We start from the raw sequence: 71150 nt of genomic DNA, 5'->3' as shown, positions 1-71150 counted from the left end.
ACGATGCTTGCAGGAAATTCTCTGTTATATCACTCCACTGTCACAAAAGAATTCGGAAAAGTAGGCACATTTTCTCCTGTATATTTATTTATTTATTTATTTATTTATTTATTTATTTATTTATTTATTTATTTATTAGAAATACCTACAGCGCCCGAGTTGGGCATTATCGTAGGGGGTTAATTACAAACATAAAGGTCTTAAAGGTGCTGCATTTACCTCACGAGGACTCCTCTGTCCTTTAGTGTACACTTGTACATGCAACTTCTTTAATGAGAAATCGCTTGCCAAATGTGTTTGGCACCTTCTCGGTGTTGAGGAACCAGGAATGAGAAATTTCGTGTGATGAAAATGAGACTTCATCGGCGCAGAGAAAGAAGGTGCAGAAGTCAACGCAATATTTAATGGGGCTTCAAGAGAATTCGATGACATTATGCGCAGGACATCAGTACATTCTTTCCTGATAATGGAAAAAATGCGCACTTTTTTCATCGCTACTTGGGTCTCGTACTGGGCTATGGTAGTAGCATACTGCTAGCGACGCCCTTCGGGCACTACCACCGCCAAAGGCATTTTTCTTGTTCATTTCTGTGCAGCGGCCTCACACAGAAGCAGCCGCTACGGCAACCTAGCCTGCAAGCAGGGGATTTGTGCTGTCCTATCTGGTACCATTTCTCGCCATAGCTGATGCTATGACATAGCTTATAAATTTTACTCTATGGGCATTCTGCATGTTTGCAAGTTTCCTTTTATAACAAACCAAAGTTCCAAGCAGTAAAGAGTTGCTATAGCTTATAGCTTGCCGAATATATTGATTAAACTTTTAAAAGACGCTGTGTAATGAGAACTGGTTTTCAGACATATTAGGCAAGTTTTTCAGGCCTCATTCTTGTGAGGCGCTGGTATCTCTACAAACGCAATATTTAATGCAGTTGAAGACTGCGCAGTCCGTTTCATATTATTAATTTACTGCTGTCGCGCGCCTAACTTTCGTGAAGGCAGCGATACGACTATCATTAATTACAAGTCGCAAATAACATCAAAGCATGCAGTTATTTCTCAAGATGAGCCACTCTCCAAAAGCCTAATGAACTCACGAAAGCGTCGACCGACACGCCTCTGATCCACGTCGCAGAGCGTATCTATTTATGTACCGACGGCTGGGGTGCGGGAAGCATCGTGTGATTGGCTATATCATTCAGCTACCCATAGCCCCTGCTGCTTTTCCGCTTCCAACGCAAACAGGAACATGCACATATGCTTCTCAGCGCATAACGGCTGCAATAAGCGGTTGCAAACTATAACCGTGCTAATAAGCAGTAGTGGCTAAGCAGCGTTTACTGTACCCTGCAGGAGTGTCGGCGTCAGCAGGGGTTTGATGTGTGGCGACACCACGCACCCGAGCCCAAGAGGGTTGGACCCTCCTGCGTCTAACCGTGCGCGCCTCAGCCGTGTCCGGAGAAAACAGAGTCCTGGGGGTTGTGCCAAAGCCGGTTTGGACCTTTAAGGTCCCTCGGCAGTGGCGACACACCCCTTTGACCTCCGCTTTACGTAGACGGCGCCCTCGGAGTGACACACCCGGGGGATACCACCGGTAGCCTTTTCCTGTCCCTCTATTCAATCTATTACGTTCCTATCTAGTTACATTTTCTCTCCTGCGCTCTCATTTCTTCCATTTTTTGTGTTTCTGACAGGTCGCTTTAACTAACCTGGTATGGTTTATCCAACCTTGAGCATGGCGCATTCGGTTATAGCAGCAATGCATGGCTGGCGTGTGCAAGTCGTTACTCTGTCAAACTTGTAGCGTCGCCTTGTTGGGCTCCTTGGTAGGTCGCTGCCATTGCTGCCGAAGTAACAACATCTCAAATGCATAAGGCATCGTTCCCTTTGCTACCTGATCATACCGCTGCAAAGCGTGTACGCACTGAAGTCTCCCTGAACTTCTTCGTACAACACAAATAATCTTTTCCACGCTACTACATTATCTCCAGTGATAAACCTGAAAAACCAGTAAGAGGCATTTCACCTTTGCATCCATGGAAATCCCTAACAGGCACGATTAGACCAGACTACAAATCTCGCAAGATGGCAAGCGGCGACTTCCTCCTTGAGGTTCGTCAAAAGTTGCAACATGACAAACTTGCAAGACTCACATCCGTTGCTGACATCCCAATAACAGTGACTCCACATCACTCCGGGAACACAGTCCAACACATGATCTCTGATGCGGACTTGTTAGAACTAATCGAAGCACAACTATTGCAAGGCGGATAAGAGCGAAATTTCATTAAGGCAAAAGGAATAAAAATCTGGCGAGACAACAACGAAATTCCAACAAAGCATCTGGTCATTACATTTTCGTCTGAAGTTGTACCTGAGACCATCGAGACAAGCTATACTAAAACCCGTGTCACGCCCTATATTTGTAGCCCTTGACGGTGTTTCAAATCCCGGAAGTACGACCACCGCTCGCAAAGCTGCGCAGGTCAACTCACCTGTGCAAAATGTGGCCACAAAAGTCACTCCTCACTAGTCACTAGGCGATCACCCGGAATTTTCCCGATCGTGCGTAATGTGGAAAAAAAGGTAAAGAAATAATTACATTGAAAACGAAAGAAAATATCTCATTCAACGAAGCCAGAAAAAGGTGCTCAGTTTTTCACAGTACAGGTGACGCGGAGGTGGCGCGTCAGGTGACAGCCCTGCATCGGCCTTCGCCACTTCCGCGGCCCGTGCGCAGTGAGCCTTTGGGTGTGAGCCAGCCCCCACGGTGGCAATAAGCAAAGTACTCCGCTCACCCAGTAAGAGCTCGGCGACTCCTGGGCCATCGGGCCACAAGGCCTCTATGCACCAGTGGAAGCCTGAAACACGAACAAGCCGCCTACAAGGGCGGGCATCCAGCGCCTCCCGGGAGGAAATGGATACAACACCTGCGCTGCAGGTGCCGGAAGAGCAGCGTGGATCAATCGACCACGCCAAGAAAGAAAAACAGAAGATCATGGGTCCCGGCAAGAACACATCCATATAAATTTGAATTTCTCCTGAACACACAGGACACACTTTTTAAAACATTACAATGACCATGAAGATAATGCATAGGAATACCAGAGGACAAATCCATTATCTGCACGGCATGACTCAATTATTATCTCCATATCAGCAGGAGTGGTTCTGCGTCCAGGAGGCACATTTAAATTCAAAAGTGAATTTTCTCCTGCAATACGGTATTTTGCAGACTGCGACGACGCTGTTGCCTCGTCTGGTGGGATATCAAGTATTTGGTAACTTTGACAACTATTTGGTAACTCTATCTTCTTTATACCTATCGCCCAGACATCAGCTCAGCAAAACAGACTTCTGCAACCTCATTGACTAGCTCCTGGAACCACAGATTCTCACTGGAGATTTTATTGCTCATGTAAGGAGGGTTATTGGACGAGTCCAACAAACGGGCGGTAGCTCGGAACAGTACGCAAGGAGAACAAGTTGGTGGTGTTCGGGCCCCGATCTCGTACCCTCCGCTCATGATGATAATCGGGATGTCATTCTCTTCCTTTCTTCGTTACACTCATAACTATTCTTGGGGAGACTCCCGTTGCGACAAGAGAGGCCAGCTAATAGTGAACTTTCTTTTATCCTCTCTTGCGTGCCTCTTCAATAAAATAAGTCCCACGTATTACAATGTACAACATAGTTGGTGCTCTTCAATATATTGAGCAATTAGTTCTACGGCTATGTTTCAGTATTTAGAATGTAGTGCAATGAAAAACGCCTTCGCAAGTGACCACTTCCCTGTGACCTTAAACCTGATACAGCAACACGAATGCCATCCAGATGTTCCTCGGTCGATGCTATCATCTGCCGACAGGGATCATTTCAGAGAATCAAGTTAGATGTCACAAGATTTGTATCAGTGAATTTAGCATAGACGACGCAGTACCGTGTTTTGCCAGTTTTATAATAGACGCAGCAGAATATGCATCCCAAAGACAAAAGGGAACTCATGCGAAAAACGTGTCCCCTGGTGGAACGATGACTAGGCAGGCGCAAAAGAAACACAACAAAGCCTGGGGCATTCTTCGTCGATATGCTCATGCGGAAAACCTTAGTGCATTCGAACCGATGAAATCGCAAGGAAGGAGCACGCGAAGGCAAGCAAGTAGGGTATGCAGGGAGAGGCTTCTTTCCGGTATTAATTCGTACACACAGAAGGTGAAAGTATAGGACGGGCTGAGAAGACTGGAGAAGCATCAAATCCGTCCCTTGCCCTTACTAAACGAACAAGGAGAGTCTGAAGGACCAAGCCCGCTCTCTTGGTGAGAACTTTGAGGGCGTTTCTAGCTCTATGCACTATGCTTTGTCTTTCCTGAAAAACAAAGAAATGGAGGAACGGAAGACACCCAACGGCAAATGTAGCCCAAACGAACCTTTTAACCAGCGTTCTGTGTTGCTGAGCTGAAAGCTTCCTTAAACACGTGTCAGCATTCTGCTCTTGGTCCCGACAGAGTTATGTACGCGATCATTACACACCTTCACAAAGACACACAAATCACACTACTCGCACTCTTTAGTACTCTCTGGGCAGCTGGGCATTTTCCATCCTCATGGAAAGAAACTACTGTAATGCTGTGCTAAAGCTATGCAAGGATCCCGCCTCAGTAACGAGCTATCGTCCGACAGCGTCAACAAGTTACCCCTGCAAGTTCTTTGAAAAAATGATGCATTGTCGCTTTCTGCATTATCTTGAGCGGGACAAAGTGCTTGATCCCTACCAATGTGGATTTAGGGAAGGCCGGTCAACAACTGATCACCTCGTGCGTGTAGAGGCCAATATTCGTGATCCTTTGTCCATAAGCAATTCTTGTCCATTTTTCTTGACATTGAAATGGCCTACGAGAAACCACGTAGCGCTATGGAATCCTCCGAGACTGTCACTAATGGGTACCGCGGGGAACATGCTGAACGTTATTGAGAGTTACCTGTCGAAACGTATTTACCGCGGAAAAATAGGCAACATACCCTTTGGTTAATTCACACAGGAAACTGGGGTACACCAAGAAGGCGTCCCTAGCTGTATGCTTTTTATTGTGACGATCAACACGCTCCGTTATTCACTACCTACAGCCATTTTCTTTTCTGTTTACGCCGACTACGTACAGCGAGTGGGCAGGAAAGAGCAGCTACAATGCGGACGTCCGAAATCTTTCTTTGCTTCTCGATGCAGATGGTACCGATGTGTGTCAACGGCGAGCCACCCCCGCAGCCTCATGTGTCATCAGACACTTGGTGCCGCTCGCGTCTGCGCTGTCCAGTGCTACAACCAGAACAATGTTTCCCGTCCACATCGAACGAAACCCCTTGGAACGTCACCTGACTTCCCATGGATTCAGCATCGCTGTCGTCCCTGACATCATCGGATCAGCTGCCTTTAAAGACCACGCTCTCATCGTTCTTCTTCAGTGGGCAGGAAAGAGCGGCTACAACGCGGACGTCCCAAATCTTTCTTTGCTTCTCGATGCAGGTCAGTCCGAGCCCGGCTTTGCACTTAAGCGCTCCAGCAATACTAGCTGACTGCTATTTCCATGCCCAAACGGCATGTTTAGCATCGTTCGTGACTGTGCGTATGTCATGAAACTTTGGGGGTGTCATGAAGCTTTTGAGGGGTGATGTCGAACTGAATCCCGGGCCTCCGAACGGGCACCCCAGCAAAACTTCTGACGAGCTTCTTTCTTTGAATAAGACACTTAATGCTAAAATGGACGAAAATCATGCAGACTTGCTCTCAGAACTTCATACGTACAGTAAAGAAAATTCAGATGAATCTAGAAAAGCAAATGACAGATATAAATGACAGTTTGACAGCTGCTGAAGAAAAGTTAGCAGCATCTGAAAACTTGGCGAGGTAGAACTTCCCCGGGCAGTAACTGAGGTTGTGGCTAGGGAAACGGCCTGCATTCACAGTCTTTTTGATGAAGTTGAAGATCTGTCAAGGCGCGATAACGTGATATTTTATGGCATTGCTGATGACCAGACAGAAACGTGGGCGTATTCTGAAAAAAAAAGCGGGGGACATAATTTTTTCATCGCTCAACATGGAACTGTCGAATGAGGCCATACCTCGTGCTCACAGATTGGGAAGGTTTTTTTCCAAATAAATGCCTTCCGATATAACAAAGTTCACCAGTTTTAAAACAAAAAGCAAGATATTTTCCTTAAGATCCCAAATGAAAACGACAGGTATCACAGTAAGTGAAGATTTCCAAATTTCTACCTCCAAAGCACGCCGAAAACTAATCGAGTTTGGAAAAGCTACCGATGAACAATTTTCAGTGCGATACCAGAAATTGATAATTAAAAAGAAGGCTTATATGTACCACCCATCTACTAACAGCATGAGATAGAGTCCGCAATCGATGCTGATGTATCATCCTGGCATCCTTCCCAAGCCACGGTTCCATCTGCGCATGGCTCACCTCCCGAATAGCTAAACTGTGACACACACCGCCTTGCGCCTGATAATAATCTGCTCTTTTCTAACATTCGTAGTGTTGTAAATAAACATGATGACATATCTTCCTTAATCGATGCATGCAATGCTTATATTCTTACTTTAGCTGAGACCTGGCTATCGCCAAAATATCCCGCAAAGAAGTATTTCAATGCCAACAACGTTATTGTATTTATCGGTGTCACCGTGGTACGGAGATTAGGTGGCAGCGTGCTCATTGCAGTAGTTGACAGGCTCAATTTGTTTTACATTCCTCTTTCTTTCGGTTTAGAAGCAGTCTGCGCAGGAATTAGAATCAACCAAGCCAATGTTATTTTTTGAGAATGTTAAGGGCAACCGAGAGCTTCCTCTCCGTTTTGCACTGAACTTCATGACATGCTTAACGCCATCGCAACAAGGTTTGCACACTGTCCAATTTTCTTAATGGGGGAATTCAATTACCCCAACATAACTTGGTCCTGTCCTGCGCCTACTGTATGCGACTCATCCAGTGATAGCAAGGCATCTCTCGATTTGTGTTTTGATTTCCATCTTACTGAGCTGATTACTTAACCAACTCGAACTACAGCAACCAGTGCTAACATCTTCGACATAGCTTTCACCACCGCTCCCGATCTTGTTAGTTCTTTAGGTATTTCGCCAGGGCTTAGCGATCATTGTTTTATTCATTTTCAGCTTAAAGAAAACGTCCACAGTACCAATAGCAAACAAAGATACATTCGAGACTACAGTATAGCGGACTATACGCATAAATGATCACACAACTTGGAACTTTTGTAGAAGAATATATGCCGGACTTTTGCACTTCTTGGGTTGAACAGAATTGGTCACTTTTTAAAACTAAACTTAATGAATTGGTACAGAAATAGATACCCCTCCGAGTTGTATGGTGTAACCATCGATCAGCGGGGTTTAATGCATCTCTGAAACGTATCTTCAACAGGAAGGATTGGCTGTTTCACCAAGATAAAAACCGAATACAAGCGATAGCTGGCCTGTGTATCAGCAGGATGCGTCACTGTTTAAAAACGCAATAAAAGAATTTAACGCATTTTTATTGCAATACACTTCCAGCTCTGCTGACTGAATATACTCAAAAATTTTGGAAAATTGTCAAGGGTTCTGAATGTAGCACAATATCGTAACTGATGTAGATGGTGCTGTTGTTCCGCACGGAGAATGTTGTTCTGTATTCAAAGAAGTGTTTTCTAAATCAATTTTGAATAATGTGTTGCCCTGTACTTCTCCACCTCAAGTTGTTAAGCCTAATGTTCCTCAGATAAAGCCCTTGTTAATTTATTACGATGGTGTCGTGAACTTCATTCGTAAATTAGGAATTTCGTCGTAGTCAGGAATAGATAACATTGATTCCAAGTTTTTGAAAAGTACCGAAGTGTACTGTTCTATAATTTTGTGCAGCACCTTTTCGCAGTCTATTCTATCGTGCACATAAGCAAAGGATTTGAAAGTTGGCAAGGTGGTTCCATTATATTTCTCATTTATTTCATATAAGTCTGGCAACGTGAATTCACCTTTAAATTACAGGCCGATTACCCTAACAAGCGTGCCATACTAAATTGTAGAGCATATAATATACTCTAATATCATTAACTTCCTACAAACAAATTCATTTTTTCCGTCTTGTCAGCATGGGTTCCGTAAATCGTTTTCCTGTGATACTCAACTTATCTCATTTAACATAACATCTGTGCCGCGTTGGACTATGGATTTCACATTGACGCCATTTTCTTAGACTTTTCTAAAGCATTTTATCGCGTCTCTCGCCAATTACTTTGTCTAAAATAAGTACACTCAACATTGACCGTAATATTATCCCATCAAGTGAAAACTTCTTATTCAATGGAACACAATTTGTCTCTATCAACACTTTTGACTCTACGCTTTGTTCTGTCAGTACCGGGGTTACGCAAGGTTCTGTTCTCAGAGCCTCGCTTTCTCTCATTTATATTATTGGTTCGCCTAACGCGGTAGCATCCTTCATAAGGCGATTTGCAGACAATTGTGCCGTATACTCAGTAATATTATCAAATTCTCACACTGTATAATTACAATCTGATCTAAACAAGGTATCTAACTGGTGAGACACTTGGAAAATGCAACCGCCAAAAGTGCAAACTAATGAGAATTTCCCGCAATACTGCTTCGTCAACCCATCCAATTATCACTTGATGAACTCTGTGCTCAAAGAAGTCACGTCCTATAACTACTTAGGCGTCCATATAACATCTCATTTTCCTGGCGAACACACATAAACCACATCACTAACAATGCTAACCGCACGCTTGGTTACCTCCGTCGCAATTTCTACATGGCTTCAGCTAACTTAAAGCTACTTCTGTACAAAACCCTAATATGTCTCTGCTGTCTGGGACCCTGGCCTAGATTACTTTAAAATGCAATAGAATCCATACAAAATAGTAGCGCACGTCTTATATTTACTAACTATTGTCGGGCATCAAGCGTAACATCTGTGAACGCTACTTTAAACGTCCCTCTTCTCTCATCCCGTAGGTAGTTAGCACGCTTATCACTGCTGCACAAAATTTAGTACTACAAGCCGAAATTAAAAAGCGAACTTTTCTCCGAACCTGCATACATATCCATCTCGTACTGACTATCACCCTAACTTGAGCGTTCCACATTGTCGCACGAAGCTATTTTTAATTCATTTATTCCTAAAACAAACAATGAATGGAATCATCTGCCGACCTCAATTGTTAATATAACCGATGCATCTGCTTTTGGAACTACCTTTGAAGACTACGTTTATCAATGTACAATTTTTAATTATCCTGTTATTATAACCTGTCGTCCGTGCATCTTCTGTGTTTCATTCCACTCCCTTCTGTAACGTTCTCGGGCCTTGAAGGCACAATACATAATTAAATGAAATACAGACAGGTTTTTAATTCGGTAGCCTTGCAGCCTACGAGAGGCAAGTCCAGCTTGGGCTAAAGAAAGTATCAAATAGGGCTGACGAAAATGAGTTTAAGATCAACCCACACTAAATCTCCAGCGTAGTTTTTTTCAAAAAAGAAAGGGCACCACCCTGGCCCCACTTTCGAACTGCAAGGACAGCACATTTCTGTGAACAAAGAACATAAATTCCTAGATGAAATACTCGATTTAAAACTAATTTTCCTCCCCAAATCAGATACTTCAAAGCCAAATGCCTGAAAGCAATGAACATATTGTTGAAACGCTGTCTTTTTCGCTTATTGCTGCTGAAAAATAGCCTTGCTAAGTCAACTGGATCTGATGAGATTAGCCGAAATGGAGGTGTAAGAGACATCCTTGTCATAAGTTAGACACAGAAGGTGGCCTAGTACGCTGGCTTGTGGCACAGCAGATAGACGTGGTTTTTAAGTTGATGAAGAAAATTTTCGTTAAGGTACAGGGAGTTTGCTGACACGTGATGTCCGAGTACTGGGCATGATTCGTGCACCGGGCCCAGCGGCTGCACTGTAGATGCCTCCAGAGTTTTGTTTCGTATTCTTCTATTGCCTAAAGATTGGTCGCATGAAAGAAACGGGTTCGGATGAGCGTTTCGAGGCGCAATAATCACTCATTATTCAAATGCGTCACATATTTAGATGGTTATCTACACTTTAACTTCTACGCACTTACCGAAGATCGTACGAGACGCCTTTTATTTTCTATGACACGACAGTAGAATGCAATAATCAATATTGCATTCGCGCGCTGGGGCCCACAGTATGCAGCATAGAAGCTTGTCTTTCGTAGTTCGAACCACCTGCCAACTTTTACAAAATTCATGCGATGCATTCTTCTTGTGCTCAAACTCCACTGCGCGGAAGTGTTGCCTCATCGTAGGTACCACCTCAGTGCATCGCCGTGCGCACTTGAGCACAAGATTTTGTTTTATATTGAAGTATTTCTCATAGAGTGGGAAAAAGCAATGTGCTTTTTTTATATAAAGAAACCAAACTTATAAAGAAATAAGAGTAGAAGCCATCCACCAAATAGAACGTCAGCACATGCGATTCTTTTTTACTGCATGCTTCTTACTGCTTTCTACTGGTGCTCCTCTCCTGATTCAATGGGCTTTGTTGCGCAATGACGTGGTTACACAGGTGCTGTTTCTATAACTTGTTTTGCAATATTTGAAAGTATTTTCGGCCGGACCTTTCAAGGTTCATTCCGACACTTGAAAAGTGTTCTGAAAACGATGAATATTGTTCGGGGTTAAAATTCACAAGTCGACGTTTTCTTTCTAAGTGCAGTTTACCACTCTACCTGTGGTTGGTTTTGATGATTACATGTAGGAAGGAGAGGGACTCAGAAGGTGCTGCATGCGATCAAAATTCAGTCACACAAAGTGGACCCACCAAGTAATCGCGCCTCCATTCGTTCTGACGTCTCCAATCAGCAGGCTCAGCAAGCGCTCTTCTTAAGTGACAACGGATATGACCCCCACGTGCGGGCTGCAGCACTGCCACGTAGGAACTAAAATGTAAGCGTTCAAAGGCAAAGAACTGCCGACGTTGTTTAAATATATTCAGAAAATATGGGCGCGGAGCTCCTGGAAGAGCGTCCGAACAAGTACGTGTCTACTGAAACCTACTGTGAACCAAACCTACCGGGATGAATACACCGAGAAAAACAGAGGCTCAGAGAGAACTTTCCAGCCGACCTTTAAAGGAACTGGACGAAGCGAATGCGAACGAAACGACTTCACAGAAAGCTTGCTTGCGAATATTGCACGTGACGTCACACAGCCTTCCTGCTTCTTTGCTTCCACGTAGCACCGCATACAGAAAGGCTGCCACTTACCCTCGCGAACAATTCTAGCTTCAAGGAATTTTATTACGATAACTATTGTATGGTCACCAAGGAGTGCTCGCATCGCTGACGTTATCGCGGTGCCGTCATGCTGTAATGAACTTGAAGGCTCAGGTGAGCACGCACGCGGCAGCTTGTTACACAGATATGATAAATGGCCGGTTCGTTTGGCCTTAGATATTTCTGCAAAATTATAACAGGAAAGTTTGGCGCTAGGGCATGTGGAAGCAGCTGGCATGTTGGTTTCGCCATCAGACTAATGATGGTTAGTGCATAAGTTTGCCTCAACGTGTTCCTCCTGGCTTCAAACAGATTTGTGGCTTTGCAAACTGAGTCTTCATAGAAAAGTGTTGGGCTAATATTGAAACAACTGACATTATGTATGTATCTGCACAAATCTTTAATGCCTTCTATGTATATAAAAACTGAATTCCTCCAAAGTTTAGGCCAACACAGTTAAATACAGTATGGCAGATAAAGCCCCTAGAATGTCTAAAATCACAAAAGAGAAAATCAGAAAAAAATATGCTTTAACCATTGTTGCATGGTGGCTGAACAGCTGCAGCAGTCAAGTTTGTTTTAGAAATTTTCATGAGTCCACGAGTCGGTCGGTCATTGTGCGCTCCGTGTCTATGTGTCTGTCGAAAGCCTTTCGCTGAGCAACTTCTTCGTCGTTTACGCTGTTACACAGCTGCTCCATTTCTGCAAGATGAACGTGTCGACTGCTGAAGCGAGCTTTGACAGCCAGAATCCCCCGCACGCGGTTTTCGTAAATTTCGACGAACTTCTTGCCTAGGATTTCCACCTCGCGCCTAAACGGGTGGAAGAGCAGCTCGTGCTCGCGCTTAACGTTGAGCACGTCGGACACTGGATAGGCGTGGTAGCGAAGAACTACAGGCGGCGCCTTCGGTCGGCCGTTGTCGTTCAATGACGTCAAGTTTTCGGCGTACGTGAGCACAGATTCATCTTTCGGACGGTCTTCATACTTCTGTATGATCGTCTTGCACCACGCGACCGTGCTGCTCTCTTGCAACACGTCATGATCCACCAACTTGCGACCCTTTCGGATGCGAACTCGTTACTCCGGCCACGAGGTGTTGACTCTGACCACAACGCGACTCGTGTGGGACATGCCTAGGCGGAGTACATACCGCGCCGCCTCCTGCGCCGACATCTCGACTGCTTTCAGCATCTTGACGCTCAGTTGTCGGAGAGCTTGCGTGTAGGTTATGCTAGAGTCGGCGGATTTGTCCACGACCACTCACAGGTCTTTGTGCAGCTTTGACATGCCTCGCTTTTCTTTGTTAACACACTTGAATATGTATGCCGCACACCCGAACACATCTAGGACGATCTGTAGGTCCAAGTTCAAGTTGGGCACCGAGGCTATCCACGGGTTGAAGTTTTTGAAGTTCGCCTGATCCCAACTCCGTTTAGATATCACAGTGGGGCGAGAAATGCCAGCACTTGCGACTTCACTGTACTCTTAGGCATCCGTGATGTTGTTGTAGCGGCGCATATCCTTGATCGAATAGTACAGGGTTGTTTCAAGAGCGTCGTGAATCTTCTCATACATCTCCTTTAACTTCTTCTGAGTCTTCTTTTCTTCTTCAGTGTGGGCAGGCGGGAGTGGGATGATGACCCAAGTTGCTTCCATAGACCATCGGCATTTACTTCTGCCGTTCTTATAGCACGTTTGTGTATGCGTGTGCGCCTGGCAGCGAGGTTTTCGAAGGCTTTCGGCTTCCAAAGCGATCAAATGTTCGCACATGGGGACTGTTTCAGGCATTTCCGGACCAATGTCCTAATTGGGCGCATTCTCGAACCACAGCAGCAGATCAGGATGAGCTACTCCTTGACCACATAGGGAGCGAACAAGGAAACGGTCTTGTGTTCCAGAATCTGCATTATCACCCTCACTCTGTGATCGAAGTACACTGATCACACCACCGGGTCATAACTGACGAGCATCGACTTCTCATAAAGGCGCAGCTGTTCGAATGGCACTTGCGGATGGTTCAGATCTATGTGGACACGTTGCGAGAGCCTCACCAATACGTCCTAGTGTATTTCAAAGGCAGACAGAGTGAGGAATGCAGTTGGCTTACGGAGCTGGCCGGTCATGGCGAACACATCCTGATTGCGTTGATGCCAGTACTCCACTGTGTTTAGGACGCCATTCATGAACGCCATGTCATGATCCACCGTGTTCTCAACAAACTATTGGTCCTCCAACTACGCTGTGTTACAATGCCCATGTGAGATGTGTTCCTGAAGAGGACGTTCACCGACAACGCAACAACGCAACTCTTGTACGCATCACTTTGGCAGCCATATACAGCACGTGGTATGCTTCCGCACGCCTTCTCTCAGTTCTCCGACATTCGTTCTAAGCCATAGTGTAGACAATTGGTTTGCTGGCTGGGTTGATGTCTCGAGGCTCACCAAGGTAGATTCGGTTGAACGACAGCTCCTTCGCTTGTTCATCGAACACAGTGCTCACGGGTGTGATTCCTTCACCTGGCGTGGTAACAAAAACGTGCTGTCGCCTATTACGAGTGTCTGTTAACCGAGTGAAATAGCGAACACGGCCTCCATTCGATTGTGCTTGTCTTCAGGATAGTGTACACGTTCGTCATTATAGTCGCTCGGCTCTGGCAAGTTGTAGCAAACTTTGTCCGCCTTCCCTCGACTGATTCGGATGCCGTGGTAACAATACAACGTAGGATTTTCCAGAAAGGTAAGCCAGGGTAGTAACTCCGTCTTCTTGACCATACCACGAATGTACACTTTTCTATACCAACCTGATCTTGATGTTAACACACAAAGCTCGAACTTCGACAAATCGAGGGAGCGTTTGGGCGCTTGTGTCGACGTTGATGGGCACGTTCACAATCGGTCCTCTGATGGCGAACTGGCGGCTGTCACTGTACAGCAGCCTCCGAATCTGCATAAATAGGATCCACGGTGACACAAGCCGCTCGCTCACGAGATCAAAGTTCGGCAAATGTGCCAGTTCTGGTGGGTGCACATGCCCATTCGTGGTGGAGAAGTTAGGGATGCACTCTCGCCGTATGGTCTGCATGCAAGTGCGACACACCTTGAACCCAAAAACATCGGTCTGAAATCCTTCGGAAACCACTTGGGCATGCGCCTCTGGAAGAGGCTTCAAGCTGATCGCATAAAGAACAATAGTATCCAAATGCGTTGTGCGTGAAGCGTTTGTTAAACATATTTTTCGCACTCATATGGTGACTCAACCTCTCCCGCGCTCGTCGTTCTGCCTCAACTCGTTGCCTCAGTCGCTTAGTTTCGGCTTCCCTGGCTCGAATTTTTTGGACCGTCTTGCCACTGTTCTCGCTTGGCCTCGGCTTCATGCACTCTGGGCTGAGGGTCCTCTTGGCGATGCAGGCGCTTGACCTCAGCTTCACGTGTTCCGAAATAAGGATGTTCTTGACACTGTTTTCGCTTGGCCTCGGCTTCACGTTCTCTGTGCTGGGGGCCTTCTGGCCGTTGCTGACGCTTGACCTCGGCTTCACGCGCCCTCAAATCAGAATCTTTTTGGCACTGTTGTCACTTGGCCTCGGCTTCCCGCGCTCTGAGCTCGGGATCTTGCAGCCGATGCTGACACTTGACCTCGGCTTCACGCGCCCTAAAATCAGGATCTTCTTGGTGCTATTGTTCCACCTTGAATTTCGGGTCCACAATGCCCCGTTTTCGTTTAAACTCAGTTTGTTGTCCCGGCAGTTAAGCGTTCTCGCGGCACTTTGGTCGCATTACCTCAGCGTACCGAGTTTTTGGTCTCCGCCTTCTCTGCCTCCGTCTTGCGTCGCGTCCCTCGTGGTCGGGCACCAGTTGACGTAGATTGCCGATCAGTACCTGCCGATGAGAACGCTCTGTAGTGAGCCCGGCACTGGTAGACGGCACCGAATCCATCACACGTGCCTCAATAGCGAGAGAGCGCGCCGGCACTTCGAGCCGAATCACACACCGTGTGATTAGGCTTCGGCCACCCTTTGAAATAGTTCGATGTTCTTGAACGCAGTTGTGCGAAACTGCTCTTCATACAGGCTCAGTATTGAATGAAGAAAGTGTTAAACCTTAGCAAAAAGAGCTGTTCTATGCGGCTATCTAATGCGTTGCTTTAGATCAATTTGTTTTTTATTTCGTTTCTTTTCGGGTTGTTTATTGGCAGCCAGTCACACCAGCCGCACGCGCACGCTCGCGCGAGCGAGCGTCGCGTTGGCGCGCAGCGAAGCATGGATGGCACGCGTGTTGTGGTATGTTTTCATCACCGAAGTTCTTGGGTAGCATTCACAGCGTTGCACCTGATGTCTGAAACGGAGTATAGCGATAGCACCGCTTTAGCTTGCTTTTTCTAGCTTCACCTCTTGTGAACCATTTATTTGTCGTTCGCATATTTATTTGCGTGTTTTAATACACTATAGCTCAGTTGGAAGTCAGTCCTTGTTGGCGTCTGTCACGTTGGGTACTGGTCCTGTGCTCAGCGCTATAGCTCTCGCTGATTAAGACATAAACTAGCCCATATGGTCACACTTCGCAGGAAAAACGTATATGCAATGTGACATTCTTGAAGATTGGCGAATAAGCGTCTTGTGGCGAAACGAAAGAAACACAGTGTGCATGTAAGCTACTAATGCACATATTTTTTTCAATATCAGGTGAGCTCGCAGGTACACTGTTTACTTAGGGATCGTTCATCACAAAGTGATGTCCAGCTTGTGGCTTTGGACAACTTCATGACCAACGTTTAAATCAGATTTGTAGTTTATAAATAGCAATGCTTATTTCGCCAATTAGATTGAAATGTGAGCTCATCACCTGGACCATAATAAAACGATATGATTTCATTAGTCGTTAGTCTCTCATATCGCGCCAACATTACCAAACAGGAAACACGCAAGAAACAAATATGCTTCCATTGCATTTCAGCACTGAAGTGTTGTCTTGTTTTGGTAGTGCATAATTCTAATTCTAGAAAGTTTCTAGTAAAAAACATTAGGGACAGCCCACACACTCACAGCACAACAAAAACACATTGATGATCACGCATTGGGCGCGCTTAGTTTTCAGCTAAGAGTGGTTTGCCTATTAGTCTTCTTAGGACACCGTGTAGCCGCTTCTTGAACGAACACTTTGATAGAGAAGCTGTGGGTTTCACTTTAGTATCGTGCTGCTTCGAAGCCATACACCGCCACATGCCTCCACGGTCACCGACGGCGCTGAGGATTCGCAAGCCGCTCCTGTTCCCAGGTCTCTCGTTTGCTCCAGTGTGCTGTGTCAGCGTGACTCTGCTCCATGCAGTGGAATGGTGTGGATCGCGTTGTGGAGGACAGGCTCACAGCGTGTGACCGCGTCAGCGGGTAGAACAAACAGGTATACTGCGTGAAGGTTGTGAATGTAATTTTCATCAGACAGATGTAGCCCATCTGTAGCTCTAAAACCATGAAGCCTTCTTTAGTATCTCATCGGCCTTCACCAAGACCCTTATGGTACTCTTCGGTCATCTGGCCTTGCGCAGGCTTCATGCAGAACATTGTCTGCATGGCCGAGTTCAAAAAGAAACGGCCGAGACCATCACCAGCTACATCGAAGATGTCGTCGACGATTGTAAGTGGCCGAACACCTCTGTGAAGAAAGCTGAGAAAATCAAACATATCATGAAATTCATGGAATACAACGTTCGACGCCTATAACTACGTGACGTATATCCAGTTGATGCAACTCGAGTCGAAATTACGATGAGCTTCAGAGACAACAATTGTGCGGCGTCGTAGCAGGTTCCAAACTTCACAGCTTCTGAACGCAGCAGCGTTAGCAGGGACAATTCAACCGCAATGCCGCAGAGGCAGCACTTCATTCGGGAGGAAGTGACTCACCGGTTCTGTCTCTCTCACGCTGCATCCTGTGACACCCTTGTCACAATTTTTATTATTCCCGTATCTTAAGACACACTCTTCGCACCTCGGGTGTTCGTAAAACAATATTACCCTTACTCTCCACGGCTTGTAGTGCCTGTAACGTAGAGTTTACGGTTGAACAGACATCGAAGTGCACCAACGCAGACACCTTTGGCGTCCCTGAAGAAACCACGGCGGCAAAAGCATGCGCTCTTGCACCCAAGTTGGCACTGTGCAGGCCACCGCGTAAACAGGTACTCGCATCTCGCCTCGCCGCAATTGGGACTCTGACACCACTTCCACCTTTCATTCCACTTGCAAACTGCAAAGAAGAAATGCACTATAGTGAAAAACTAGAAAGCTGGCCACTGCGTAGGTGCTAGTTGCCTTTAAATTCCGACTCAGCCATCAAGTTCCTGGGCCATAAGCTTTTATATTCAGGCCCGGCAGATGCGAACATGCCACACTTAATTCATGACCTTTACACGTACCTACTTGCTGCGTGCCACACTGTTTGTTAATCAAACTTTTAAATGTGCACATGAGATATTGTTCTATTCAATAAGTTGTCAACCTAATTGTTTATGGAGCTCGAAACAAACTTAATGAACTACGGTCACCTGAAACCTATTACAAAACGGCCTGTCCACCAAGATTCTGATTGTTATGGACGCAGTAGCCATTGTCCAACCTTCTAAATTATTTACCTTTTCTATTTAGCTGCGGGAATTTATGAAGTTGTGGTGCAATTACAATGCATACAGTGCTATCCGATACCGCGAAAAGAAGCTTTGCGTGATCACTGCACAATTTTCAAGTAATTTAGAGTGCCTTGGCACTGACTAGACATAAAAATGCGGTTGCTCTGGTAAGATGCAATATTATCGAGCGAATATTTAGCTCCTATCATTTACTATTCCAATTATTCCTGGAGATTTCAACGCAGCGCCAGGAAGGCATGATGTAGCAACATATCAGAATACGAATATGCAATAAATTTGTGAAATCTAAATCGCATATTTACTTTGCCACCGTCAAATTACGGCAGGAATCTGTTTGGAACGCTTTTCTTCCATTTGTATTGCCTAGGACATTCTGTTCTTATCGTCACGAGGTTGAGCGATGGTGACACAACTGGTAGTGTTCTGTATAATAATTCAGCTGGTAGTGCGACAGGACGCTTGGGCGTGTCTGTTACGACCACTAGCTTGGCTGGGATTCATTTTGGAAGTATAAATTGTTCTTGATATGTCAAGTTCAAATGAAGGATATGGTCACATTCCCAGCATGACGGAAACAAGGACGCACAGAGAAACACATATCGTACAACAAGCGCTGACTGCCAACTGAATTTTGGTTAGAACAACACCAGCCTTTATATATCCAGCCCAGAATTGGCACGCGAACGCATATACATGACACAACCATAGTCTATGATGTGTCTCATGATTCAGTTTTGCTTTCGCCGTTGAAGCATACCAAAGAGCTGTAGGGAAGAATAGGCAGTGGTGTTAGTGCTAAGGCCTTCGAACCCCTTGTGCTGACCAGTCGTGATGTGTGGGCGTCACCAGGACCGTGTGGACGGCGCAATGGTCCCCCACTTCTGTAAGCACCCTGCGAGCGGTTCCCGTCGCAAGCACCTACAACGTGCGTACTTGCATGTCTTAGAATACAAAATCAACATGCTGCAAATCAAGTCAAATACCTGTGCTCTTCGCGAGGGCATGAGTGAATGGTCAACGACTTCGCAAGGTTTGCGCATTGCGTCCGGACGCCGTGTGCCTCACAAAACGCTTAGGATAACGGGTCCCTTTAGGGTTATGCTGAGGTTAACATAATCGCTTTTGTTGGTGAATGTGATACCAAAGTCATTTGGCTTTGTAATTTATAGGCATTCCTATATGCGCCTGCACCTGTCCCCTGTCATAGAGTTGTTTTCTGTTCATTGCCTACGCCGCTGCATGTCTGGGATTCGGGATTTACACTTCTACGACAAGGGCTAATTCTTTTTCTGATGAGGCAACGGGAGACGCTTAATAAGTGCGCATGCACGCCTTGCCATGTTGGATATGACGAAGTTTCCAGAGAAAGGAAATACTAGGAAGCAGTGAGAACCCACGGAAGCAATATACGTTAGAAACCTTGGAGATAGCTGTGTAAGCGGGCTCTCTATGCCGTTAGCAGAAAAATAAATCGCACTTTTTGTCCTATAGGCTATGCCTGATTGCGTCATGTATGTGTATATGAGTACGCATGCTAATTGTGCGGCGTATATATAAAGGCTGGAGCTCTGGCAATAAAAAGTCAGTCGGTAGTCAGCGCCTTTTCTGCGGTATTTTTCAGTGTGTCCCGGTTTCAGTTGTGGTCTTCAAACATAGTTCTAAACTGTTTGCTTACGCGATTTCCTTTGGGCAAGAGATGGCAGATATAGAGTAGATCTGCGCAGGCACAATGCGGTGATTTCTTTCGATCGATTCTAATCCTCTCTTACTATGTACGTTTCATGGCTGCCTGATCTCAGCATAACGTGAGCAGAGATCAGCTGGGGCCACTCACAAGGCTCGAAAATGAATAGCATTGAAACAGGATCCCTACATCATCCAAGTTCATTGTGCGTTGGAAAAGTCCAGTGTAAGTAACTGTTTCTAAATAAATATTTACTTTTTACACTACCCGAACATCAACCGGAGTTTTCGGCATCTGTACCTCGAGTAGCTCAGAAAATGTGTCTCTATGTGGTCTTAATGGCCGAGAAATTGCGCTTCAGTACAGCATTCAAGGGTCCAACAGGAGATTGCTCAAATCGTTTGGTTATATTATTATTATTATTATTATTATTATTATTATTATTATTATTATTATTATTATTATTATTATTATTATTATTATTATTATTATTATTATTATTATTATTATTATTATTATTGAGTGCGTTGCTTATACAGCTTTCTTTTTTACGTTTCAGCTAGAACAAACATAGACTATATTGCATTAATATCAGTGCTGGCAATACCAATAGGAACGCCATAAAAAAAGATATGCTATCTGTGCATTAACTCGTGCCGTATCACCTCATCTTGTGTAAAGAAAGTTTTATGTAATGTCCCGCCATGACAACGTCAATGTGTCTTTAACTTTCTTTAATAATAATTTTAACTCCAACCAATTACTGGTATTTTAATCCACTATCCAGCGGCAACAATTGTGCCTCGGTGTGGCAGGCTCCCCCATCATTTGCAAAAGTGCATTTTGTTCTATTTCCTTCCTAAAACCCCGGTAAACGAATGGTAGCCTTATACAAAAAAAAACATAAAAACATATACGATGAGCCACTTTCGCATCGCCGCCTCTCGCAAACACCAACGATTAGACAATTTGTGTGCAATAATTTTAGAACACAATGGCGAAACTATCGCGAATCCTATACTTTACAGCGCTCTTCTTTTCACGCTTACGCTATCCGGCCGGTCACCCGTACAATGAATGTCTAACAGGCAGTAGTTTAATGAGGAGGTATCCAAATTGCATTGCCTTTACGTACACCTTTTTTGCAGGGCGGGTCCAATAAAAAACCGTCGTTCGGGATCAGTTGATGCCAGCGCCTCTGGTGGAGCCTCTTGGCCAATTACGGGCAGTAGGAGTTCACAGATGACTGGGACCAGCAGAAGTATCAAGCTTGCCATTTCTCGCTGGTTCGCGCAAGAGGCTGGCCTCGACTGTGTACGTTTGCCTCACGCGGTTGTATATATCATACGTACGGAGCTAACACAATAAGTAAAACCAAGCTGCCCTCCCACGAGCTGTTCTTTTTCCCCTCAGAATATTTTTTTCTATTCATTATTTGTGTCGTGAGCCTTACCGGTTTCTTGTTTCTGCCTTCCTAGGAATATGTTCATGGCCACGCCTCCTTGCCAGTACCTTTCTTCTTTTTTTTTCAATTCTGCCTGGAAGTTTTGTAACAGCTGCGGCAATGTTCCTCCGGAAACAAATCACTCGATTCTTCGCACAAGTAAGTTATTTGAAAGTCCTGCTATCTGCTATCAGCCAATAGGTTTCATGTTTTTCTGCACATGTCTCTGCTCAGCATGCAGCGCATAAGATTGTTCGCGCGATTATATATAAAAGCAGCAAGAAGTATTGGATGCGCTTCACAGTGACGTTACAAAGCACCTTGCATTTGTGGCAACACCGTTGTCAATTTGCTTTCATACTATAATTTGTTTATTGTGAAAGTCTCAGATATCTATCTATGCAGTCTGTGCTATGATCAAATGGGGTTGCGTTTAACTGAACTCTCGCAGGTAGAGCAACCAAATTCTTCAATGGCATAGGCGCTTCCTGTGTCTCCATCTTGCAAGAAGCTAGGTGCATCCTTCTAATTTATTCTGACGGAAAGAGTCAATATCGGCATGACAGCGTAGCATTAACACAAAAATGCATCATGAACTGCTAATTTTGTGTGCATTTCTAGCGTCAGCTTACCAGCTGCATTGCCTATATAAAAAGCAACTGGTTATTAGGTTTTTTTTTCTTGTATACGGAACATTTTGTGTGGAGCAGAAGTGACATTTTACGACATCCAGGAGAGCCGCATGAGGCTTCGTAAAGTAGGCAGCTTTCTACCTCGATGAAGCAAATAAAGATGTGTAACTTAAACAAAGGGCCACATATTTAATGTAGGTGTTAGGTTTAATATCATAATTTTATTGGTTGGATTTAAAGTGTTTTCCTTAAATGTTAACTGCATTCATGAACAATTTACCTCGACTCATTATCATCACCGCGAAATCACTAACTCTGTTTTGGCGCTCTTTGGCCATATCTGGCCCTTGCGCCACTAAACCACACACATTCATTCAATTTACCTGGACGGCTTCTTAGTGGCAATTAAAAGACTACGTCGGCACTTCGATCCGCGCTACCCTCCTACAGCGGTCACTTTTGAGCCCTTACAGCGTTATGTTAGGCCCATTCTACAAGCTTCAAATGTACCTCCAATTATGGTCCTTCGGCCAACTACCATGCTTGTCAATCACGTGACAGTATTCACTCATATTGTTTTTATTTTTGGGAAAGGAAGATGTGATAGACGGGGCCAGCGCAACATTGGAGAAATGCCTACACGTCCGAAGTGACGGAAAATGGCCTGCTGATTTATTGCGACAGCAATAATACGTACGCTGTAGTCGCACCCCGCCGCTGCAGACGCCATGCTGTTGGTGGTGCAATGGCGCAGGCGCAGTCCGCGCGCTAATCAGCTTTCACGTGACCCGCTCTGGGTGCAGAGCAGTTAGATTCCCTCAAGCATGCTTTGTTCCCTCGCGCCAGAGTAGACGGTCACGCAGTCTGAAGAGTTTCGTCGACGCGGTGGCGCATCTAAGCAGATCAGGTGACTTGCACCGCAGTCCCAAACTATTTAGGATTCTATTAGGCTTGCCAGTAGCTTTTTTAGGGTTTCCTTGTCTATGACCTTTTCTTTTCTACCGAAAAAATGCCGCAGTTCCGGCCGAAAGGCGAAGCATCGATTAGGGTAGAAAATTATTGGACAGCTATACAAAGTAATGGCAGTACTTCTATCGACGATGTAAACTATTAAACACTCGCATACTAACTAAATTAACAAGCATGGTGCCCCGAGCGCACAAACATCGACAGCTCTGGCTCGGCGACGGCCGACACTTGCTGTCAAAACATTTGTGTGAGGAAGAGCAGCAGCAAAAACGAATGAGTTGGTCTTCGTACTTCAACTCCCTTCAACTCAAACTAAACGACGAGAACACAGCGCGCATGTCACATGCCTTGACCCGTGCCACGATCCGATGACGTCGTTGTTTTCATCGCTGTTGTTGTTGTTGATGATGATGATGATGGTGGTGGGGGTGGTGGTGGTGGTGGTGATGATGATGATGAAACGGGGCGGTGACAAATAGTTGCCTAGCCTGCTTGAGTAACCAGGTCAAGCTACATGCAGCATGCAATGGCTACATGCAAGTGTTACATGTTGGGACACCTGTTGGAATGCAAAGCAACTGCAATGCAAAGTGTGTACGCCTCGGCGCCACGCAGCGCACATGTCGCATTTCGTGCCTCCTCGCGCGCTAGGACGCGTTTATAGGGTACCTTTCCGCTGCAAGCTAGCAAATTGTGGCGTCGCCATTCTATGACAATGTATAACTGGTGTCGGGTTGCATGCTACTGTAATAAATATCACGAAATAAAATAAAAAGTGGCATCACTCTAGTAGTAGAGTAACCAACTCCCATGTAGAGGGACCGTGTTCCATGCCAGTGGTAACAGGGTATTTTTTTTCTCATTCTTGGCGATAGCTGTGGCAGACACGATGGCGGCGGCGGCGGACATCGCCAACCGAAACGACTGTTGAAATGCGTGCATAACAGCTTACACTGCAAAAATGAACTTTTACAAAACATGTCTCAATTTCAGACAGACAGGCAGACGTGACACAGATGCATACTGTGCCTCTGTTTGCCATACATGTGATGGGAAACTGCCTGGACATTGCATGAAAATAAATGTTGGTGCTTTACCGTGCCAAACGATGATGTTCATATGAGGCACGCCTTAGTGAAAGATTCAGGAAAGATTTTGACCACCTCTTTTTAACGTGCACCTAACCTGACCAAACCTGCTCCTTTATGCTTAGCAGTGGTGCCTTAGTCACTAAGACTTAGGTACTAAAACACCGCGGTGGGTGAACATTGCATAGCTTTCAAATGTGAAACAGAGTGACACGAGATCAGCATCTTCAGCGGAAGCAGAAGAAAATAAATATTGCAAGTAAACTTTTAAAGGACTTTCATAGTAGCAAAAGAGGCACGAATCGAATCAGCGACCCGTTTGTTTGTGTATTTGAAAGAAATATGCATTTTCTTCACTGCGACATGAGGTAAGTGCTGGAAAGTGGGTTTGAATTGGTCCTTTTTCCCACCCATCCATCCATTCCGTCTCGCTCACGATGACCACTCTCGTCATCTGCATTTTCTTTGTCATCGTCAGGCTGCCTCGTCATCCCCAGTGTCACGTTGGCTATAGGACGAAGCGAAAGAAAACACTGTGTAGAACCACCGCCGCTGTGATTCAAACCCATGTTACTGAGGCCATCTACATTTCGGATTCAAGTGGTCTAACCACTGCACTCTTTGACCGATGCGGGCTAACCACGAAGGACGAACCACGGCGCCTTGTATTAAGTCCCAGGTGTTCCGTTCCGCGGAGACTCTACAACGCTACATCTAGCTGTGCGTGCATTTTGGAGGTTACAGCGAACAATTCCGCAGCAGACAACGATGACATTTTGTGCAACACATAGACATTGCGACATTGCTCTTAGAAAATAGTGGTCCCTTGGCAGGAAGTTCTTAGTATTCATTCTTAAAAACAGCGTCAGTGGAACAAAGAAGGCGCACATTATAGTGATGGTAATCAGCCTCGAAAATGGCGCATGCCCACACTAGGGATTGCACGTAGAATGAGATGGTTGGTGTAACCGTTTGAAACATTGAGGGCGTCAATGTCAACGAAGACATCGCAACGACAATGATACATAACTTTTTACACGGTAGCTTGCAGGATTCACAGCTCGCAAGTTTCCATATTGCAGCATTCCTATGTACAGAAAACTTGCACTCACATATCGCAGCTGGCATTGCGTTACTTCGCTGATGGCACCACTTGTAGAAGGTTTGACCTCAGAGTTTGATAATACACTACAGGGACAATTAAAAGTGGCACATTGAGCCTAAAATTAAAGAAGCCTTAAAGATGAAAGCAGTGGCCTAATGTTCGCAGCCAGCAACTACGAACACCACGTTCCCTAAAGTTATGCATATTACCTAAATAATTTTTCTCTACATAGACACGGGGAGTCTAAGAGGGCTGATACTATACCTATATTTATTTCAGATTCCATCTCAGTGTCCATTCCTCGTAGAATCCATTTGTGGCTGTTGTATTCAGTTGCTTGTGTACTATTTGCGTGTTGATATTGTGATACTTGTGTATGCTGTACGTTGCTCTTGCCAAAATGTATCTAAAAGAGGCTGCAGCCATGGCTTTTGATAAAGAAAGGGAGTTGCGTGCATCACAAATGAGATATGGTCACGAGTCATTCATTTTAGTTACCCAACGAATAACATTAAAACCTCTCGCTTCTTGCTCGTTCCCCTGTAGTAAGGGAGAAAAGTTGTTTGAGAAAATCAAGCTTGGCGAGAACAAGCTGTCGCCGTTCTCTTGGGATAATGCTGCTTGCTGCTGTCGCACTAAATGAGTTAATAGCCACAGGAATTGTGGAAATATTCTGTCTTGTTATTCTTTTTTCTTTGAGCCTTAATACAACTTTACGGGTGCGGATTATTCGATACTTTCTCTTCTGATCTTTTAGGGAACCAAATAAGTCGGGTTTGAGTGCAGCGCCCATTGTGGGCCCTCTACAGTGTTTAGTTTGCGTTTTACTTTCCCTGCAATGGCTTCATCAACTCGTGATCATCCGGACATACTAAATGATACCAGCCTGCAAACTGAGGCAGATTAAGTGGTCCTCACATTGTCATATCCGACTATGCTGCTACGGGGAGATGATAGTTATTAGCACAGCCGCCGTGGTTGCTCAGTGGCTATGGTGTTGGGCTGCTGAGTACGAGGTCGCGGGATCGAATCCCGGCCACGGCGGCCGCATTTGGATGGGGGCGAAATGCGAAAACACCCGTGTACTTAGATTTAGGTGCACGTTAAAGAACCCCAGGTGGTCGAAATTTCCGGAGTCCTCCACTACGGCGTGCCTCATAATCAGAAAGTGGTTTTGGCACGTAAAACTCATAATTTTTTATAGGTATTAGCACAGATAAATAAAGACTGGCAAGATGGCGCTGCCCTGCCGCCAAGGCCAAGATTAGCACGAGCATGGCAGGCCACCCGAAACCGTAATTGTACAGGCATGATTTCTTGCCATCAAATTAGATTCCAGCCTGAAGTGCCCTAACACATTACCTGCGTAAAGCCTAAGTCGACGTTCAATATTACCTGCTTGATTGAGTCATGGGTTCTACCGTCCCAAAGCAACTCCGGGACAATAGAGATGCCATAGTGGAAGGCTTCAGGTTAATTTTTACCACGTGACGTTTAAGGTTCAGGAGCGTTTTTTCGCTTCACCCTCGTTGAAATGCAGCCACCGGGTCGTGACTCAGAGCCGCAACCTTGTGCTTGGCAGTAAAATGCCATAGCCACTGAGCTTGCTTTACTGCATTCTGACATATTTTACTTTCGTTTGAATGAAAATAAACCATCATGTTTTGACTTCAAAGCTATTAGTTTTGTTACAAAGCATGTTACGCGATAGGTAACAGAAAAAAGGCAGCCTTTAGATGAGTTATTATTTAGGTCGTATCCTAACGATATCATTTATACCAATTCCAGAGCAATATTTATCATCTATGCGAATTACACCAGCATGTTTTTTACTCGAACAAATGTAGAAGATCTAGTTTTACTGTTTAATGAAACAATGTAATCACTAAAGCATTTGTCAAACTAGAAATGCGTGCCGAGAAACGAAAGAAAATGCAGTTTAATAAATTCTGGCCAAGACGCAAACTTGTTCTTCCGCACCGATCAATCATTATTGACTCTCAAAATAAAGGGAATTGTTGACCTGTTATTCGCCTTTCCGTTATATTTCCGTCAAACATGTTTTCTGAAAACCATATAAACCACTCAGTATCAAAACTAGCTGCAATCAAAGGCGCGCAGTAGGTCGATTCAGATATACGCTAACTTCAACAATGAAATATGCTGTGTATAACTCTGTGTTTAATACTTATCTCAGATATTGTCAACCTTTATCGTAAACAGCAACATTTTCTGATCAGCAGTAAATTCATTTGACCAAATAGAAGGTTAGTTCATGTAGTTTATGTGCAGAATATCGGACACCAAGCGCCGCTCTTCTTCAGAAGCTCCAAATGATCAGCATGCATAAGGTATATAGATACTGCTTAAAATAAAACTTAAACAAGAGACGCAAGGAAATGTATAGAATTGAAAACATCTTGCACATTTGCATCAAAAACGCATTGCATTGCCCAAGAAGATATGTGGAACCTTGGATTGTACGTACCGGCACTTAAGTAAACAGTGCTAGTGTTTTACTTTGCCCTTGCTACTTAGCAGGTTTCATACTAACAACCTTGATAGTTTTCTTTTTTGGTGTCGTGAGCTAGGCGTGAATTCTGTGAGTTATCATGACTATTGCTTCTTACGAATGTTTGCCTTAGTAGGAATTTGTATTATCCGTAGTGTCTTCCTGGGTCTCTATTGCACTCAGCTGTTTGTGTGACAAAGATCCTCGTTCTGATTTGCACAATAAAGTTCGTAGCTTTCTGGGACTGTGCTCCTACTGCCGTTTTGACAACAATTTCGCGTAGATCACATGCCCTTTCGCAAACCTACTTAAGAAAGGCGTCTCATTTTTGTAGGGTGCTGCCCAGCCAGCCACGTTCTCTGCCATCATAACGTCGCCCGCTACATCTGTCTTTGTTCATTTAGATGTCTCCGCTCCAACAGCAGTGCGCACCGACGCCAGCCCCGGGATCGACGCTGTTTTCGCCCAGCATCTTAATGGGCATACCCGTGATATTGCCTGTGCGAGCCATCTGCTTTCCCCAGCCGAGCTGAACTACTCCATCGAGGAACGGGAGGGTCTTGTTCTTGTTTGGGCGGTGAGCAGGTTACACTCCTACTTACATGGCGTGAATCACATCGTCACTGCAGATCACAACGCACTTTAATGGCTTTTGTCCCTTTAGGATCCCACTGGGCGTCTTGGTCGCTGGACACTGTGGCGCCAAGAATACACCTGCTCTCTTTCTTGTAAGCCTGGCCGATTGCACTGGGACGCTTACTGTTGGTCCCGCCTTCCCTTCAATCCGCCTGAAGCCTCTGATGACGCGCCCGTATGTGCGGTCTCGCTCTGCACTTTACGCCAAATCCGTGATGAACAGCACCATGACCCCATCTTACGCGAGCTTATTATTCAGAAGGCGCATTCCGCAGTACGCGATCTGTCCTTTCGCCTCTTCGTGCTTCGAGATGGCACATTATATTGCCACAACACCCTCCCGGATAGACTCGAACTGCTGCTTGGCGTTCCTACTGAAGCAAGGTTGGGATACGGGCTAGTTGGTATTCCATAGTATCAATCGTCACTTACAGCGCATACATAGACGACGGACAAAAAGGACGACGAAGACAGGCGCTGTGTTGCGCTTGTCTTCGTCGTCCTTTTTGTCCCTCGTCTATGTATGCGCTGTAAGTGACGATGTAGTTCCTAATGATCTGCGTTTGAGCGTTCTCTGCCAGCTACATAACGCCCCGACCGCTGGTGACCATCGGGTTTCCTGGACCTAAGACTCGCCGGTCTTATCCGATCCGTTCGTCGCCAAGTTGCTGCACGTGAACCGTATTGCCACCGAAAGGAACAGCCTATAGGTGGTGTTTATTTGAAGTTATTCAAACTTATGCAATGATTCTGTGCTTAGGAGAGTGATTTCTGTTCGCTTTTCACGTACCATGAACCGTAAAGTGCAACTTGTAAGATACATTTTTTTTTATTTTTGCTAAAAGATTGTTGCTCATTGTTGCTTTCTATATATGTCTTTTCTGACCATAATGGCAAGGACGTGGCGTTGGCTTCGTTATGCTTGGCTGCGATTTCTCCTTTCACGATGCCACTGGGTTTCCATCCTTTACTCTTCTGTTTGGCCACGACCCAACGTTTCCTTTTGACACTGTCATTCCAGCTGCGATCCATTCGCCCACTAAGTACATCCCCGATGCCATTTTCAGAACTTACGAGGCATGCTAGAGTGCTCGCCATCGCCTTGCTACATCGCCAGACCACCAGGCGTACCGCTATGACTTCCATCATCGCGACGTTACCTATACCTCGGACATGCCCTTGTCTCTGGCTCGGTCTCTGAGTGTGACTTTGTGTCTGTTGTTTGTAGCCTGTTCTCAAGTTTCTATGGACTCCGAGCCGGTATGTCGAACTCGGAAAAATTGGTTTCCAGGTACTCCAGACCCTACCATGTCTTAAGAGGCGTAACAGTCCTACCTTACGAGATCGGCACGCTCGAGCCTTCCTGTCCTTCCGTTTCGCCGCCTGCAGACGTTCACGTATCCCGCCTTGAACTCTACCGCTCGCCCGCATCATAGCAAGCACCGCATGGTGCTTCAGCAGCCGGGGTAATGTCACGATACGACTTCTTGAGAGGAACGTAGATGAAGAAAACTCTCTTCATCTGGCGCGTGCTCTTGGCCTTTTCGTTGAACGCTTGATCTCCTTGCAAAATATTGTCAATAAGTGTTGCTTTTGTGTTTGCTTCCACGTAACAATATTATTAAGCAAGGGTCTCGTTGCACTCTCTGACTTTGTGTCTGTCGTCTGCAGGCTATCTACTATCATTTTAAGGTTTCATAAAGAAGTAATAAGGTTTAAATGACAGTGTATTGACAATGCAAGACAAATTCAATGGTTAAATAAAAAAGAGATAGATGGAATGAACGACAAAAGAAAAATGGCCCTGCGTTGGTTATATGCACATTTATTGTAATACCTGGACTTCGTCACACTTCGTCAGCGACTGAAATGCGAACAAAATTATCAGTGAGAATTAAGTATGCCTATAAGGTTGGGAAGACTATTCAGCGCTGCTCTTTTTCCCCTTCTGGAACTTCTCCGCGAGAGCTTTGAACCAACTACTGCATTTCCAGAAGCGAACACAGCTTCCTCTATCATCCCGATAATATCCTCGACGGCAGAAACACCTGGATACGCAGTCTGTTTTGCAGCTGCGACGCAGATGGAACCGGGTGGCACACGTCTTCTCACCGCAGTTGCTGCTCCGGCAAAATTTGTACTTCTCGCGGCGTCCACAGCCTGCATATTCAAAAAGTACATTGGTTCTGAAAAAAAAAGCAACGTAACAAGCGGCAAACACTGTACGCTTTACTATCGCCTGGCTGATCTGCTTTCATGCACTTTCAACAACTTTATACCTGGCGCAAATGAAAAGCATTTCATACATGCACAGGCTTTCCTAGTGGGCTACCCGACCTCAACAAGAAGAACTGCAGCTGCAATTTATAAATGTGCAGTATATAAATAAAATATTTGCTGTGACGTAGTTACTGGCGCTAAGAAGTCTAACGAAAAAAATGCGGGTACAGGACAGAGTACTAGAGTACTAACGCTCTGTCTTGTCCCCACCTTTCTTTCGTTAGTCTTGTTAACGCAGTAGCCATGTCACAGCAAATGCATCAACAGCAACTCGCCCAACTTTCTGCGTTAAATAAAAAACATAATTACATGGTAGCTACGCAAGAAAATCACTGTAAATTAGAGCTTCAAAATGAGTATTCGTCATTTTGCGACCAGCCCCACTTTCTGAAAGCTGCAAGCGTTACGACTAGAAGTATAGCGTTCATAACAAAATTCGGGTACGGATAGCTGATCTTCAGAAGCCAACACATTAGAAGCGATATAGGGACCCCAACGAAGAAGAGGTTCGTAGAAGGACATGCTCATAAGGCGGCTGTCCATCTTCTTTGTAATACTTGTTTCAATCGATAGCGTTCCAGAGATAGTATTTATTGACGAAAAAAAGAAAACGAGAACGCCCGTAAACAAGGCCTTGGCTAGGCCTTCTACTATGAACACGAATAGTTGAACGCGGGCTACTATGCATTTGTTGTTGTGGTTTGTCAATGGAAACGAGTTTGTTGCAAGTATTTAACATACAAAAAGACATTCAAAGCAAAATAATAAAAAGAAGCAGCTTTCCAAATAAACTCCGTAACCAACATTGGGAAAAAGGCATTGATATAATATGGGGCCATGATGTTAAATAACGTTCGAAAGAACGCAGGCACGAAAGCAGAGCCGATATCAGCAAAACGCTTCTTGGTTCAGTGTCACTACAGCGGAGTTACCCGTCTAGAATTCTCTCACAGTGCTACACTGAAAAACAAAGGTCGAAGTTCTCTTTGTTCACATTAGTTCGCAGGTAATGCGGTTTAATTACGCTGTTAAACGCCAGGCCAGCAAGGGAAAGGTACGCACTAATACCACAAAACTAAAATATTTCTTGAGGGCACTAACGATATTGGGTGCTCTTAGTGGATGCGCATAAGCAATTGTATTGCTTTCTATTTACCTTCGCACAATTCTCCATGAAAGCCTTCTTTTGCCACGTACATTGCTTATCGTGCAAATACGAAGCATATGGGTCTTGGTGACCTGTGCAAAAGTTGGTCACTTTATGAGTTAATTCCTTGAGTGTCCGATAGACACTCCAATCTTTCCGTAACCCGCCGTGGTTGCTCAGTGGCTATGGTGTTGGGCTGCTGAGCACGAGGTCGCGGGATCGAATCCCGGCCACAGCGGCCGCATTTCGATGGAGGCGAAATGCGAAAACACCCGTATACTTAGATTTCGGTGCACGTTAAAGAACCCCAGGTGGTCGAAATTTCCGGAGTCCTCCACTACGGCGTGCCTCATAATCAGAAAGTGGTTTTGGCCCGTAAAACCCCATTATTTAATTTAATCTTTCCTGAAAAAATATGACAACTATCAAGTGCGCGTCATTTTTTACTGGTAGAGTATACATCTGCCATCCCATAGATTACAACCTTACCATTACCTATTGTTTAAAATTCCAAGATGTATTCACATACAGAATTGACACATTCGCACATTATCAGATATAGATAATTGGCACGTTGGCATTCTTGAGCCAATTATGCATGAATGAGAAATTTAAAACAAAGTGCTTTGTCCTTTAGAAGTGCTCATCAGCAAAGACGTAACAAAGGGTATTGCACTCTACAAATAAAGACACCTTCAGCCTTGCAAGTGTTGGGAACATTGCACATGTTCGGTGAATATACTAAACCTCAGTGACATCCGCAACTTGGCACTACAGTGTCAACGATGATGCGCACGATGAGCAAAGTCGGAATCAAAATTCAAAAGAGAAAACGGGATAATCCTGTTTTATCCCTTGTTGGTAATGTGAGTTTGTCCGCCAATGGCCCTCCCAGCTTCAACATTAGTTTGCTTTAAATGTTCCTAAAAAAAGGCGTTCATGGTGACGGTCAGGGAACTAATCAGCAACTTTATTTAATAGCCAGGTTCCGTTTACCAAGGTGCTGCTTTCTTTCTAAAGTGTATTTGCTACATGAGTGCATTTTGCAGCTTCGATTTTACATTACGCGCACGGACTGGTTCATTAAGATATCTTCGCTGTGCCGACATCAGTTTTGACGCGCACAATCATACGCACCGATCAGTGCATCCCGCGGTCTTAGAGGTAACTTGCGAAGAATAGAAATATATTTGTTTCTAATGCCCCCAAAACGCACCGTGACCCTATTTATGTGGTTTATTGACGGATAATATAATAATAAATTTAGTTTGCGGCTATTCAGTGATATAACGTTGGTAAAATTTGCACATATACTCTATTCGCGCACTAATTTCAGCGTACTATCTTGCGGGTAAACCCTACTCATTGACAACCAGAGTATGATAGCATTGCAATAACTTTCAGTATTTACAGTATTTTGATATATTTCATAAGGCACATTCATTAACTTTCTCTTTTATTCATCTGGGCTTCTTTTTCATCCTAGCATGATACCCGTCTTTTTGCACCTGTCTCAAGTTATTTAGTAAAGGCGAGCTGCACCGTATGGGCTATTCCCTTTGTTTCCGCGACGCTGTTGCTCAAACGTGCGAATTAGTTTGGCAATGATATCTCACACTAACTAAATGAAAGGCAGACACGTTCGCAGGCACTGTTCGATAATATGGAGCTCAGCACTCAGCAAGTGGGTGTCATGGGTAGAAAGACTATCTTAAATGAAAGGCACAGAGGTCCACGAAATCTAAGCTCTAAACCAAACAGAAAAAAATCTTTTTTGCAACCGTAGCACCGTGAGGGAGAGGGATGAGGTTGGCAGGAAAAGAAACATTGGCAGAATTACTAAGAATAATACGCACCTTCCGGCTTCTGGCTCACCAGATGAGGACCTTGCCTGCCACCACTAGTCGTTGGCACGTTCGCCAAAGGGTCATCTTCCGCTCTCACGGTCCACGCTATTGCATACACAAAAATTAGGAACAGAAAACCAAAAGTCGTGACTTTACTCATCCCGAAAATGTCATGGGGTCTGCCTGTAGCAAGGTCGCCTTACACGGCGTAGCCTGTGTGCGTGGCAAAGAGACATTGTCAAAACGTAAGGAAGCTCCCACGAAAAAAAAATATATTTTTTTCTGTAATTTTTTGCTTGCAGCTTTTCACTACACTGCATTCGCATTATGCTTCTAGCTGGAGGTCATCCTTTAAAATGTAAGACGTGCCACCATTATCACCTTTTCCGCAGCGTTTGCGCGCTTTCCAATGTGTTCTCACCATCGCCAAAAAGAAAGTCGACAAAGGACAATAGCTCCGCTTGTGGCTGCGTCATGGCCCCGCGAGGTAGAGAAACATCCTTACGTAGAGACGCAACAAGCAGCAGAGCGTTTTGCACTATGTAAAATGATCCTTTCGCACATCCTTGTGGATGATGTAAAATGTAGAAACGCATCTTGTCTCCCAACCGTGGCTGCTGTTCTCACTTAGACGGGTATCATGCTAGGATGAAAAAGAAGCAGCCACGGGTTTGGCTTTGGGTTTAAATTAATTGTGTGCAGAGCGCTGTTTGTGAGCCCATTTCGAATTACACATAAATGTGACACGAAACTCGAAACTAACAGCAATCAAGCTATTATACGCGATGACAATCTATCTCATTTTTTTTTAATTAGAGTTACACTGCAAGCTAAGGCGACTTGCCAAGGCGACTTTTCCACTTGCGCAAAATCCAACGAAGAGCTAGGAGCCGAACAATACTGAGCGGGGCCATTCGAGGTGCCGTTCACAAGTTAGAGAAAGGATGTTTTGCAGTTTCCATTTATAGACGTCTGGTGGTGCCACTTGCCGCTTCTTGATTCATTTGTACTTCAGATTACCTTTTAAGGTTGTTTCAGAAACTCAACTCCATCTACTTACTGCTGCCAAAAAACCCAATGCTCAAACTTTAGCACGTTTAAATTGTTTGCTACTGTGGGCATGCATCATAAATAGAGTGAGTTAACTAATAACACATGTAGCGCACAATACTTGGTCAAAATGCACAGTCTACCGTGCCTGATTACATGGTCATAAGAGTTAATGATACGAAAGGGTCTCGAATGTATGGTCCGAATTAGTCACTGCATAAGCCAATACCATGCGATGTGACGTCAGTATGCACCTGCGCAGTCGGAAGAACGAACTCCAAAGTGCGGGAGGGATGCTATGAATCCGCTTTAAAATAGAAACGCCATCGCCTTTTCTTTTCTGCGCACAATAGACGAGGTTTGCGATTTAGGCAGCTGCGAATGATAGGCCATTGTCCTCGCTACGCCTGCAATGGCTTGCAGCAGACGCTTTGCAGAAAGTAAGCACTTTGTGCAGCCAAAGAGACAAGAGTCGTTCAGTACACCGAGGGTGCCGGGATGTATTTACGTATAATAATGTGTAACGAGTAAGATTTCCGATTACTGTGCTGTTTTATTTTCTACATGGACTGTTACTATTCAAGCATGTTTGCCAAATGTTCTTTAATGCTGGACCTCTTGTATTTTTTTTTCAAACCACATCACATTATCATTAGCTCATTGCACAATTTAGTGTTTGTAAACAAGCCGGAACCACACTTTCCAACAGTTTCAATGTCACGAGAATAAATCACCCACTCGCAGGCATGGTATTCAGAAGAAGGAGGGAAAGAGAGTGCTCTTTATGGAAAACAACATGGTCAGCAGGCGTATGGTCGTCTACATGTTAATATACAAGGAATAGGGGGAACGGGAAAAAAATACCTACAATAAGGTTCGCAGAAGACGAGAGAGAGGGAAAGGCTGAAAAGCAGGTGCAGGTCTTGTGATTTTATCGGCAGCAGAGTAAGGCCTAGGCATCGAAGGTAGGTAATAGTGTTAAACACTTGGGGAATAACAAATTATTGCCGCAGTACCCATCTCGCTACAATTGTCCATGGTATCGCGTTAGCATTAAATCAACTTAGCGACGCAACGTCTTCCAACTGTCGCAAGAAGATCTCGACATGTGTACTTCTTTTTCTTTCTCCGGTTACCACTGTTTGCCGGTTAACAAATGTTAAACGTTATCGCTCGGCGCAGAACTCACATGCATGTACCGATAATTTCTCGAATGTTATTCATGATTGTAGCCGTTGTTTGTTGTTGCCGAATCTGCTTTTGTTCACGATGCGTATTATGTAGTAGTGTCTGGATGGCACGTTGGTTCAGACGATTACGCCGATAGCTTCATTGTGTCAAGTATAAAAGGCAATGCACTTGGCCCGAAAGATACTAAAGATGGTACTTTCGACGATCGCCGACTGTGTTCGCCGCTATCGCGGCGCTTTGGATTGCACTTCCTGTTTAGGGGCACAAGTTCGCCCCATAAAGTGTTAGTTTCGTCATTCACAGTTCTGCTACTGCGTTCTTCACTGTCACCAGAAAGTCAAATCTGATAGAGGTGCTCTGTACAGTACGAATGGCAAGACCTTGAACACGTAGAGGCCATCGGGCATGATGAAGCACGTCTTCTCGCGATCCCTTTCGTCTATTTCTACTTGTCAGTAGCCAGTCTTGAGATCTATCGATAAGAAATACTTAGCGCTGCAGGGCTGATCCAATGCTTCGTCTATCCATGGGTGTCCGCATACGTCCTTCTTCGTAATGTTGTCAGCCGGTGATAATCCACGCAGAAGCGCAGGGTTCTGTCCTTTTTTCTTGACCAAGATTACAAGCGATGCCTACGGGCTCTTCGAGGGCTGGATGATTTCATCGCGTAGTATTTCATCGACTTGCTGCTCGATAGCTTCTCGTTCCCGCGTCGAAGCTTGGTTCGGGCTCTGACGGAGGGGCCAAGCACGTTCTTCGGTTATTACACGATACTTAGCAAACTGATGCTTGTAGAATCTTGGATGACATCAAAAAAGTGTGTTTTTATCGTCGTGGAAGACTTTTGAGCTGTTTCTGCATGCTCATGGGGAGACTCAGATTGATGTCGAAGGCTGGTTTGTCAACTATGACCATCGAGGTAGATGCGGCAGAATCCGAGAGAACAAATGCATTGCTGCTTTCTACAATTTCCTCGGTGTATGCCGTCCTCTTTCTTTGCTGAAATATCTTCACTCCTGTCTCTAGTTTGTTAGCATTTACTTTAGCTTTTTCTCCATGCACTCAAGCAATTCCTCTAGTGATGGGTGGAGGTGCTTTTAGGTTCATGAAAGCAAGCGTTTTCATGCAAGCGTTTTTACATCGGTCGAACGGGGCGGTGCATCAATGACCGCATGCGCGAACACTCAAACAATTTTCAAAAACAAGCCAGCGATAGCCAGTTATGACTGCATTGCAATGAATGCGGCTGCCAGCCGTCTTTTAAAGATGTGACCTACCTGTCAATATACCGCGATAACCGCGCACGTCTTATTTCCGAAGCTTTCCACATTCATTTTAGTGGCGAAGCCTGCGTAAGCCTTCCCTCTATTTCCCTCCTTCCGAAGGAGATTGCCTTCCTGTCGCATTAATTGCATTTTTCCCCTGCGCACGCTGAATTCTGTTGATTCTGTGCTTTGAGATAGCGGCGTAGTATATATATGCGGACTAAAAGAATAAAGACACTTGATTATTAGTTAGCGCTGGTGTCTGTGTCCCTCTCCTCGTCCTGTTGTTTAGCGCTGTTTTACTGCTCGTAATCATGAAGAACCATCCAGCTCAAATGCGTACTCTCCTGATGTATCAAAGTAGCAAGTCTCTGTAAGCTAGGCCCTCAAGAGCTTCGCAAGAGCTTCGCATTGCCGCTTTCAAGTCGCAGAAAATTGACCATCTAGTGCCGCCGCCGCCGCAAAGCCTGAGGTGGCTTTCGAAGCGCATGGCACACCAGTGCATGCGAAAGCTCAGAAATGCGTCGCGCGTCAAGGAGGCTCCTACATCGCGCTTCTTTCTTTACACCCCGCGCCATCTAGTAACGCTGCCGAGAAGTCTGTGCGTAGCGACCGAGACGAGAAGTGTGGCGTGCCGGTGCTTGCGAACGGTGAGAATACTACCCTCGCATGCAGTCAGCGGCTCCCATTCATTGACGAAAGTTGGCGGGAGGTTCATTGAGGAGCAGCAAATAAGCAATAAATTCATGGCGCAGAGCGGCAAAGCGTTGACGTGAAAGACGTTCATTGAAAAGTGGCACATACTCAGTAAAATTGTGTGCACGTCCTGCTATGGCGTCGTGTTTATCTCCTTGAGGAACCCTTTTGACGTGTGTTGTGTTCCCCTCAGGACTACAAAAATTTAAGGGAAACGTCGTTGTAAAATTGCCTGGTTTCGAGGGGCACATACCCAGCTACTCAAGTCAGCGTCAAAGACGCTCATTGACGAGCGGCACAAACCAACTTGCACATACCCTGGGACCCGAGTTCGCATCAGAAAAGTTAATTGAAGACCAGCACAGCCGAGTGTCACGTGCCCAGCACACCATGTAGGTGTCAGTTTCTTCGAACAGCGGTACCTACACAGTCCCGCATCTAGTCACTCATGTCCGCGTGAAAGAGGTTTGACGAAGAGCGGCACGTATGTAGAGATTCCTCCATAATCAGCCACCCAAGTTAGTAGGATTGTTTGTTTCGAACTCTGTTACCTCAGCAAAGAAGACTGGTGCACTACACATTCGCCCACGGACTACGCAGTGACACCGGTAGGCTGGAAAACTATCAGATAGAAGCAACGATACGCACAGACAGATAGATAGATAGATAGATAGATAGATAGATAGATAGATAGATAGATAGATAGATAGATAGATAGATAGATAGATAGATAGATAGATAGATAGATAGATATAGATAGATAGATAGATAGATATAGATAGATAGATAGATAGATAGATAGATAGATAGATAGATAGATAGATAGATAGATAGATAGATAGATAGATAGATAGATAGATAGATAGATAGATAGATAGATAGATAGATAGATAGATAGATAGCACTCAGAAAGTCCATGAAGTAGGCTGAGAATGTTAATTAAAAGCAGAGTCGAAAAGTACATGGCTGATTGATGCTCTTGGTCGCTTCCGAAAGCTGGTGGTTATAATCAATAACTGATGATGCACTTTATTTGTGGCCTTCTTTCCGAAAATCGCCATAGCACACTAGACGTACATCAGTTGCTCGGGCCGTGTGGTAGAACCCACGCAAACAAGGATAAAGACTCCGCCAGGCTACAAGAAGCATTACACAGCACGGACCTGGCGGAGCAGTTCTGGGTGGTCCAGCGAGCCCACGATGCGGCCAAGGAGTTACATTTCCCGGTCGCAACGTGGGAGTAGCCCGCTCTATGGGACCTTGCGCCCCGTAGCTCGCAGGACCTTTCATTAAAGTTATTCCATCCATCCATCCATCCATCTTTCGTATGTTTTTCATATTTCTGTCAGTGATCACAACGAATGGTACAATTATGCTTTCGCACAATGCCTGTGCTGCTTCACTTTGTGTTTCGTTAGTGGTGGCACTCTGCTTCACGTATAGTTCATAAAACTTGTGTAGAGACACTGTGTGGCCTGAGACCCTGCGATGGTTCATGAGTTAATCGAAACTAGAAAAGGGCCGCAGGAAGAGGAAGCGCTTCATTGATCAGCCGTGGCTGAACAGGTGAAATCTTGGGCTTCAGCCAACGTTTTGGCAACGAGTGTCTTGGTCCGGAAATTTGGCCCTCGGTGCTTCACTGAGAAAAGCATGGTTCTTCGCCTCTGAAATAGCACAGAGCCATACGACAGCAATTCCGCAACATCATTTGTTCGTTTGCAAGCAGTGAACAATGTCGTTGACTGCGTTAGTGACAGGGCAATTCATTTTTGCACCGAAAGCTTCGATAACGGCTCAGCAATCGTCGGCCTGCCTACAAGAAAAACCCTTTATGTCTACGGTGTCGAGACTAGAATGGTATGCACACTCAGCTACTTTTATTGACAACTTTAAACCCTGCACTTGCAGATTTTTGTGCGCGCTAACAAGGCTTGCATTTTAGGGTCTTATCTATTTGTTTACAGGCTGCAGAATCTTCACATGAACACAAGAACAATGATCTCAGCATTCATTGCTTGTATGCTTGGTTGTACGGCTTGCAGCGTTAACTGGCACAGTTGAACTAGACGCTTGGATAGCAGGGCTAGCCGACGTGGAAAAAGAAGCAATCGACAGGGCCTAGATTTTAGACAGTGGCAGCAAACCTACAAAAACATAGCGAAACGTAAAAAAACTTTTTACAAGACAGAAGATAACGGTTGCCTAGGGACAAAACGTTGTTTTTTATTGACCATGCAGTTATAGAACCTGCCACACTGTGCTTTAAGTGTACCATAGAATAGCATTCCATTCCCAAAGCTTAATATGTTAGACGTATTATTTAAGGAATTGCGCTTGAGATGTGAAAACTACAACATTCTTATTCTCACTGTCTCTCATAAATGATCGTTTTCACTAGCGGCCACATTCTTCGATAATATCTATTTTGCTATCACTCGTGGGTCGTTTAAAATGTTGACCGCAACCTACGGCTTTTTGTTTTCCTATTCAAAACGGTTGTACTGGCCAACGTAGAACAAACACAAAGGAATTTTTTATATACTTCTTCCAGAATTATTACATGATTTATTTCTTAGACACTCACAACTGTTCGATGCAGGGCGCATAACCACAGGGGTCCTCGTCACTGAAAAAAATATAATAGCGACTCATCGGTGCTATATTCGGTACAAGTTTCCATTGTTCAAGACCCAGCTGCCCTGGTACTGGGGTATCACCACACCCAAGGCACCACCATTGCCGTAGCTCCCGCTTCCAGCCTGTAAGCCGGTCATGCTGCCCCAGCCAGGTTGCCAGGCAGGTCCCACGACCCAGCTAGCAGTAGGCTGCCCAGTCACTTGACCGTACCCACCGAGCTGTTGGCCATTCACGATGTTCGCGCTACCATATTGCGCTCCAGAAGCTAGACCCCAGTTGCCAGACTGTGTTCCAGACGATGCAGCCATGTAATCAGGCGCAGTTGCTGAACCAAAGTTGCCAGACTGCCCTCCCGCCGCTTGGCCCGAGGCGCCGGACTGACGATTCCCAGACCAAGAGGAACGTCTGTAGGTGTAGCACTGCCAAACAGGCACGCAACGCCCGTCGTTGTTTCTGAAGAAAGGCCAAATGCAGAAGCACCTGGACTGGCAGTCAGCGGTGCATACTCTCTGATGAAATTTATAAAGGTCCTGGCACCTGTACTCGCCACAAACGCTGCTCGCGCATTTCTTGTAGACTTGACCAAGTGGGCAACCTGAAATTTCATATGACAGCTCAGTTCAATGCATATTGGTGCGCAGAATGCAGTAGTACTCAGCCCTCTTAACTAACTTGTCCGCCACTTGCACACATAGGGAAAATTTGTGTAGGGGTGTTGAACACCAGGATGTCGACCATAATAGAAGGCTCGCCGAGCAGTAGGGCAATGCTGAGATTGGCCATAATTAGCGGGTTGGAATCTGAATATAACTAAATTACTTATAATTAAACAAATCTCTAAAATTGACTTTTTTTCTTATTTTATTAGTACGTTATACGAGGAGTCAAGGTGTCTGTTATGCACTACTCCAGCAAACCGCTTGCCAACAACAGTTACACCTACCAATATTCTACTCGCGCCAAAGTGCCAACATTCTCCTGTCAGGTTTATAGTAAGCTACAGTATTTACTTAAAGGTTAGTGTAAGAACCACAGATCAATTAATATGCATCCAACGTAGTTGGACCGAGATACCTATACAATGTTATACTGTGACAACCAAGCCAAAAAAACGTGCAGCGGATTATAGTGACTGAAGCTGCAATATAACCTTCGAATATTTACTCCTTTCAGCAACTACAGAAGTCGGCATACCAGCCGCCGTGCAAAATAAACAGTGCATATCCTGCGCAATGAACAATTGGCAATTTCTACGCGGTCGAAGGAGCCCTGGCGAGAGTCACATAAGCTAATTGATTTGTGCACGTTGTATACTACAAAATAGTACATTTTTATACCTCGGAAATACAACTTGATGTAACGCTTTCTTAAAAATTCTCTAGAATGTTCCCTTCGCTCATGAGCATGTTCACTAACACGATTGTGAAATTTGTCACTGTTGTCACTGTAAGATATAACTGAAACAACCATTGGTTCAACAACTTTTAAACGTGCGTCCTCTGTTTTTTTTACCCAAACTCTATTGCGGACAGCCTATGCGCGCATTGGCAGTTTATCATCCACGTTCGTTACGTCCTCAGTTGCTTTCTTTTGGATTACACTGAGATGAAATATATATAATATATATTTGCTTACGTCTTCCTGTCTTGCCTGGCAGCCAGCGTAGTTCCGAGCTTCTTGATCCCGAAGCAGCGCTTGTGGAACGTCCCAGTTGTGTTCCCCACCGTAGTCCATTTGTAGGCAAGATGAACGCACAAAACCCCAGTAAGATAATGCGGCTAGTTTTCTCCATATCGTCAGCTGTGCGTGATCCACCTAGCACTTTCCGACCTTTCACGGACTTATATCCCCTGTTTAAACAATACGGAACAAGTGAGCGACCGTCTGCCCTTTACCCGCTATGTTTATATCGAACACTTTTTTCGGCTTTCTGGAATCCATTGTTTGGCGCACCTATTCCCAAATTTTTTCATCTCTTTCTCGCAGCTGCAATTCTGCGGATACGATTGGCCAAATATCTTGGAGGGTTGGAATACATAAAATCCTTGAAACCGATACGTTAGAATAACGGCAACATGGACGACAGCATTGTTCGGTGATCCCAAATAGCCTGTTTTAAGCTCCCGCCCAGTTCATTGAATACATGCAAAGCGGGTGACATCGTTGCACAGCGCTTCGCGAGACGTCCCGTCTTGTCAGGAAATTGCTCGCATACAGAAATGCCTGTGCCAGCAGTGTGAAGAGAACGCCTCTGACGCGTTTCAAGAAAGCCTTTGCGTACCACCCCAGAACAATGAGATGTCCGGTTGATTACGGTTTGCTCGAAAACCTCCGAGCAAAGCATTTACGATAGACATGAGCATTGCAAGTGGTTGCGCCTTCTCCTCACCCAGTTCTTTTGTGCTTCAATCTTTCGTTAGTATAGTATTCCATGCGGCTTATAAGGGGAAGGATGGCGTGCACTACTTGCGGGTCTGCCCTTGCAAAATCGTTTCTTTTACCTTCGCTCTTTGAAACTTCTTACTTCCTCTCCCTTCTGCTAGCCTCTCCTTTATTGGCTAACCATGTTTGAGCGATTTGATGTTTTGAGCAAGCAAGCAAGGAAGTAATCCGCATCTCATGTAATATAGGTGTCTTATGCGCCCATTTACACCTGATTTCCATGTGTTTTCTGCCACTACGCGGCCTAGAAGTTAGGCTTGTTTCCGTTATCAGGTTGTATTTTGGTTTATTCGCTCCGCAAGAGCTCTCTACTTCGCCGGATATCAAAGAGGTGGATATAGTTTGCCCTTGCCTTTCGGGTCGTCATATTCATTATGGCGTGCAGATGCACTGCCGTTACGAACAGCATGCTAAAGATTTAGTAGGAGTACTATTTGCAGAAAGCTTGCAACATCATTGGCTTTGCATGACTTGCTCGTTTAACTTCTTTTGAAACAAAGGGACGATTACCACAAGACTCAACTACTTCGCATGTCTAGGGATAGCCTCTTATTGTGTGAACAGGCCGCTTTTGTTCTTTTTTTGTTTTTTTTCCGTTGAGGTTCACAAACTAATAGCGAAATTGACGGCTGTTCTGATGACGCTAGAAATGCACGTTCAAAAAAACCTCATTGGATGTGCCGCGCGCGCACATTTTTACAGAAGCTCAAAATATATGTGGGTTGTCGAGTATGCCCGCTCTAAACGAGTGACATCAAACGTCACATGTTTAACCTGTGCACGATAACACTTCCACTGTACGGAACTTTTGAATTTGTTGGCAGAGACGCAAGCTCAAATACAAGTCTGCGCTTGAAGGACAAAGTTAGTGTTGCCCAGATACCCCCCTTTCTCTCAGAGATAGAAGTGACATTCCTTCTCTAGTTGTTCTCTACAGATTGGAAAACAAGACTATGAAGGCGGCAGCTAACTAGTTTGACAACGGCCACACTAAGGCAAACTGCTTCTTGAAGACGACGGCATCAGTGTACTGTGACAGAACAAGACGAAAAACGCTGGACGAAATCTGAAATTATTTGCTTTCGGACAAAAGATAAAATGTAGAAACTGTTTGAATAGGAACTTTCGTATGAGCACTTATGCCGACTGCTTTTTTTAGAACAGCTATGTCAGTTTGCGAAATAGCGGCATAAAACACGGTTGCTGAGAAATGCAAGCTTTTTTTTGTTGAAAATCTCAGCAGCAACGAGTTCTAGATAACACTGCTTCTGGTCCTCGTGCTCACGAACAAAAAAAACAGGTTATTTCATGGCTCCAGATCGTTCTTGCGGAAACGCTTAAGCATTGTTCTTTTTCCTAGAATTCTCGCGCGAGCGCATTTTAAATGAGCAACCGGAAAAGCAGTGCAGAGAATGTCATGATTGTTTTTGCGAATATAAAAATGAAAGGCACATGCAATAGTATCTCTCTCTATTGTACAGGTACTGTGAAGCTCACATATGGTTGCTGAGGTAACTTCAGGCAATCGGTTGACCGCGATAACGATTATAGTGAAAATTCCTGCAGATCAATCATCCATAGAATAGGATAAATCAGGGACCAAACTGAAGTGCAATGAGGGATCATATTCAAACTTCACAGCCTTGTATTCTTTGCCAGAACATGTAAACGAGCACAGGAAAACAGCTTCAGTCTCTAATACTAACTGCATGCGAACATGCTCAATTAATTTGCCCAAACGTCACCACGGCAAACTTCCCAAAATTGAAATGACCATAACGGGCAGTGTCAGGCATAGCTGTAAATAAATGATATACATAGTGACGTGGCAGTGTTCACAAAATACGTATAGCGAAGTCTTGTAGGCGTTCTTATACAAAAAGGCACCCGAGATCTGCACCACGCCAGACACAGGCGAAGGCGTCCACAAATTCCGAAGACTTCATCGCCAAGTCGCACATCTCTTGCTCTCCGCGAGCCCCACAAAAGTTGCTGCAATAGCTCACGTAAAACGTTTGCACGGGCGACAGGTTCTCCAGAAATTTCAGCCTCAGAGGCAAACCGTCCGCCTCCGCGACCTTCTCCGCCGTCGCCAAGGCTAATTCAAGGGCGAAGAGGTCTTTGATTTCTCGCCTCTCCTTTGTCGACACCGCCGTCTTAATCTTGCACGTCCTTTTCTCCTCCCACCAAGTGATCTTGTCTCCTGTGGCATAGTCCAGCAGCCTTCCCCGCTCGTCCACAGCTTTCACCAGCTGCCGGAGAAACTGGAAGCCCAAACCTGCGAGCGCCATGACCGAGTTGCCGTACCTGAGGTACTTCGGCGGAAACACGGACGGCAGGTCGAGTAGGATGATGTTTAACGAGTAGATGTAGAGAATATCCTCCGCGTAGCCCCTCAACTTAGCCGTCATCAGGGTCCCGTGGTAGTGATCGGGCAACGCAGTCCTCAGAGCCGCTCGCGTCTCACGCCAAGACGCGTAGAAGTCCTGGGCACGCACTGATGGGAAGCCTACGTAGAGGGCATCTAAGTCGTGGAGATTGAGGAAAGGCTGGGGCGGCCACAACTCTCGAGATAAGACGAGAGAAATCTTTGCCTCTGCGTCGGCCTTCGTCGTGTTCGAGACACCCCGAGATGCGCGCACTGCTTCGATAAGACCGCGAGCGGTTGCGTTCACTATCTTGGTCACCTTAAGACGCTCATGGCGTGGTAGGTGGTTCAGGAACAGTGCCTGCTCTAGCGCTATGCCGAAGGACTCGTGAACCGCAACGAAACAGAGGACGTGCGCCAACAAACCATACTCTGACGTGCCGCCGCTGGTTAGACCACCTTGAGTGCTGAACGATTCAAATTCGGAGTTTGCTACCCAGGAGTAGGAGTACGCAAACATCCACCCCAGGGCATTCAGCAACCTTGGCGCTGGAATGTTTCCCATCAGCCTAGTGAGGGTTTTGAACTGCCGGGTGTTAAGTATAAGTACAGCCGTGTCGATCGTAACGTTCAGTCCTGCGGGCGCCAAGTACTTCCTGAGCAGATCAACCCAGTTCTCTAGCGTGAAATTCATCGTCAACCGCATCATTTGCAGGGGGACGAGCGTGTCGTACGAGTCTTCTCCGCTTTCCGTGGACAAGACAGCTTCGCGAATATCAGTTTCATCGCGTTTCAGTTGCTCTATCTCTACGGCGTGATTAAATGACGCACCTCGAGTAACGCTACCACTGCCGTTCTTGAAGCGCACGATGAACTGCGCTGTTCTTTCAACCGCACTCGCGTACTCCACATCGTTTAGCGTGCTGACTTGTTCCATTCGAATCAAAGGCACGTGCCCGGGCTCGTCGATTACTACCACGGGGCCGCTAAGGGTTTGCGTTTTCAGGTGCCATAGCCGCACGTCAACCCAAATTGACGCCCTCCAGTTGATGCTCAAGTCCAGGAGAACGTCGACCACATTGACAAGCCCAACAGATCGCGAGGCGTGTAGTGGCCACGGAAGATTTCTATCTTTCATAAACATCGCGAAGGACATGGCTTGCTGATTGCGTTCTTTCTGCAGGCATAGTGAGAGAGCTGAAAATGCCTTCAGCGTAGCGTCGGAAGTGTTCTTTACGGTAAGCAGCTGCTGAAGATTGCCAAGGATGTTGTTCACTTGATTGGCGTAGAGCCGGGCCAACCTGCGAAATAAAAATTGCGGGTATTTCCCAATTTCCACAGATTCTTGAATACATGTGCCATCGCAACCTCCCAGTGCAATTTAGTGCAACCTATACAATCAGTGGTGGCACTTTTGTTTAAATTTAATTTCTTTTCAAGTTTTATGAACTGTTTCTTCTGGATTAGCGTATTTTCTCTGCCATAAGCTTGTCAAAATTTACAATAGCCAATGACTTTCTGCTTTGTTCTACTTTGTCACCTCTGATTCTGTGTTGAATTCAAAAATTTCTTGTACCGTTTCGATAACGCTGCATTATATATTCACATTTCTGTTTTTCAAAATGTATGTTCGAATATCTTGTACTCTACATTGGTTTTTATTTATGTTCAATATTTCGTTTTGTGTTTACTTTACCCCTACTTCTTGGGCCTTTTAGGCCTGCAGTAGTTAACGAAAATATGAGATAAAACCATCTATAGCACTTCTAACCGCACAGAATACGTCACCCGTGGTTTGTTCTACAAAAGGCTTTGGTTTCAGCATCGTAGGAATCAAGACTGGTCTGCCAGCAGTACATATTGTCCCTGTGATAGTAGTTCAGAATTTCACATGCTTTTGCTTTTACAATTTACTTCTAACTCCATGTAATTGTGCACCAGAATGCCGAATGAACCCGCCTTTTCTTTCTGCTTCTTTTCTTTTTGTCTCAGCGGCCGGCACAATGGGCACAAATAAATAGAGATTTATAGCTGAGCGGGTGTACAGGCCAGGGTGTCCAGCGAGCGAGCGAGCAGAGATGGCAGCGAAGCACAGCACGAGAGGAAGAGTTTTAGCTCAGCGATCCCTCACTCGTTCGAGCTAAGTGTTTTGCTGATGCACCTGTAGAGTAAAGTCGGAGTTACTGCGAAAAGATCTGTATGCTCTCTTCAAGCTCTCGATCGCGGTCATCCACTTCAAATCGTCGGCAAACGGCCTCGTTCCAAAAATCTCTCGCGGGATGCGGACATCCCCTTCGGTGATGAAACACCTCCGAGGCTTTTCCGCCTGCAAGTTGAAGACGACGCCGACGACATGCTGCTGTTCGTGCAGGTGGCCGCCATGTTTGTTTCCTTAGAGGACCCCCTCACCAGGTCTGAAAATGTTGAGCTGACAAGCGCAGAGCATACCGTGCGGCCCGGCGATCGTGTTTACAAAGAAGTACATAGCTACGCGCCGCAGACGGGTCTGAAATTTCAATCCGAACGCCGTTTTTCCTCCTCTTCGCTGCCGCGGTGCTCCGAGCCGGACGGTGACGTACTCTCGTCCCTGCGCCTACGTATTCGCGTCCGCAGTGTGACGCCACTCGTGGTGACACGTGACTTCGAGAATTATTCAAGTCTGTTATTTGTGTGATCTGTTGCTTGAATTGACGAATTCAAGTGTAAAGAAATAATAAAACACACAAACGGAATGTTTACGTGTGTTTGTGTTTTACTTCGCACCGAAACAAGAGTGATGTACTTCTGCTTCGTCTGCTGGTTCCCAGGGTCGTGCAGTCATGTGGCAGGTACTGAAACTATACCATTTTCTAGCGTGTTGCAACGGCGTGATCATGCTCAGCGATCCACTTGTTCATCCTCAGTACTCATGTAGCACCTAATTATACCGCAAGTCATGTGTCCTTGTGCGCTGCGCGAACGAGAGAACAGCTCGCACGTGATGCTGTCAGCGGAAGTGCATAGCACCGAAAAAAAAAGCATGGAGAAAAAAAAATTGGAAGACGCTTAATCTTCGCCTTCAAGACTGGAAGGCGATAGCGTTATCGCACCCCGTTGGCATCGCCCACTCATTCGATCGGCATGCTCTTGACGAGGCCAAGGGGAGAAGAAGCGGGCGAGTGGCACGCCACCTGCCGGGTCAGCGCCGTACATCGTGAGGAGGGGGTCTTCTGTGTTTGCTGCAAGATGGCTCTGCGTGTGCGCCAAGCACAGAAAAAATGTAGCGGATACGTACTTCGTTACTCGTTTAACTGCGACTTCTATAATTCACAAGTTCATAATTACCGATATACACCGCAGTATAACTTCCTACGGCGCGTTTCTAAGGCAACACCGAATTCACTACAGGCGCTTTTTTCCAGCTTTGAACTCACGGCTGAGTGGTAGCGGCTCCTTCTCACACTTCGGAGACCCTGGTTCGATTCCCACCCAGCCCATCTTGCAAGTTGTTTTATTTTTTAATTGCCTTCCGGGATTGTTCACTCACGGTCAACACCGCCGGCGCCGACGACACCGGCTTTTCTGCGACACGAGCTCCTTAACGCTGTCGCGTTAAAAAAGTGAAGCTGGGGCCCATGACGTACGCGTCACGCGATTCTCTAGGTCCGGTATGGGAGAACGGAGGGAAGGAATTTCGCTTGCGGAGGCTAGACGGGGCGACAGGGGAGAGTGTCTTGCTTGGCTGTGGAGCCCGCTTGCTGAAATCAGGGTTTCGTGGCACTGAAATATTTCTATCTTGGCTATTAATGAGCTGATTTGAAAAAGTTTTGCGGCAGAACTCTCCCTAGAGGACAGGTAACAACTAGCAGCGTATGTCCAAAATTTGATATGGCACCTGGTGAGGGGCTCTTTAAGAAACAAAGATGGCGCGCGCTGGCCTGGGGAGACGAGACCAGCGTGCGAGCGGCCCGCTCCATAAAGACTCTGGCCGCCCCGGACTGTACCGCGCATGCGCTGTGGCGTCTCCGCTCTCCCGCTCTGCCCAGTGGCCCGTAAAACCGCAGAGCTATAACTCGCTAGTAAAAGGTATCATAATGGATTGGGTGTAATCATCAAGACATTTTCACCTGCCCAGGTACCTTGCATTCTAGCGTATGTATGTTTGCAACAACGCGCCCATCACTGCTTGTAGCTCTTTGCTATGAATTTGCTTGCACTAACCCTTTTCGGTTTCGAATTTATTCGTTCCTTGAAATTACATAAAATTTCAAGAAGAGTCAGGGACAAATGCCAAGGAGTGCGTGACAGAGTTCCCTCGCGCCGCAGACTAGGAGCCAGTATAGCGCATATAATATAATACGCATTTGTGTATAAACAATATTTGTAATTGGAGAAGTATGGGAGAGGCCTTTACCCTGCAGTGAGCGTAACCAGGCTGATTATGATGATGATTATGATGATGATGATGATGAATCTGTAGTTATTGAAGCCTCCAGGACAAATTTGTCAGTAGTAAAAGCAGTAGTGCCTTCAAGGTTACACCGAACGAAGTCCATTCACCATAAATCATTTACAATAGTGACAAGCAGAAGATCTAATTACAACTGGATCGAGGAATCAGAAGTGCCGCGAATGTTGGAGATAAAAAAAAATATTTCGTTTTACTACTGACAACGCTGAAGCCAAGATATATAAGGTTGCATGTCCTCTGATCAATACACCTACTACCGTGTCTAAAATGCTCGACAGAGCGTACCAAGAATTTAGCGCGTTTCTTCTCTCGATTGCTCGAAGTAAACGAGTGCATCCCTGCGGAGTTTGAAACCTGTTTCACGCGCTTCGCATTGTCGGCGAATCCGGCCGCAGTGCCATCATGGGTTTGTGCTGCGCGGCACCTGCTACGCCGCGGCAGATAACGAAGTTCTTGGAAGTCTCCGTAGTGGTCCTGCTTCCCGCGAAAGCATGGTGTGACGTGCGTTTGCGCGTCACAGAGAGAGAGAGAGAGAGAGAGAGAGAGAGCGCTCCTCGCTCTTTGGTGGAAGTAAGGGCGGTCGCTTGGTCCGAACACGGTCGCAGTCAGTCGGAACACGCGAAACAAAGCTCTCGCACCACTGGCGTCACTGCCCTGGCGTCGCTAGGCGGAGGGCATCACGCGGCACAATCGCAGCAGGTGAAACGTGGCTCAAAGCGTGCATGACACCTCGTCCTTTTGGTCGACAAAAGCCGTGGCAGAACCAATCCAGTTAGAAAATTGGAATGTTGAAAGGAAGCGTTGGCATCTATTATTTCGAACCTTAAAACCACCTGAATGCTATAGCTATAGGGGCTCGTTGGTACGGCATATCTTATTTTGTTGTAGCGCAAGCTGAACGACTTTATTCCATTTATTAAGCACAAGTAATTTCCCCTATGTTGTCCTTGGTGTCAGTGTTTGTTGGAGCCTTATGAAAGGATGACAGAAAGGCACATGTGTGTCTTCGCTTGGCACACAGCGCTGTGTGCGTCAAATGTGTGTTTCTGTTGTCCTTGTCGTTCAGCTTGCGCTACCACAAAATAAGATATGAAGGCCACGGGCAATGACAGAGACGAAAAAACCAGGGGCAATTACCCGTCTTTTTTTAAGTAAGCGTAGCAATAATTAAGAACGCGATTATGACAATCGACGAAAAGACAACTTGCCGCAAGTCTGTCCCGAGCCCACATGTTCCAAATTGTGTCATGATCTACCACTGAGCTACCGCGGCCTCCCTTCTTCTCAGCTTTCTTGAGTATTTGTGTATGTACAGTAGGTGTGGACATCGGACGGTTAGCCAGCGCTGCCCATGGCCATAACAGCGGATGTGATTTTTTTTTTACCGCCGGTCTTACAGCTGCGATCGGGACACGTCATGCCTGTTGATTTCATATACAGTTCGGTGCCACCAAAATGCCTTTTTCTTTCCGCTCCGCAGCATGGACGTGCGAGCTAAAATGAAACGGTAAAGCTTACTGCGAGTGTGTGTCCGAGTATAATAAAAATGCATCCGAGTAATTCTTCATGGGCGCTGCAGCTGCAGCGGTATCATCCTTCTCGCGATCACGTCGTTTTTTGTTTTTTTAGCTCACGACTGCGCACAGCGCAAATTTACGCACAAGCCACTTAGGGCATTTGCCCTGATTCTCTTAGAGAAATCGCTGCATGTCGAAGTGCGCAAGCGCCAAAAACAAAAATACCGTTTTTAGACTCGAGTTTCACAACTTGCCTCCAGGCAGGGTCGATTTCGTCGAGGCTGCCGATTCCCTCGTCGGTCTCCCTCCAGCCGTCGTCGGGTCGCGCCTCTGCGCCGTCGTCCGAGCGCGCGCCGCTGCCGCACACGTACGCGTGGAAGCCCAGGCAGGGATCGGCCGACGCGTTGAGGGTGCGCAGGATCTGCCGGGCGTGGCGGACGCAATCGTCGCTGCCGCACGCAGCGCGGTCGCTGACGAACGGCGGCCTCATCAGGTGGTTCGCGATGAGCATCGTCAGCGGGGCCAACACCAGCACGAAGATGCACACGACGCAGGCCAGCCCGGACTTGGAGACGGTGCGCTTGCCGACGCCTACCGAGATCTGCTCCTGCGGGACGTTTTGCTGAAAGAAGGGGAAGCAGCACTGGTGAGGTCCTCGCGCGGTCGTTCGGTTTCGAGCCGTGCGGAAACGTGTGAGCCGTGTTCTATTAAAAAAAAACGAAACTATAGAACGGGAAGCTGCGGGTCTAGTTTTTCTCGCCCGATCCGCAAAGCAAAGCAGCGTCGGACTCCGTCAGTATTTGAAAGGAAGAACATCTGAGTGCACTGAGTACTTATGGTACCCTTAGATTTCCTGCCACAGTTTTGGTGAAAGAAGGGGAAGCAGCAGTGGTGAGGGCTTCGCGCGATCGTTCGGTTGCGAGCCGTTCGGAAACGTGTATGCCCTGTTCTATGAAAAAAAAAACGAAACTATAGAACGGGAAGCTGCGGGCCTTGTTATCTCGTCCGATCCGCGAAGCACGCGATGCAAGGACGCATCGGACTCGGTCAGTATTTGGGCGGAAGAACACCTGGGTGCACTGAGTCATTATATGGCACCCCTCGATTTCTCGCCACCCTGTGGTTTATAGTGGCTATGGCCTTGCGCTGCTGAGATCGAGGTAGATACGTGCTTGATACCAGTGGCCTCCGCCGCATTGCGATGGCAGCAAGATGCAAAAAAAAACGCTCCCTTATTTATAACGGATGTTTTAGCGAACACTTTCAACTTAAAAAAAAAGAATTCTGTAGCAGATAGCACAATTGCAGTCCATAGGCTGGTCTACTCGAAGAGACAAAACATTACTTGCGCAAAAACTCGAAGTGCATTATCGACTAATTAACAAAAAATCACTGATTAAGTGTTTGGATAATTACCTTTTGGCACTTACTGCAGTTTACAAATTTTAGCCCAGGAGTCCAAAAGACGGATTCACTTACAACGAATTCTCGGGATGACATCAATTCCGAGATACTAATTCCCGATCTCTGCAGTGAAATGCAATGGCATGACAATTTTGTGATTCAACGCATAAAACGGCGTTTTCTTGAAACAATGTAAGTGAAACGCTCGACAGTGCATTTTTACTGCAGAATTGACGGCGCATATCTCGTATATGGCTCATTCCACACATTTCTTTTCAGGCGGATACGCCTCGCAGTCACGCCCGCTAGAATTTGTCATTTGCAACATGCGCCATGGAGTAATTAATCAAAAAGCTAATTAGTGAATGTTTGGTAATAAGTCGATTATGTATTTCATATTTATGTGTTCAAGTAATGTCGGGCTCTTCGAGTAGACCAGCTCGTAGACTATAATTGTGCTCTCTGCCACTGGCACTTTCTAAAATTTTTTGGAAGTGTTCGCCGGAACACCCTGTATAGAGGTGCGCCTTATATCGCAGCACATGGTCGACCATGATTCGGAGGGGTCCATTACGAAGTGCTTCATGTCTTGGAATTATCGCGTAAACCTCCATAATTTAGTTTTTCTTTTTGGCAAGTTGGTGGAGATTCGTGCTATGGAAAGTAAGGAGTACAAAAGATGGACCCAAGAAGAAGGATAAACACGACATTGTTTGCGTCCACTCAATTATTATTCTTAGATCTCGGTTTTGTGCATATGCCCTGGCGCGAAAATATGCGCCGCACTTCACAGAAAGAGATAAATGACCCTCAAACGATTAGAATTCTCAACGTTGGCAAACGTACTCGAGTAAAACATGTCGCACGCAAAATCTTTTTCTCCGGGATCTACGCGAATTCGCGTCATACTCGAGTTGCATTCAATTGCGAAATAGAACTGGGGTGACTGCTCACCTGAACGGTTCGTCAAGCTCTACAGCGCATGCTAATAAGGAAGGAAACATTTTTCAGGAGGCCGAAGCAGCTGTTAATATGCACGTTTAAGCCGACATCCAGCTGAATCGCTGAAGTTGCCAAATGGTTCTCGCCTTGAAATAACTGACATTTCATATTGGAACTATTGGACGAATGGTAGTTCTATACTACAGACACGATGCTTCGCTAAGGACACAAAAAGACGAGAAGGCGTCGGCATCGATTAACGCAAACTTTGAACTGAATGTTATCTGTGTCCGAGGCGTCAGATACAGTCGCGCAGTTTGACCCTACACTCTTACGAAAAGTTTACACCCTTTCGAGTGCCCCTTCTGCCACACAACGATAATCGTCATCTGCCTTGATTTGTTTCCTTTCTTTAACGCTACGAGCCCGGTACTTTCCAGTAACGAACGGCATGCGCGTTATCAACATGATAGCATTCCCGACAGGAAAGTAGTGGGTGCGGCGTTTTTCAAGAAAGGAAACGCATCAAGGCAGATGACGATTATTGTTGTGTGGCAGAAGGGGCACTCCAAAGGGTGCATTCCTGCATATATATATATATATATATATATATATATATATATATATATATATATATATATATATATATATATCCACTGCTGTAGCGCAGTGAATATAGGGCGTGAAGCTGCTGCATTCCAGGTCGCGGTTTCGCGTCCAGCCACCCTGACGAAATGATGCAAAAAACGGTCACGTACTCATCTTTTTGATTCAGTTTGCAATTACTGCCATATTTCCCAAAGATGGCGTGCCTCATAATCAGATCACTGCTCCGGCTGGTGAAACCCACAAATTAAATTTTAATTCAAAAAGCAGAGGGAGACAGTTATCCTAGACATGAAGCGTGCAATCGGTAGTATATAAGCACAACTTCACTAATCTGTAGAGGTAATTCGTGCACTAAAAACGCATCGCAGCCGACGAAGGGCAATGAGATCTTGAAGCAATGGATGCGTACAAGCGATAACGAACGAAAAGTAGTATAGAAAAAAGATGTTTCGGGCTTTACGCGCGGAAATTACAACCTTGTTATGAAGCACGCCGCATATTAGAAGCGGGGGGGGGGGAGGGAATGCGCTATAATTTTGACCGCCTGTTGCATCATTAACGTCCGCCCATTGAAAGGTACACGACGGTTTCCTTTTACTTTACATTTCCCCGCCCGCATCGGATCGATCGCCTATGACGTCGGGAATGGCACCCGCGACCCCGCTCGCAGCAAGTGCGACGTCATAGCGACCGGTCTGTCTAGGCCGATCAAGGAATATACGATGCGCGCCGGCACACTCACAGCCCGCGGGCTGCCCCGTGATCCACGCCTTCCAGGAAGCGAGTTCGAGCGGCGCCGATGCCTCTGCGACGAACTGCGCCGACTGCGTGGTCGCTCGACAGAACCCCGGCGACCGCGACTCATCTGGTCCTTGTAGAAGGCGGACGAATCGGCCATTCGAGGGCCCACGACGAAATCCGGCAAGTCGAGTTCTGGGTCTGTCGCGAGCAAACCAGTGCACGCCGGGGGTGGGAGCACTTTGTAAAACGCCGTCCGAGGACGTTGCGAAACGCTTGGAGTATAGGAAATGGGCTTGTTGCATGCACATACTCGACTTAGACGCGTAATACCTACTATAGCTAGCGGTGACAGAGTTGGAAACACAGCAAGGGATTTTTCTTTTTCGTGCCAGCGAGTGTCATACGCTCGTGTTTTGTAACACAGTGCCATCGGAGAAAGGCAATCATTCGAGCAGCAAGACAGCTTCCCCTAGTAAGCAATAGCCTGTCGCCATAAACAGGTGCCTTTCGTTGCGGTCGATCAGTGGTCGCACAGTTTCACATGTGATAGATGTTTGATAAAGTGTTTGATATGATAAAAGTTTTGCCGTAGGGTCAAGCCGCCATGCTGATGACAAACGTTTGGTGGTAACTTCCAAGCATCTTGTATCGTCTTCTGAACGCGGATTTTTCTCTGGCGCCGCAACATACTATACGGCGGGTATGATGCATGCTGAATGTTCTGTGTTCTATTTTGCCCCAGCTTCAATGATACCTCACCTGCGAACGCACTGTTAGGCTAGTAATCTTAAATTCCTTCAACGCCACCAACGACTGCCCTCTAACCCTTCCTGTTGTTGGCTCCCGCTTTACCCCTTCGTTTTGAGCTCACTTTGCTGACACTTTACAAATCACTTCAATCAGAGGGTACAATACACTCTCATCTCCACTTCGTTTGTTGCATAACGCACACAGGCCTTCCAGCTATTTAACAGGCAAATGATATTTAAATCAATTCGGCAGCTAACCCCCTTTTGAACGGGATGAGTGTGGGGTGGGTGGGGGATATCTGTTTCATGCGGAGTTCACAAGCACGACGTGTCTAATTTAGCCTCGCAGGCTTCCAATAGATTGCGTTTTTAGGCGTGCCGAAGAATTTAGAAATCGGCATGTACTATTACAACTTCAGGAAAATCATTATTTTGCGGAGTATAAAGCTTGAAACATGGTTTATGGCGGAAGGAAAAAAATACCGTAATCTGCGGTTGCCACCCGTGCCATGTCACATTTCGAATTTCAAAGGGAATGCTCTCTACATCCCGCGGAATGATTCTTTGCTTTATGTCCCTGCTTGAAACTAGCTCACCGTGAGCGATTACAAAAAAGAAGAAATACATGCGCGGATATTCTCGCAAAACTTAAGACGATTCCGAGACGTGCGACGCCGAGTTCATTTACCTCGGTCTAGTGTCTGCCGTCGTAAACATCTTGCTGGCAATACCACGTGACGTAAACAGAGCCCTTAGTCTTCAGATTGTATTTGCTAATTGTTTCGGGACCTTGGATGTTTTAGGGGTTTGCTTATACTGGTCCACGTAGGATGAATTATGAGGCCAACTGTGCCCTTAAAACCGACGGCATTCACAATAGCACGTAGTAGGCCCAACTGCCACCACACTTCTGTCCCATAACACGCACTCCATGCTCTTCTAACTTACTCAACTTGGTGTGCCACGGCAACAAAGCATTTCATACCTTCATATGGCCGAGGATAGACAGACGTCAAACTAAAGCGCCTATAGGTAAAGGCAAGCCTCAATGAAAGATAGCATCTGATTATGAAACGAAACACATAAATCAGCTTGATATAATCCAAATTCCGTTTATTATCCGTTATTTATTGCGTTGTCTTGTTTCTTCTTTTCTTCCGGCTGCAGAGAAAAAGTTATTTATTCTTTTAACCGATATGCACTATTGCAATTCACTTATGACTTTGCTAACGATTGCTACGCGCACCTCTCCCTTCACACTTTCAAAAAGAATGCTATATTCTATACAAAAATATTCCAAGCCCGCGTATTATTTTTATTGCGATAGCATGCAGTTAAATGGACACAAGGGGTGCATTTTCGCTATTGTCCCCGTCGGTGTCGCCGTGCTGTTCCGCATGAAGTCCAAGAGCAATAACACCGTCGCGGCGCACCGCATGCTGTAGGTGCGAATGAAAGCATGCGACAGGAGCAGACGATCGCGGCTTCTCGATCTCGACCATCTCGCGTGCGCAGAGGAATGCGGGGAGGAAGCATGCAGTCTTAAGTCGCGCGACAGGTCCAGGGCTGAGGGCAAGGCGGCGATGTTCTCCGGCAGCAACTGCGTAATGCTCAACTACGCCAGAGGGGGCGCCGCCGATCGCGGCTTCCCGATCTCGGCCATCTCGCGTGCGCAAGGGAGGAATGCGGGGAGGAAGCGCACAGTCTTCCGTCGCGCGCACGGCGCCGGGGGGAGAGGATGGTGGGGAGGCCGTGTTGTACTGCGGTAGCAACTGCGCGGCAGCGCAGTTGCTACCGCTCAAATCTTGAACGCTCAATCATGAAAGCAATCTGGGTCGGGGGCTGCGTCTAGGTGCGATGTCGGTTCATATCTTTGTGCGTCCAGCGCTCTCGTCGCTCAGTTTGAGTTGAAGCGATAAACAGCACGAATGTCACTTCACTCGCTGCTGCGGCCGCGTTTCCTCCCGCCATCGTTTTGACAGCGAGCGTCCGCGGTCATAGGGTGCGATGTGTCCATGTTATTATGTGCGCACTGACACCATGCTTGTTAATTTAAGTAGTAAGCGAATGTTTGCAAGTTCCTACTGCGTTTAAAACAACTACCCTACGCCTTTCTGGCGAAACTGTGATTTCTTTATTTCCATGCGGAGAGACTCTTCACATTGCGCCCTCGGTTATCTGTCAAAGTTCACAGCGTAACTCATGGGGCAGGATTTTCCAAAAATGTAATATTCCAATACGTCGGCCACTTTTTCAGCAACTTTCAGTTGTGAAAGGGGAGAAGGTACTCCCTTTTGTAAATATGCCCATAACTTCTCTGCTTTCAATTAAAAGTTTTCAGACTGCTGTCTATGGAGCTACTTTGGTGCCCCGGCACAGAGCCAAGGACGCCTTTCTCACACAGTGCCTGAAAAGCTGCCGCCCCTGGACGTCGATGCGACCGCGGTGCTAGCGCACCGGACGCGATCCTCGCCGCCACTCGACGCTACACTACTCGCGTTTGCGCTAACGCGAGTGCACTAACGCTGCACTAACGCTGCACTAACGCGAGTGCGCGCGAGGCCGCACGTACTCGCGTTTCGTAACGCCAATAGAATACCTTATTGCCCCGCTGGATGCTTCTTCCAAGCCTTGGGGCCCTGTAACGTAAAACTACTTCAATCTGTTCCTATTCCGTTCTCCTGACGTCAAATTTACGTAACCAGCGACGCAAGCATCGGGAGGTGAACCGCAGCGTCGTTTGCAAAGCCCGATCAAGCGCGGTCCTCGTTTATAAGAGGTCACTTTTTCTTCCTTTCAAAGCGAGTAGCATGGCCTATATTAAGACTTTTTTTTTACCTAATTGACTCACTAGCGTCGAGCAGCAGGCTCAAGTGGAGACAGTTTCAATAGCGCCGAACCAGCACAGTGAAAATAGATAACAGGCTGAAGAGGGTGGTGCCGGCGTCAGCTATTGGTCCGCTTCCCTTTACTTAGCTTCGGGTGGCTGGTCGAAAATTGCGGCGGCGTGGAATGCAAGGTTAAATATTCCGCCAGAACGGAGCCTCAGGAAATAAGAGCTGGCAGATCAATGTCGTATAAGTACCGAAAGAGCTCGGTAATGGTTGAATGCCACGCAAAAATTTTTGTTGTAAGCAAATAAATCTATGCTTTCCGGGAGCCCCGTGTAGCCAGTGCCAGAGCGGTCGGCAGGCAGCCATCTTCTATTCCTTTCGGAACGGGACGTCTCCGGCTATTCAGGAGAAAAAAAATCAGTATTGCTCAACATACTGATACATCTTCAGTATGATGTATCATCTTCAGATGATACTTCATCTTACACGTCATTTTGACGGGGTGAGATTTCGCGGTTTTGTGACGTCGGGTGACAGACAGCCGAAGTGGGCGCAGACCGAGAACGTTTGACCAACAGTAGAGGGCTAATGGTGAAAGAGGCCTCGGGTCATGAATACTTATTATTTGTTCGGTATAATCATGCATAATCAGTGGGCACATATCACATTAGATGGGGCTTTTTCGCAATTTTGGTGACGTCGCGTGACAGACGGGCGAAGGGGAGGGGCCCGAAATTGTTTGACCAATCATGGATGGCTGATTGTAGAATTCCAACCAAGTTTGGAATAGCTTTACGTTACAGCACCCTTGTTCCGCACTCAACACACGCTTCAACGCTTCAGGCCCGTTTTGCTCGTGCCGGAGCCCGCATCTTGCCTCTATGCGTAATTTCTCATGGCTGCTATGACACGTGTTGTTCTGCACCCCTGCCCTTACGACACCCTCGACACAATTTCGCCTCGGTTTGCACTATCTCGTTGATATGCAAAGCAGTAGTAAGCATCCGCAATGGTTAAGGGCTAGTGAGGGAGAGGACAAAAGCAAAGAAAGCTGTAAAATCCTACCACGTGACACGCAGAGCAATCACGGCGAATGATGCAGGAGACCAATCACCGTGAACCTTTTTTTTTTTTTTAATGGAGAATGCGTGGAATTGCGAACCTCCTAAATCCTCTCTATAATAGGACCCTTACCTACATCAGCACTTTTTTTTCTATTAACGTTCTCTGATTATGCGTCGTGAGAGAACAAGTTCCCCGAACCCACTGTTTTTTACACTTGTTGAACGATTGCTCCTCACATTCCATCGCAAATAATGTCAAATAACCTACACTCGTTGATGTACGCACTTAGGCATGCATATTGCACTGAAGGCGGGTTTGCCAATTGTTTTTCACGTTTAATGCATACGTGGCAAAAGCCTATTTATGACTACAGTGCTTGTTCTCCAAGTGGCGCTATTGTACTCTACTCGTTGTACAGTGGTCACACATGCAAGGCGCTGTATTACAAGAATGGCATGAAGGATCACTGTCGGGGTAGCCTAATAACTTTCGTGCTGGCTAAAAATCATATGCTTCTTCCCGCTCCCGCAATTCAGAAATGGGGTGTCACGTTCGCATTCACAGCCGTTCACTGGAACGTGCCGAGTCTTACTTCCAGGCGAGAAGCAGAATTAGCGCCTCTTCTTGCTAAGCAACCCTTTTCTCTCTCGTTCTTTGGTTCTAACATCAATGCCGCTGAAGAGCATTTCATCCTCGCTGTGGTAATTGCCCTCATAAACAAAATTTGCAAAGAAAAAAAAAGTGTGTCCCGTTGTCGACTGCAGGTGCATGCTCTTTGTGTTCGAAACCTACGAAATACGTCTCATGCGTCGAGCTTATGGCTGTAACTTCCTCATGCTTAGAAATTGAAATAACTAACTGAACAAGGTTTCAATTTTATGTGAAGACTGGGTCAATTTGGGGGGTTCGCAATATATGCCCGCTACCTCAGCAATTATTCTCCGATACACACAAAATTTACCATGCTTGCAGAAGGCAAAACGAAAGCTACTTTGGTACCCGTATGCGTTAATCTTAAGGACAATTTAACGCCTTCACAGTCGTGCATCTGCGTACCCAATAAACTCGTATTATCATGTCTGTTTTAGCTTATTATGCTAAAACAGACAAAATAAACGTTCCCAAATTAGCACAACATGAGCGACAGTCCCTTACAACGTTGTCGAATAAACAAATGCTTATTTTGTCTCAAGCAGAGATACCCATAACTTCCTGTGTCCTATAGGCCGAGTTAAATTTGTACATTTGTGATCACTCCCACATAAATGCCGTTCGAAACATGCACGGCCCTCTTTGTGCGGTTCTGCGCCGTTCGAAAGTGTCTGACTTGCCTGTTATATTTTTATGACCGAGAATGTGCACTTTTCGCGATTCCTGTTGATGAACAGTAAAACGTTATAGCCCACATGTTTGGTCCGGTGGCAAGCTGGTCCCTGGTTCTGCAGTTCCCTCGGTTCTAGTGGCAGCGGAGGACCCGCGCACCTTCAGCACGGGCGGGTAGACCACCGCTCGCTTCTGCGAGTCCGTGGACACCTTGCGTCGACTCGACAGTGCCGAGCGTATACTGGATACCGACGCTTTGCGCTCAGCCTCCTTGGGCCCCGTCGTCAGCGCTGGTTTCGCAAGATCCGTCGGTGCTGCAGCAACATTTAAAAAAAAAAAAGAAGCTGTACACTGGATCGGCATATCTGCGCAGCACAAAAAACGACAGGAAGATAGGACGCAATAAAGGCGCTGACTTCAACTAACTTTCAACTTAACTTGAACTAAACTGTACAGAAAACCATTGACAATGATTATCAATGTAAGCGGACAGCCAAACGCTTCTGCAAAGCAAATTGCTTCGAGCTGGATCCGCATGGAGCTATTTGTGGCCGGTCTGAAGCGCGGTGGAAGGGCGCGGACGTCTTCTAGGCGCGGGCGCCCAAGGAAATTGCCTAGACGGGTGTTTCCGTCTGTAGTAGAAATCAAAATCGACGTCACCTAAGCACTTCTTATGAATTCTGAATGCGAAATCAATAATGCCCAATTGAACGCCACTGAGTAGTCCTTCAAGTTGTGAGCTCCACACGGGCGAGCGAACGAGTTGAGAAGCTTGACCAGCGCCTCCTAGATTGCATAAGGCAGGTGCACTTCGATCTCTGTCGACATGCTACCCTGCCCTACTGCCTTACAATATAATGGGGATGCTCCCGGGGAAGCCGCGATGATATCGACCTCATCGTTTTCGTCACGCCGCGCATGGCAATGGTAATCTTCGGTTCAAGTAGCATGACAGCATAAAGCAGAGTGCGAAGGGACCTTAGGGCCACTGCGTCTTGAGAGCCATCTGCGACGTGTAGAGAGTCCGCAAAGCGCATGCGCAACGATCGACCGTGGCTCAATCTCCCGCGTCATATATGGAGAGAAGCTGGAAGGCAGCGTGGTAGGCAGGCGGCGAGGCTTAGACTCCGACAACTAGTCCGTAGTTCATACGGGCGCGCGCACTCCAGACAGCTCGTACCTCTGTGCGCGCTGTGTGCTCGCCGCTTTTGCGTTGAAGCGATAGACAGCACGAAGATCACTTCGCTCGCTGCTGCTGCCACGCTTGCACACGCCAGTGTTTTGACAGCGAGTGTCCGCGCTCATCGAGTGTGATGTATTCACGTTGGCTTGTGCACGTTCACACCATGCACGCTTGTTAATTCAGTTAGTAAACGAATGCTCCCAAGTTAATACGGCCGATAAAACAACTATCCTCTCTTCGTGTAGCTGTCCACTAATTTGCTGTCGCAATCGACGCTTCGCCTTTCGGGCGATACTGCAACTACTTTTTTCAATCACCGCACTTCAGTTTCAGGTGATTTCAATTTTCTTAAAGGCTCCCATTTCAGAGGGTGTTACGTAAGGGGTGGGATTATATGTCGAATAACAAAAAACAAACAGCGAAGATTATTTAACAGTAAAAATGATGAGTTACGCGTTCTTGGAAAGTAGATCATATAGCGATGAAGACGATGTCATAGGGTAGTCCGTTCCAGTCTGTAGCTGGCCCTAAAAAATAAACAAGCAGAAAACGTAGTGTACGATGGCGGAGAAGCAACTTGAAATGGATGATTGTGCGATAGCATATGCGTGCTGCGGCTTCAACATACGGTGTTTGATTGAGAGAAGAATGAAAAAAAACTTGTGAAAAAGGGGCGAAACTAGCAATGCGGAGACGATAGGAGAGGTACGGTAGTGCGGATTGCGCTTTCAAAGATGAAATACTGACGTCGTGTGGATATCACGAATGAATTAATCGGGCGGCACGATTTTGAAACGGCTTCAGGTGCTGTGATTAGATACGCTTGATACGGGCTCCCGATGGCAGCTGCACATTCTAATCTGAATCGGAACCTTGTGCCTCCAACGCGAGTGCCCTATGATGCTGCGAGGCACCAAAAATCGGGAGTCAAAAATAATTCGCGCATTGTTCTTTTTACGAGCGCAAACGCTCACGGGCGGTAGGTGCATCTTGACTCGCCGACGTCGCTCTAGGTTCGGGCGTACGAAGCGCGCTCCGAGGAGAGATGAGGCCGATGGTGGGTAGCATGTCGATGGACACCCTCCGTCCCTTGGAGGCCGTGGGCCCTCGCTCCAGCATGGGGCTCACTGGAAGCTGGCTCTCGTCCAGGGGCATCTTGCGACCCCTGAGCACTGTCAGCTCGGCCAGCTGCGATGTCATAATCAACGTAATAAACCGTCACTCGTAGCAATATTTGAAGCGTGGCTGTTGCGGCCAAGAACAGCTGCTAAGGCGTAATGCCGGCTAAATAAGCGTAAATAAATGAATTAATTAAAAATAAGCGTACAGAGACGGGAATAACGAACACAAATGCAAGCGAATGCAAGGCACAATACGAAGGGGCGGCAGGGAGGCGGAAACAGAACAGAAGATTTGTAAAACATAGGGGAGCAGCCAAACATTAAAATCTGCACTACTACTTATCTCATCTTCTACTACAATATGTCATCTTATTATTAGTAGTACCAGAAATAATATTACAATATTTATTGCCATGAAAATGCAAAGGAACAACTTGTCGGGTTCGTTACTGGCAGACTTCGTACAATAAATTCCAATGCGAGTCAAATATACGAGTGTATAGACAGGTATGGACGGACAACTCATTGCCTGAACGAAGGGGCGGCAGGCACGTCTTGTGCATTGCCATGCACAAGACGTTTAGAGAAGGGAAGTCCTATATATGACACGTTAAAAACATATTGTGGAGCAATAAAAGCAAAAACCGAGGCATGGAATCGAAGGTGACAGCCAGTTCAGCACACGTTATTGCGCATGGGGCAATTATTACATTTATGATCGGTTAACAGAAAATATGTTCAGCCTGAGCCTTTTCTGCTGTTATACCATTTATGCGATTGAGTTAAAATGGTATGACAACATGCAAAATTTCACATGCAAATCACAGAGAGCACCATATACAATGGTTACGCTTTCAGCAATACAATGAAATATTTGGACGTACAAGTCGTTCAGTCTCAGAAATACCGTACGGTGACCCTGAGGTCAGCCCAGAATTTGACCCCAATTCGTAGTAAGGGCTGCTGAGTGTCTTGGATTGCGTGTTGCTCGACGATAAAGCAACGCCGGGTGAACTCCTGGAGACGGTCTCCTGCGGATCAGATTTGCTTCTAGCAGGCGCAGCATCGGGAAAGCCTGCGGTTTCAATGATCAGTAGATTTATGTTAATGAGCAACCGGCAGGCAGCCTACTTTTTTAGCGAACCTTGATTATTGAGGCAGTCTTCGTTTTAAAAGGAATGACATTTGTAAGGCTACCTTATTCACGCACTCGGGTGTAATGGTGAGGCTGAAATGCGGAATTCAGTCTCTCCGGCTATTAAAAACACAGATTTCAAGAGGCAATCACGTATTCTAACACTCTGGGTTTGCCACGCATATCTGAACGCCATCTTGGAAGCTCTCAGAACAAGACAACTGCGTTGTCTTGATCGAAGTGTGCGACGCTATTTCGCTAGGTCTGGGGCGTTGGTACTTGAGAGCATGACTATTATTTTAGCACCTTCTACTGCTTTTACAGAGTGATATACGTAATTTCGCTTTGAACTAATGTCTTCCATCCCAAGGCCCTATTTATGTTACCTTTATTTTTTGAGGATAGGCAATGCTGTTTTTTCCTTATTCGAAACTTTATTTACACTCAAATGGCGATCGCAAGCTTCTAGCGGCTTCTGTGGTCCTCTACTAGGCATCCACAAATTCATGTCTCTTATACCCCAGTTTCCCGGCTTTCAACCCTTCAAAAAGTTGGCATGAACCCAGAGATTGGCACTCGGCCGATGTCAACTATAACCTCAATCTATAGAGCCTCGACTACGCAGTACAAAGTCCGTGAGACAAGTTGAAGTATTACTTAGGGTTATCTTCAACTATGGAACACCACAAACAAACAACGAACGTCAGAACCTACAATGCGCAAGCGTATTGCATCGCTCTGTCACTGAAGGGTCCCAAGATCCAAATAATATTCCACTCCATAGAATTGCCGCTTGAGGTGAGAAGTTCTACTAGAATTAAGTGCATGCCAGTAAAGTTGTCGTTGTTGTAGCAATCGCGACAAAGGTATGCCTCTAACGACTAAGTTACGCTGTCATAGCTTTACCACTAATTCTCTTGATGAACCGGTTGTGTGAAAAAGCTTACAAGCCGCACGGAAAATCCTCTCTATGAGCTTATTTACTGGGCTGGCCCAATAACCTATCACTTACCCGGCTTTTTGGCGTCAGCAGGAGCATGCCCACTATCGGTTTTGTCCTTGCTGCTGCCTTCGCGTTCCGAACCCGGTCGACCACGTTGGTCGGTCGAGGAGGATCTCGCGGGAATGCTTCCACGATCGTTCTTCGACTGGGGAACATATTTTGGCGCACCCCTGGTATCTTCGGCCATTTCTTAGCTGGTCCGGCTCCTCAACGCCTTAGAGGCCGACGTCAGTCAGAGGTCACTGCGTGTAACCTGACTGGAGCCGACGGTGACAGGGGATTCCCTGCGGCCCTACAAAATACGGCCGCTCGCCCGGCTCCTGTAGCTCCGAGACTCACAGGGTGTCGAGAAATTTTCCCTGTTCTTGATGATGACGGGTTCCTGCTTTCCTGCTTTCAGATCGCCAGGGCCTTTGTCGTATTCCTAGAAGGCGGAGTCCTTTTCTGTGAGCACCCCTAGCAAAGCTCAAGAACGGCGCTTCTTCTTCGTCTCGCTCGTGCTTAGGCGCGGGTGCTCGCGTGAAAGCCGGAGCATGGCGGACGCAAGAGCATAACTTTCAGAAATAAGCGTCAGCGGCGCCACCATTTCCTGCGTGATATAACACTTACATATTTTTCTTGTCCAAAGTGCTTACTAAAGGTGTTAGAAAGAAAATCACCGCCCCTTCCAGTCCGTGAACATGGTCGAACAGCGAAGCTGTGTTAGTTACAACGCGTTGTACACCATGCAAGGCAAACTTCGCAAGCAGTCTATGTTGTAAATCTTCTGTTTCACCATCTTTTCACCTCATTTTCGCTTTTGCGTGCTTGGCGTAGTCAGCGTGCTTTAGGAGTGTTTTTTTTTCTTTCGCGGTTCTCAGGGTTTTTTTTTGTGCTTAAGGTTTTTGTTTGTGTTTTGACGTGCTTTTCCTTTTTTCGCGTGCAAGTTGCCGCCGCTCGCTGTCGCTCGCGGTAGGCAGCTTCTTCCTCAGGCGTACGCTCTACTCGTGTCACTTCCCGTAGTTACAATTTTGATGGAATGTGCGGAATCACTAATCCAAAGTTCCGTATATTAGATGCAAGACGCACCACTAGAGATGTGGGCGCTGCAATAGTTTTAACGATTGGTGGAACTGGATTGACGATTGACGTCGCTGCTGGCACTTCTTGCTGGCGCAAGAAGTTCCAGCAGCCACGCGCTCCTAGTATCGCGTTTCAATTGTTAGGCACTGTTTCTTGGTCGCAAACTGCCAGCATAAAATTTCTTTCTTTCGTGGCAGGGTGGAATCAATCGTCAATAAATTCAATCCCGACCTGGCTCGATCGCCCAAAATGCACCGTGGGACAACCGTATAAGAGTCGCTTGGGTGTTAGCATTCTCACAGTGGGAAAGGGGTCACTGCAACCCCTTTCCCTCTGTTGAGCTCTACTTTTCCTCTCCCGCGGGGTCACGTGGCCCTTTTTCGCGAAGTCCGACAATGACGGCACAGGGTCCACATAAATAGCTTCGCTGTAATATAAACGTCTCTTGTAATAAAAGAATCCGAGCTTGACAGCTGGGTTTTTTTTTCGGATTACGCTACCAGCTAGCACTTGTGATCCGAGCTCGGCAGATGACCAAGGCCCACGGCTTCCTGGAATGAGAAAACCGCCGAACAAGGGCGAACTACACCTCGCGTGCTCAATATAGAAAGTTTAATCTCTCCGTCTAAAAGTCCTCGAATATGAATACGGTTTTCCTTGCTATCTCCTAAATTAACATAATATATAATGAACAGCATAAATTAATGCATACAAAGGCAAAATCATGTTATAAACCTTCTCTTGCACTAAGTGTGCCAAATTTAGCAATTTGCTCCTTCCATGCTGCTCAACTTTTTGTTGTAGAGTTAATGATGATGAGGTGAAAATAAGGCGAAAAACAGGAAGATAAGGTAGGCAGGTGAACCGGACGTACTTCCTGTTTGCTAGTCTACGCAGAGCAAAAGTTATTCAAGGGAGAAAAGAAAGAGAGGAGAAGGAGGGATGCATTAGCAGAGCGTATAAGTGTGGCTGCCCATCACATCTACACCTGTCACTGACGCCGGTTAATTCCATAAATATTAGTAATGTCCGTGTCGACTTCTAATCCGGCAATGCGTGGGGCCGTCGTCCAAAGATCTTTGCCTCCGAAAATGGACCATGGTCTAGCCGTTCGAACATACCCCGGAGAACGTCGCGTTCAAATTTTTAACTATCACCAAAACAGAAGACATGTTCGATTGTCTCTTCACTGCTGCCCCAGTCACACAGGGGTGTGTGCGAGACTTCAATAGGGAATTAGTAGGCTTTCGTAAACGCTACCCTTAACCAAAGGCGGAACAGTAACTTTGCATAACGGCGAGAATAGTGCGATGTAATTTGCAGCTTCAAAGAATGGTCAAGCTTGCGGAGACGTCAAGTGGAGAAACTCGGGATGTTGAACAAGATGTACGTCTTGGTGTGCACAAGAAAACGAAAACCTATCTCAGGGTACGTTCTTCACAAGGTTAAGGGGACTGTCTGAGTTCCTTTATGGCTTGGGGTTGACGGATAGAGTACACATAGGTATCTGCCATAGACTCAAATTTAATGAGTGAAACAGAAAGGTTTAATGATGCGAAATGCAGAGAGGTCGGCCTGAGGCACGTTCCTCTAGCCAGAGATATATACTCTGCGTTGGGGGAAGGGGAAGAGGGAAAGAAAGAGGGAAGAAAAAGGCGCATGATGGGTGACGATGATGAGGGAAGCTGAAAAGCGTATAGTAAGTTATTTCTACTACTGAAAGCGTACAGTCAAGATCCGTGCTCTTTTTAAAAAATCAAGTGAGGTACGTCTGAATGGCCTTAAAACTCTATTTAACGTCTGGCCAAGGTCCTAAAATAACGACCTCGGACAGAGGCGGATATGAATTTTTTAAGCAGTACATTCCAGCACACGAATATTGAAATGCATCCTCCATTATTACTGCTCATTCAGCTCGAACGCCCGATGACTTTGACACCTGCGAGCTCCCGTATTTCATTCGTACTGCCAAGGATGCACACTATTCGAGCCTCGGTAGATAGGTGACATCGGTGGCCGCCACTTGCTTTCCCCTGATAGTCTCATTGGTCGTAAGGTTGCGGCTGCTTAACCCGCATTTTTCTGGTAACGCGTTTGCCCCTGGAGCTCATGCAGTAACTTTTTTGGGGCAGTAGCACTTGCTTGTGAGGTTTTCGTACCACTTAGCACTGATCGATCATAGGCTTCCAACAGGTACCTTCTTCGCTGATGATGCCGACTAATGGCTTGAACAGTTCGTGTCGTTTCCCGCTGTCTGCGTGAAATGGAGAAAAATAATTCCTACTACTTAAACGCAAAAATGAAATCGCCACAAATTCTGCAAGGTCCCAGTGACACACAAATATTGACAGAGGTGTGTTTGGTGGCAAAGCCATGTTTTGGAACGATCTTACCGAACGGAAGAGTGCGCCCTCTTTGATGACGAAGTTATGTTCCGCAATATTCTTTAACCATAAAACCATGAAGCAACGTCTTCCGCTGCTTACCTCGTTTTGATTAGGCGTTCTGAGAGGTCACCTATTTATTTCAATTTTCTACGCGATAAAAAAGAAAGTACGTAGGCGACAAGCGCCATTGCGTATTTTTAAGAGAGAGCATTGGGGTTACGCAGGCATAATGTCAGTTAGGTGACTTCTCAAAAGTTGTAAGTGTGTCGATATCTTGGCAGCTAGCATATGGCCAGAGGTGCTGTTTGACGAGTATTGTCATGTGATAGGCTGGATTTCGCCGTCTCTTGTGCTACCTGGATAAACAACAAAAACAATAGTGGCCACAGCTTATCAAGTTGTGCCAAAGATGCGGTGCAGAATTTCCTAGAAATGGCATCCTTCGATGCATGAACCCCGATTAATAAAAAACTGACAAATAGCGAAACTCAGCTGGTACTCAGAGAGCAAGAACTCTCTTGAGTGTAGTCTATTTGGGAAGCAGAGAGAGATGGCCGGTGAATACCGGCGCAACTGTGAGAAGCCAGTGCCACAAAAGACGTGACCTTGAGGCAGTATGATATGCAGTATGACATCGTAGCTGGCCCAAATATCCCTTGGCCAAATTTCCAAAGTTTTTCGTTCGTAAGTGCACTTTGCAGTAGTTTAATAGTATGTCTAGCATAACGACTGACTGGCATATTCTCGTACAATTCTTGTGTGAGAAGATTTTGACAGTGCGGGCCCCGTTCTGTCACTACGATAAATTCTCGAATCCACTTCGGTGGGCGTTTGGAGCTCAGTCTTCATAGGCGGGGCTTCACATAGTGAGTCTAGAAAGTTTCCTCGTGAACGCACTTACCCTTACATTCTTCGTGCGCCCGTGCTGTAACGTCATGTATATTCACATTTTATTATCCTAGCTACTGCCACTAATGTTGGCGCACTACATGTCATCACTGATATATTCAGCACCAAAATGCTGGGCAGACGTACAACAAGGGCACTTTACTGTCTCTGGTGCGGACAGTAGTCGCAATTTGAGAGCAGTCTCGTCTTCTGATGTGCCTATAGAAACTCAGTGGTCTGGAATAGCTCCCAAATTCTTAGCGAATTTCACAAAATGCTATGTACCGCTATCTCACAAGATTCTTCTTCTACTTGCGTAATGTATGTCATTATGTTCCTTGTTTAACTATTTTATCACTGCTGCGATTTCGCTCTTGATCTGTATTTGACAATGAGCCGCAGTGGCAGATGACTTCTAATAACCAACACTACACACAGAGATGTAAACGAAGGTAGGTTCTTTTATTCCTGCATTCGTCCTTTCCCCCTCCCCCCCCCCCCTAAACGCCCAATGACACTGGCATGTGGAAGCGATCTTGTTCTTACTTTACTGCCAGAAATGCCTGCTAATAGAACCTGGGTAGCTGTGCGACCTCAGTGACCGCCACGGGTTTGGTCAAATGCATAGTATTCGTAGGCCCAAGGATACATCTGCTTAAGGCACGTTGTCCAAGTAACACATTGGTCTCTGTGGTTCCTGTAATAGCCTTTTCCGCAGTAGCATCCGCTCTTGCAGTTTCTAAAGCACCTAGGGCCGATTGTAGGTTTCCAACAGGTGCCCTCTTCGCATCCAGTGCCGACGCATTCCTTAAACACTTCGTGTCGCCTCCAGCAGTCTGCAAAAAAGGGATGGGAAGGATTACTGCTCCGCACATATATAGTCACTGTTCCATTTTTGCGAGCTCACAATGGCGCGCATGTATAATCAGAAGCCTGTCTCGTTGCGTAACCATGCCATGATCATATTGGCAGGATCTATGCACTGTTTGTGAGGCAGATGTTTGTATAATATTACTTCGACGTCTTCTTGAAGCATGCATGATGCAGCGTCTCCAACTTGATTTTTCGTAAAGCCTACGCTTGATCCAGTTCATTCTTCAAATTACACATTTGTAGAAAGCAAGCTGCATGGCACCGAATGCACAAAGCACTAGAAATATACCCGGCAGAACCCTAGTCTTCCTGACTAACACTCTTGGTGGTATACAGTCACGTTGTCAGTCTTCATATATTAAAGATATCTAGGAGACTGGACACAGCCATAAAATATTTTCTGTAGAAAATTGTGCTTTTTATTGTAATGGGTTTTGATAATTCAACATCGTACGGGGCAAATAAAAAATTTTACTTACACTTCCCTTGACGCGACGGCCAGACTCTCCTGTAGTTCGAGAGGCTGCTACCACCTCCGTGCGCTGCGAGCAGGTCTCTTTCTCCTTCCACAGGCAACAAGAAACTGCACACGAACAACACAGTTGCAACGCAGCTAATAAGTTTCATCTTCATACTAAGAGTGCCTATGGTTCCAACAACATGTGCGAAATTGTAAGCGTTGTCTTTGTGCAGAGGATATGGATAGTGGAGTCTCTAGCACCGCCTACTCGCTCTTGTCAAATTTGTGGCTTCCTTGCGAGTACTAGCTTGAAGCTATTCTCGCTAAAATACAGCTAGCTACCTTGGTACACGTGCTCCAGCGGTACTTTTTGCGGTTTCTTTAACAACGCGGCATCATTGTCCCAGCCCTGAATCAAGGTTCGGCGAACAATTAT

At 46.0% G+C, this 71150-nt stretch overlaps 4 protein-coding genes and 2 long non-coding RNA genes across 6 annotated transcripts in view; 1 reads left to right on the top strand and 5 right to left on the bottom strand.

Moving 5' to 3' along the window:
• Positions 1 to 17246: 17246 nt before the first annotated feature.
• LOC142590926 (uncharacterized) lies at positions 17247 to 20964 on the bottom strand. Its single transcript, XR_012830263.1, has 2 exons — positions 20795 to 20964; positions 17247 to 17575 (listed from the first exon to the last, which is right to left on the bottom strand). It is a non-coding gene; the product is annotated as an uncharacterized LOC142590926 (long non-coding RNA).
• LOC142590927 (uncharacterized) lies at positions 20874 to 27980 on the top strand. The gene is made up of 3 exons (XR_012830264.1): positions 20874 to 20973; positions 21138 to 21262; positions 27814 to 27980. It is a non-coding gene; the product is annotated as an uncharacterized LOC142590927 (long non-coding RNA).
• An 11385-nt stretch (positions 27981 to 39365) lies between these two features.
• Positions 39366 to 42553, bottom strand: LOC142589780 (uncharacterized). Its single transcript, XM_075701371.1, has 2 exons — positions 41794 to 42553; positions 39366 to 40753 (listed from the first exon to the last, which is right to left on the bottom strand). The coding sequence occupies exons 1-2, from the start codon at positions 41890 to 41892 to the stop codon at positions 40424 to 40426; spliced, it is 429 nt and encodes a 142-aa protein (XP_075557486.1). The 5' UTR covers positions 41893 to 42553; the 3' UTR covers positions 39366 to 40423.
• A 1500-nt stretch (positions 42554 to 44053) lies between these two features.
• LOC142591312 (endothelin-converting enzyme 2-like) lies at positions 44054 to 53343 on the bottom strand. The gene is made up of 3 exons (XM_075703638.1): positions 53294 to 53343; positions 51190 to 51639; positions 44054 to 46269 (listed from the first exon to the last, which is right to left on the bottom strand). Exons 1-3 carry the CDS (start codon positions 53341 to 53343, stop codon positions 44472 to 44474), a joined length of 2298 nt encoding a protein of 765 aa, XP_075559753.1. The 3' UTR covers positions 44054 to 44471.
• A 3058-nt stretch (positions 53344 to 56401) lies between these two features.
• LOC142590925 (uncharacterized) lies at positions 56402 to 65887 on the bottom strand. Its single transcript, XM_075703320.1, has 5 exons — positions 65054 to 65887; positions 63791 to 63981; positions 62760 to 62973; positions 60686 to 60916; positions 56402 to 56541 (listed from the first exon to the last, which is right to left on the bottom strand). Exons 1-5 carry the CDS (start codon positions 65229 to 65231, stop codon positions 56504 to 56506), a joined length of 852 nt encoding a protein of 283 aa, XP_075559435.1. The 5' UTR covers positions 65232 to 65887; the 3' UTR covers positions 56402 to 56503.
• A 3989-nt stretch (positions 65888 to 69876) lies between these two features.
• The window catches only part of LOC142589779 (uncharacterized), a 3996-nt gene continuing 2722 nt past the window's right edge, over positions 69877 to 71150 (bottom strand). The window contains exons 3-4 of the mRNA XM_075701370.1: positions 70734 to 70837; positions 69877 to 70217 (exon numbers count right to left, since the gene is read on the bottom strand). Coding sequence (XP_075557485.1) covers positions 69976 to 70217; positions 70734 to 70837 — 346 coding nt within the window. The 3' untranslated portion in view covers positions 69877 to 69975. The remainder of the gene's footprint in view (positions 70218 to 70733; positions 70838 to 71150) is intronic.

The sequence above is a fragment of the Dermacentor variabilis genome, chromosome 8, assembly GCF_050947875.1.
Source record: "Dermacentor variabilis isolate Ectoservices chromosome 8, ASM5094787v1, whole genome shotgun sequence".
Classification (NCBI taxonomy): Eukaryota; Metazoa; Arthropoda; class Arachnida; order Ixodida; family Ixodidae; genus Dermacentor; species Dermacentor variabilis.
Note: the sequence above shows the minus strand (reverse complement) of the source record. Positions and strands in the feature narration are given on the sequence as shown.

Coding starts and splice junctions, on each gene's coding strand:
- LOC142590925 (XM_075703320.1), bottom strand. CDS start 65,231: ATGGCCGAAGATACCAGGGGTGCGCCAAAATATGTTCCCCAGTCGAAG. Junction 63,982..65,053: donor TGCTGACGCCAAAAAGCCGG/GTAAGTGATAGG, acceptor TTGAAACCGCAG/GCTTTCCCGATGCTGCGCCT. Junction 60,917..62,759: donor TCAAGATGCACCTACCGCCC/GTGAGCGTTTGC, acceptor ATGTTGCTGCAG/CACCGACGGATCTTGCGAAA.
- LOC142589780 (XM_075701371.1), bottom strand. CDS start 41,892: ATGGACTACGGTGGGGAACACAACTGGGACGTTCCACAAGCGCTGCTT. Junction 40,754..41,793: donor GCCAGGCAAGACAGGAAGAC/GTAAGCAAATAT, acceptor ATGAAATTTCAG/GTTGCCCACTTGGTCAAGTC.
- LOC142591312 (XM_075703638.1), bottom strand. CDS start 53,343: ATGTTTCCTTCCTTATTAGCATGCGCTGTAGAGCTTGACGAACCGTTC. Junction 51,640..53,293: donor GAGCTTGACGAACCGTTCAG/GTGAGCAGTCAC, acceptor TTTTTTTAATAG/AACACGGCTCACACGTTTCC. Junction 46,270..51,189: donor GAAATCGACCCTGCCTGGAG/GCAAGTTGTGAA, acceptor TTTATTTCGCAG/GTTGGCCCGGCTCTACGCCA.